Source organism: Rhinopithecus bieti, unplaced genomic scaffold (assembly GCF_001698545.2).
Source record: "Rhinopithecus bieti isolate Rb0 unplaced genomic scaffold, ASM169854v2 scaffold_5942, whole genome shotgun sequence".
NCBI classification, from domain to species: Eukaryota; Metazoa; Chordata; class Mammalia; order Primates; family Cercopithecidae; genus Rhinopithecus; species Rhinopithecus bieti.
The window spans coordinates 649,265-721,353 of NW_016805026.1; the positions used below are offsets into that span (position 1 = coordinate 649,265).

At 38.6% G+C, this 72,089-nt stretch overlaps 1 long non-coding RNA gene across 1 annotated transcript; it reads right to left on the reverse strand.

Annotated features, from left to right (window-relative positions):
• Positions 1-6,099: 6,099 nt before the first annotated feature.
• Positions 6,100-13,756, reverse strand: LOC108528923 (uncharacterized). The gene is made up of 3 exons (XR_001885338.1): positions 13,614-13,756; positions 8,492-8,668; positions 6,100-7,155 (listed from the first exon to the last, which is right to left on the reverse strand). It is a non-coding gene; the product is annotated as an uncharacterized LOC108528923 (long non-coding RNA).
• Positions 13,757-72,089: the final 58,333 nt, after the last annotated feature.

Sequence of the window (72,089 nt, forward strand, 5' to 3'; positions counted from 1 at the left end):
CCAATTTCTCTCCTAATATGGCCAGTTGCTTTGCAAAAGTAAGAGTAGACTCAGCTATGGATGGATTCATACACATCCATCTTTGCTGAAAAAACTAACAGCTCAATGAGCACATACTTCTTGTGCTCTTTTAACATATGAAAGATAATATTAAATATTTTGCCATCTACGTGGCATGAAGCCATGAGGTAAACAATTCAAATCAACCAACATTTATCAAAAACTAACCTGCCACAGCAAATATCTACCATTGATTCTCAGTGAATTTGAGGGAATTGACAGATTATATCACTAACAGCTCTACAGCCCAACTAGCTGTATATGCTGGGCAGGATTAAGGAAATGGGGCTAGCCAGTGCCGCTGTTTGAGATCAGAAATAACCTTATTGAGTATTTTGAAGAATGCTCCAAGGTCCCACTAGAGCCATCTTCTCACTTACCTGGGGTGAAAGTCTCACCAATAAAGTTGACTCTCCTGAGACCGTCAGTAAAGAAGTATTTGTTGAATTTGTTTGCTTCTCTGTATTTCCCTAACTAGATTAGAAGTTGCTTAATAGCTACATGAAAGGTATTCATGAGTGTTTGCCTAATTAATTAATAGAACATATTTCTATCGGATTATTTCTAGGAGACCTTGTTAAAGTGTTATCTGGGAAGTGAGGGACGCCTGAAGACTCAGTCTTTCTTTCTCCCACAGCAGCTTTTGAGCTCTTGACTCCTCAAAGCCTGAGAGTCTCATGGCATCTGCTGTTTGAATTCATTTCTTCCCTGAGCCCCCAGAACTGACAGATCAACTATTTATAAAAGTAGGGAGGAGGGACAGTCATTGGTGGTCAGTTTGACATACATAATGTGTGCCTTTAGCTACAGTTTGCTTCTCTTCCCCTTCACCTTCTAGTCTCTCACTAAAGGTTTCCAAAATTCTTTAAAACAATGAACAGAGAACCAATCTGCATGAGCAAATCATTGGATAAGCACCAAGGCTCATTGTCATGATTCTCTTCATTTTGTCACAAACCCTAACAATGACTCAGGAAGGAAGATATTATCCCATTCTACACTGGAGAAGTGTAAAGGCTCAAAGAGAGGTTGACTTGTTACCTAAGGTCACCCAGCAGACAAGCAACAGAGCCAGACTTTGAACTTAAGACTGTCTGACTCCAAAGTCTTCTCCACTTTTCATCATTCGGGGCCAATGCCTTGACTAAGTCTCAGTTTCATCTGTAGCTTGAGGATTTCATATTAGACAACTTTGAGTGTTCTTCCCAGTGAGCCCTTCAGAATTTGTGTTCAATTATCTCATTTTCCAACAATTGAACATCCATTTGACCCACGACAAAATTGAGACCCAGAGAAGTGAATTGACTTGCCTAAATTCAGTGGGCACCTCATTGTAGCCCCTGGGCCAGCCCCTACACTCTAACATCCATCCCCAGTCTCTTTAACATCTGACATCTTTAAACTGGCCTATCAGGGCCTAATCTTTCTGGCTTTTCTGAATGCCATTTTCCCCTTTACTTTTTACAGTCTGACCATGATTGCCTGGTCTACCTATCCTTACCCTCTGTTTCCATCCCCAAACCTTTGAATTGGGATAACACCAACTCATTCTTTAGGTCTCAGTTCAGATGTCACTTCCCAGGAGTAAGCTTTTTAGCTACCCCCTCCTCTACCCGACACATAGGAGCCCAGTTGAATTTGAATTTTGGATAAACAATGAATAAACTTTTTTATAACTGTGTCCCAAATACTGCATGAATCATAATTATACTAAACAGTTCATTGTTTATCTGAGATTCTAATTAATTGGTGTCCTGTGTTTTTATCTGCTAAGTCTGGAAACTCTAAAACACTTTCAAATGAGATATTTTCTTCTTATTATACACTCTTAAGAGTACCATGGGCTCCTCTTTCATAATTATTAATAAAATTATAAGTAATAATTTTTTCTGATGCTTTGCTTACAGATGGTCTCTGTGCCACTCCAGACTTGCTCCAAGACTATGTCTATTTTGTTAACCATCTGATGCAGAAAGAATAGAGGAAGGAAGGAAGGAAGGAAGGAAGGAAAAAGAAAAAGAAGAACGAGAAAGAACAAAAGAAAGAAAGAACAAAGAGAAAAGGAAGGAAACAAGGAAGGACGGGAGGGAGGGAGGGAGGGAAGCAGGGGAGGAGAGGGGAGGGGAGGAGAGAGAGAATAATAATAGTTATCTCAGTTTTCTCCTTGGTTAGTGAGAGTTCACATTGACATGTGTGTAACTTATCATGATAGCAACAGGCATTTTAGGCTCATTGAACTAGATCCCAGGCACTGCTCATATGTACAATAGCTTCATTCCTTTTTCATTTTTTTTCTCTCCCTCCTTTACTTACCCCAGCATCTATTGATGTTCTGGAAATACCTTTATTTTAAAGAGAGAGAAGATGAGTTTTGGTGTTGGGAGACAGTGTTCCACAAATATTTTCATGTTTTCTCATGGTCAGAGCTTTATGAACAAACAACACTGAACAAAGAACATTTGATTGAATATCAAACGTGTTAGTCCATTTGGGCTGCTATAAGAAAGTACCATAGACTGGGTAGCTTACAAACAATAGAAATTTATTTCTCACAGTTCTGTGAGCTGAGAAGTCCAAGATCAAGGCGCCAGCATATTCAGTGTCTAGTTAGGGCATCTGCTTTCTGGTTCATAGATGGTGCCTTCTCACTGTGTCCTCACATGGTGGCAGGGTAAAAAAGCTCCTTCAGGCCCTTTTATAAAGACACAAATCCCATTCATGAAGCCTCCACCTTCATCCTCTAATCACCTCCCAAAGGCCCCACTTCCTAATACTGTCACTTTAGGATTAGGATTTCGGCGCATGAATTTTGAGGATACACACATATTTGGACCATAGTATTAAACCTAAAGATAGAGACCTCAGGGTTTTTCTGTCCCTGAAACCATTTGTTTATAGTCTAGGGTGGTAAAATAAAAACCCTCCCCTCTTCTCCACAAACATTTTTTTTTTTCCATTCCAGAGTAAAGTATTTCTTTCTTCCTCTTTCCAGAACAAAACATGGATGGATGTCCCATAAACTTCCAAACTTTATAACTTCAGAGCTCTTCTTCTCCTGTAGAGCCAACACCACTGCACATGCAATGACATCAAGCCCTCATTGTGTTGCTTTGTGAGAACATGGCATGCAAAACGTGGTCAGATATAAAGTTATATATATATTACACACCTCACACATGTGTGCATGCACACACACACACATAAATATATGTATATATACACCAACATATATACATATCATGGCAGGTTAACTTTTTAGCTTACAAATAGGGTGTTCTCTCAGATCTTTCAGTTTGGACTTAGCATGTTGAGTGTACTTGCTTGGAGGAAAGAAGAATAGGTAGCGTGAACTAGTGTGGTTTTGTTTTCTATTCAGATACTTTGAGGTCAGAGGTCACACACCAAACTAAACTGCCCAAAGGAAGCATTGTGAGACATTGGGCACATGCACAGCAGTGTCTTCCAGGCTCAGGTAAGGCAATACATTTATCATTGAGCAGCAAAAGATGATATTCTCCTTATTTCTGTACAAAAGCCAGACCATTCTGGTTTCTCAAAACAGAACAACTATGGCACATTTGAATACCGCATGTTTGAAAAAGACATTTTTTTCCAGCCTTTTACAGAAAGACCAGGGTTGTATAAAGACTAGGGATCTTGCCTGCTGCCTGCAAATTTCTAGCAGCCCTGACTTCCCTGGTTTCTGACCTGCCACTTGTCCATGAATTCTCTCTCACTACTGAGTCCCTCTCGATGATTACTGCCTTTGAATTTTGGTTACCTTTGACTTTATTTCTCCTGGGGCTATGGATTCTTGAGTGTTCTCTCCTTGGCTTCAAGTACGGCATTCCACCACTACCTCCATTCCAGTGCTACACCCTACTTCCACCCCATGCAGAGTGCAGTGCCCTGGGCCTTGGCTTGTCTAGTAGGAGGCACTACGCAGAAATTACTAAGTGAGATTGTGTGTCTGGCTAGCAGTGCCTTGCTAGGTGACAAAGGCCAAGCCACTTACCTATCTGAGCTTCAGTTGTCTTATTTAATCCAGCCTCAGGAACTGGATTAAACAATAAAGAGGCCATTGTTTTGCTTCAGATAAATGATGACGGGTTTGCCAAAACAAATGCAGCTACTGTTACTTCAATACACAACAAACCAAGCTGCATCATGAGCTATTAGACTCTCACTTACACTGGGAAAGAGGGAGATTCCAGGAGAGTGAAGAAGAAAAATAATAGCAGAGAGAGGAGTTGAGTGCACCAAGAAAGAACATCAGTGTTTCAAATCACATCTTGAGCTGTCCATTTTTTCTCAATAGTTTCCCTTAGGCCAATCACCAACTTGCCTTGAGAAGCGAATTGGCTCCATGGCAACAATAAAAATGATACCTGAGGAAAATTTTGCAAAGCTAAACCTAAGAGAAGCAGTGCCAAGCAAACACTAAATATTTGCAAAAGCGTTTTATTCTGACCGTGGTAATTTTCTGAGTATATATTGCAAGATCGATGCCCTCTATACCTCCTCTAAATACCGTCCTGACTGTGTTCCATTGTAGAAGGATCTTAAGTCATATAGACCCCAAAACTCTGTTCTACAGAATATCAACATCTACAAAAATAGGTTAGTATATAATTCCATGGGTGGGGAAAGGATTCTGTGATAAAAGATGCTGAAAATGCTAAAGTTTTTGGGATTCACAATGCACCTTAGCCCACTAAAGAATCTCAAAAGACTTTCAGGGAAAAACTTGTATAACTTCTCTGGGTTCCTTATATGCTACTAGATCCCTAGAACTCTTCCATTTCACAGGAACATATATTTTGGGAAATTTTATTGCGGATGCTGTATTAATTTTCTAGGGTTGCTTTAACAAATTAGCAACAATTGGGTGGCTCAAAACAATAGACATTTATTCTGTCACAGTTCCGGAGGCCAGAAGTCTCAAACCAAAGTGTTGGCAAGCGCACACTCCTTCCAAACACTAGGGAGGAATCCATTCCTTGCTTCTTCCAACTTCTGATGGCCCCAGGGGCTCCTTGGCTTGTGACTGCACCACTCAAACTTCTGCCTACATGGTTGCATTGCATCCTCCTCTTCTGTTTCTCTCCACTTATCAGAATACATGCAATTGCATCTAGAGTCCTCTCAGATAATCCAGGATAAGCTCCTTGTCTCCAGATCCATTTAAGGTCATATTTCCTCTTAACATGTAAGGTTATATTCACAGGTTTCAGGAGTTAGGGAGCAGACATATGTTTTTAGTGACCACCATTTAACACACTACACATGTTAACTGATAAACATCAAAATGATAACTTCAACTTGATTCAATTTAATTCTACTCAGCCATCATCTGATGAGCCCATAGTATGTCCCAAACACTGTCTTAGGCCACATTATAAAATGATTCAGAGCCTAATTATTGCCCATAAGCAATTTACATCCCAGTGGAGGAAATGGACATGACAGTGGATTAATACCATGCAGAGTGACAGGTGCTTATAAAGTTATAATCAAAGCAGAACTGAGGAAGGGATTACTTCTTCCTAGGGAAATAGGGAGAGTTTTCCAGAGGAGGAGATTATTCTGTTGAGATTTGAAGAATGAGTAACAGTTTCCCAGGCAGAGTACCAAGGGAATTTCAGGTGGAAGAAACACAATGGTCAAACATACAGATCATGGTGATAGAGGAAACTTGTGAAGATAAAATGAAAAAATGCATGCAAAGCTACTAGCACAGTACTTGGCACTCAGTAATGTTACCTGTTTCTCTTAAACTAAAGAGGGTAGAAGCAGGAGATGAGACTGAAGTCTTAGGCAGGCACCAGACTGTTCTAAACTTAGTTTGGTGTATTTGTGTCTTTGTGTGTATCCATCCATATGAACATAGAACAGGGCCATAGAGAGGAACTTAGAGAAGGTTCCATAAGGATGGGGTTTAGAAAATTACGTATGCAAATAGAAATAAAAACCAGTAAACTTCAGCCAATAGACAGTTATTTTGGAAGAAAAAGAACGGATTTAGTCAATAGCTAGATGGTTGGTTGACTGAATTTATTCACTAAAGCAAACAAACACACACGCACAATAGTCTGCAGATACTTCCACAGTAATTGGGGAGCAGTTGCATCACTTACATGGGACTTAACTTTTTTGGTCATGCCTCAGTACATGCTCTCAAAAGCCACATGGAACAGTGTTATGCCCAGTGTTGAGGGCCTAGCACTCGAATGGCACTTGAGAATGCTTGTTTCTAGTAATAGTCTCCACCTTCATGAATGGCCTTATTTTAATGACATTGGCATGTTGGCCGGGATGGAACTGGAGCTGGGTCTGCCAACTTCTGTTGCCAGTGAGACATTTCTCACCTGGTAACCATCATTTGCAAGGGCCTGGAGTTCATGAAGCTAAATTTTGACACAAACAACTGAGGTTTCCCATGAGTCCTTGGGTGACCTTTTAGGTCTCAGCTCAAATTTCATTTCCTCAGAGATCTCCATTCCATCTAAAATAGCTCCACTCTGAGCCCAGTTTATCTTTACTACTGCACCCTGTGCTTTACCCAAACTACACCTATCACAGTCTGTAATATCCAGTTCATTCATGTTTCCATGTGTTTATTTTTACTTTCTCATCTTCTACTAGAATGTAAATTCTGAGGCCGGTACCTCCTCTGTCTTGTTCAACTTTATAGTCCCTACACATAGAATAGGATCTGGCATACTTGTTGGTCAATAAATATTTCTCAAATAAATGAGTGAATGAAGAATGGAATCAGGGAATAATTAAACTGATAAAGGGGTCAGAATGGATGCTATAGGAAATAAAAGGTAATGTAATATTCCCTTTTAGTAATTGGATCAACCACTTCAGAATAAGTAACATAGCACACACAAAAAACTTAGGTGTAAATGGTCCCTCATAGAATGAGCTCTCACTTGAACTTTTTGAAGGAGTTCCCATAATAACTTTACCTTTGACATTTAGCAATTGTCCATATTCTGTTTGTGAGAAATGTTTTGTACAGGGAAGAGCCAGACTGGATCTCTCAAGACCTGATCTTCATAATGCAAACAAACTTCTGGGAGTATTTTTCTAAAAAATAAAACAAAGAGTTCCTCTTACTTGCAAAAAAAGATAGAGATTAAACAATATTGCTTGACTCCCATAAATAAATGCAAATCATACTTACTGAAACTGAAAAAGAGTAAATTCTAAATTGATTATTTAACTAGGATAATAGGAAGCAGTGAGTATTTCAAAACATGTCCCAAGTTTCTGACGTACAGGAATTAGCCTCTAGGAGCCTGACATGAGTGACTGTGTTAACCCAAGTGACAATTGAAGATCATGGAGCTGCACAGAGGGAGAAGAAAAATAATGGCACAGCTTGCCCTAGGGAAAGTAATTTATTCCAAGAACAATTCTAGAAGATTGTACTTAAAATATGCTGTGGCTATCCCAAACATGAGATGGTAGATAATTACAGCCAGTAAAGATTAAACAAAAATAAAGTAATTCAAGATGGACTTCATTTCTACTTTTATGAGAGTTGCTTGTATCTCTCCTGATATTGTACCTATAAGCCTCTGAACTTGACCCTATCTTCTGGGATTGTGCCTAAAGTCTGGGTCCTTGGCCAAGCAAGGCAGACTTGAGACAATTACACCAGGAGGTCAAGCTTCTTTCATAGGAACTTAGCAAGGGTTTTAACCACTTCTCATGAATAGTTTTAAGCAAAATTAAGGCACATAGGCTGTTGGATTCGTTTCTTTGAGTAAATCCACTCCACAAAATGTTAAGTAATGTATTAGGTGTAAAAACATTGGAGAGATCTGTACTACAGAACCTCAGCATTCTGAACTTTACCCTCTTCTATCTAGTATGTTTCATGAACACATAAATGAAGAGAAAGACAACATGTGTACCAATCTTGCAGACACCAGAAAACTAGAGTACCTTCTTCGGTATTAATTAGCATTCAAAAAGTTGACAGAAGAGTTGAAACTGAACAATTCAATGCTTCAGTTTAAGGGAAAAGTTTAACTGCAGGTTAAATAGAACAGATCTGAGTAAGCAACAGTTCTTGGGGAAAAAAGACAGAGTTTTAGTTACCTGCAAATTCCATATGAACTAGAAGCAACAGGGTTTGTAGAATAAAATATGTATTCACAACCATCTAGGACTGTAATTTCAAAGCTAAAAAAGACCAAGCCTGGCTTAATTAATATTTTTGAGTGAACGAACAAAGGAACAATTTAATAAATGAGATAACTAAAAAATAATTTTAAGGTTTTACTAGGCAAAACTGATCATTCAAAGAGTTGTATCAAATAATTCTTCACAATTGTGACTGTAAGTATCCGATAGATTGCTTTATAAAGTAGTAAACTCCCCAAAGTTGGCCTTATAAAAGTAAATGGTACCCTACCTTACAAAGAAGCTTTGAGTTGCATGAGGGAAATGGGCCAGATGACTTCCAATGCTCTCTCCATCTTAGGAGTCACTTGAAAAATTTTTTACCGAGAGAGGGTAAAGATGACATCCACAAAAGAAGGAATTTCCTTTTCCAGACCAGAAAGGAATCTGGTAAGCACTCTTCTTCACCCTAAGACAAAAAGAAAGAGAGAGAGAGAGAGAGAAAACATAGGAGTTAAGTTACAATGACCTAGGTAAAAATCCCAGCTCTTCCACCGTAGAATTGCAAACTTTGAACGTGTTAGTTATCTCTCTAAGTCCAGGTCTTCTCGTCTATAAGTTGGGAATAATATTATTCACTAGACAAGATGGTGTCCTGGCAGAAGAAGATAAAGAATATAGCATTTAGCATTAACTAAATGTACAACAGCTAGTGTTCAACATGAAATCTATGTGTTCAAGCATATGTCAAGGCTGAGTGAGTCCCTGGGGGCAGTTACTTGTCTCTTGTCCTGCCCTTCTGGAAAAAAATGCATCAAATTGCATTGATTTTATATGCTGTACATCCTACTATAGATATTTCTTTATTTCTCTCTAAGATTGGCTTAGCTTTTCTCTTTTGCCTCCTATAAAGGCCTTCATCTTGAAAACATAAACACACACAAAGAGACAGAGAGAAAGAAACAGGCAGAGAGAGAGAGATTTTTTGAAACCCTGAAGTTAATTTTATTTTGGAAATAAATGTGCTAACCAAGCCAAGCCAGTCACAGATAAGCATTTCCCTCAATCGTTTACAATTAAAATTTCCTCAAAACTAAGATTCAGACTATATTTGCAAGGTTGTAAAGCTATGGTTTCTCTTGGGCACGCAGATTTTGCAATTCAGCAAGCTTCAGAGGAATACCTGAAAGTTAATAACACATTGGATATACTTTTGCATTTCTTTTGCATGAGCATTACATTTTGAAAAACAAGAATCAGCATGTTTACTAGACAAAAGACAAAATGTTTTAAAATACAGTTTCTGTCAAACATCTCACAAGCCCTTCTGAGATCATTTTCAGAGTGATGAACTCCTCTTAAAACAGAAATATAGCAAGTTGTCTCTAGAAGAGAAAAACTGAATTTCATGTACATTGACACAAACAGCCACAGAGGGGAAGATAAACAACATCGCTATCATGCTAATCAACTGCATGGATCAACACTCCATTCAACTCCCCTCTCGTTACTCAGAGACTACTTTTGCTGCGGAAAGTGCACACCATTCTGAAATTCCAGGTAAATGGAATCAAAAGTCATGGCAGAAAGAAAGGACAAGGAAATTGACATGTGTTGGCACTGTGCAAAGCACTGTATTTTCTAATTTAATCCTCAGGGCAAATCTGTGAGGTAAGTTGCATTGTCCTCATTGTAAAGATAAGTTATTTGAGGGCTGCTGAGGTTAAGTGAGTTTTTCAAACCAGGCAGACCTTTCAATATTTCTTTCTCACTGTGGTGGATAAGCATAAGAAAATGTTCATCCTTAGATTCATTACTAATTTTTTTCCTGCTGTTGAAATAATTATTTTACTTTGCATCAAACATCTTTGAGTCTATTGTCATGTATTTCTCATCCACATTTTCATTTGAAAATCAAGGCTAATGCAATTCCATTCCTAGATATTTACTCAAAGAATTGAAAACAGGTACTCAAATAGGTACATGTAACTCATGCTCACAGCGGCACAATTCACAATTGCCAAAAGGTAGAAACAGCCTTAATCTTCATCAACAGATGAATAGATAAACCGACTGTGGATATCTATTCTATTGTGTATGTATCTACAAAATCGAATAATATTCAACCATAAAAAGAAATGAAGTACTGATAACATGCTATGATGTAGCTGTATCTACAAAACATGTTGAATGAAAGAAGCGAAACACAAAACATTAAGTATTGTATGATTCCATGTATGTGAAATACTGTATCCAGAATAGATAAATTTATAGAAACGGAACGCAGATTGACAGTGGTCAGGGCTGTGGAGGAGGGGGTAACAAGAAAAAATGCTTGATGGGTAATGGACTTTACTTCGGGTTGATGGAAATGTTTTGGAACTAGATAGAAGTAGGTGATGTTACACTGAATTGTCCACCTTAAAATGGTTGATTTTATGTTTTATAAATTTCATCTAAATGAAATTTAAATCAATTATAAATTGATCTTTAAAGTCAGGACTAATGACATTTCATCCAAGATTGCTGCTGAGGGCTCTCTCCTTTTCTTCTTTTCGAGATGGAGTCTTGCTCTGTCGCCCAGACTGGAATGCAGGAGTGATCTCGGCTCACTGCAACCTCCGCCTCCTGGGTGCAGGCGATTCTCCTGCCTCAGGGTCCCTAGAAGCTGAGATTCCAGGTGTGCGACACAGCGCGCGGCTAATTTTTGTATTTTTAGTAGAGATGGAATATCGCCATATTGGCCAGCCTGGTATCGAACTCCTGACCACAAGTGATCCATCCGCCTCAGCCTCTCAGGGTGCTGAGATTACAGGAGTGAACCACCGCGCCCAGCAACTGAGGGCATTTTCTTTGTTGAGGAAAGAAATAGTGATGATCAAATTTGTAATTTTCTTATATTAAATGCCTAGAACTCTACAGTCAACAGATGGCGCTCTAGTTCCAATTGTTACGGAAGTTCTCTGCCCATTCCCAAGCAAAGGGTTGTTTTCATCAATGAAAAGAAAATAAACACTCGTGCTTTAACTTTCTTACGTAGCTAAAAAAAATAAATAACGCGTCTTAATTCCTTTCAGAAATTACTTTCAACTCAATTATGACGTTAATATTAGACAGTGACTTTTAGAACAGAAGTCACACTTGAAAATATACGTGGATCAAAACAGTAGTTAGAATTTTAAAAAGCAACAGTTTTACAAGCAGATAGACCTGGATTCTAATTTAAACCCTATCATTGCTCACTGTGCGTCCTTGAGCAATTTGCTGAATCTCTTTGAATCTCAGTTTCCTCTTCTGCAAAATTTTAACAATAATACCTACTTCTGAAGGTAGTTTTGACAATTAGAAATAATGTCACGTGCTTTGCAAAACATTTAGTATGTAATAACTACTCAGAAAGATATAGCTATTCTAAATAGTGACAGAGAACATACAAACATCCAAGTAGGATTTCTCTGCCTTAGAACATGTGTGTTTAAATGAGTTTGAAGCATCAGAGATCCAGTTGTAAATTCTGAGTCAGCTCAAAGTGTCACATGGCTATGCTTTCTCTAAACCAATCATTGAAATGATGCCATATTAATATAGTAGAAAGTTTGTAATATATTTTTAGGTAGAGAGAAAAAAACAGGTTAAAAATGGTAATACAGTGTCATCCCAATTTTGTTTAAAAACAGTATGCATCTGGTAGGATATAAACCAAAATGTTAAGGTTAGTTATCTCTGGTTTATGAGACTATAGTTTATTTCTATATTTTAATACTTTAATGCATTTTAAATATTTTCTATAATAAATATCATTTTATGACAAAAAGAAATGTCATGTAATAATATGAAGTCAAACATATATCAAATATTGATACTGCAAAAATTTTCTTTTGTGAACCAATTGAATCCATAGAAGTACCACCCTCAGAGCTCAAACACAGTGCTCCAGGGCCGTACCTGCTGCTTAGAATTCCCCATAGGAGAAATGAGAAAAAGAAAAACCAAGCCCAGCGATGCTCCTCTGTGCTGGTTTTTTTTTTTTTGAAACGGAGTCTTGCTCTGTCGCCCGGGCTGGAGTGCAGTGGCCGGATCTCAGCTCACTGCAAGCTCCGCCTCCCGGGTTTACGCCATTCTCCTGCCTCAGCCTCCTGAGTAGCTGGGACTACAGGCGCCAGCCACCTTGCCCGGCTAGCTTTTGTATTTTTTAGTAGAGACGGGGTTTCACCGTGTTAGCCAGGATGGTCTCAAACTCCTGACCTCGTGATCCGCCCGTCTCGGCCTCCCAAAGTGCTGGGATTACAGGCTTGAGCCACCGCGCCCGGCCTCTGTGCTAATTTTTTAAGCCAGCATATATAGAAGTATCTAGAAGATATACAAATGATTAGGAAGCAGGAAGTTCAGTCAGCCACATTATTTGGGATCATATCAAACACATCCCTAAAAATTAAAACAAAAACACTGATTTCAGTATTTCTTATTAATCTTAACTCATGAGAAAAAGCCTTTGTATCAATTCATAATAAATGTAGGAGTATTCGTGAAAAATTTTAAACACAATATATACTTTGACCAACAACCCCACTTCTTGGACTCTGACCTATAGAAAGACACAATTGTGCACCAAGTTTCATGGCCAAGAATTGTACAGGAAAACATTGTAAGAACAAAGATTTCCACTAAAGGGGAAATGATTTTAACATTATGAGACATTTATACTATGAAATGCTATGCATCTGCTAAATAGAATGCTACAGACTTCTACATATGGACACGGAATCATCTCCTACACATATTAACTGTAAGAAAAATACGCAAATTCAAGAACTATTTCCCAAAGAAAACCCTTTTACGTTTTAATAAATCTACATGTGTATATACATTTGTATATTTACATATGTAAATACATAGAAATATTGAAGAGGTCTAGAAAGATAAATACCTAATTATTAACAATAATTATGTCTAGGAAAAGTAGTTTTTAAAACTTTATATTTTACGAATTGTTTTAACTCCTTCATACACACACATTTCCATTTATAAACTTGAATTCAGTTGAACTCTTGGCAGGGATGAAAGACACGGTGTCCATCTAGCCACAGAGACATAACTGATAGCTCAGACTGGTAGGAGAATCAATTCATTCACTCATTCAACAAACATTTATTGAATATTTACAAGGTGCCAAGCCTATGCTAGAAACTGTAGGGGCAAAAATGAAAATAGTAAAACACAGTCTTTGTCTTCAGATTTTCCAGGAAGGTATACATAGTTCATCAAAAAAAAAATCTAGATTTTCACTTGTTCTTTACTTGTATGTTTTTTATAAAGTTAGTAGAAATAATGGTTTCTTAGTGTTGCAGAAAACGCAATAATGAATCTGTAACAATGAATCAACAGTGGCTCGAGGAAACGTCTTTATGACTTACATCCTTAAGCTTTGAAGAATTGATTCCGCTCCCACCTCCTAACATATACCCTTCTTCTACCCCTAAGCTCACACTTGATGCCAAAGTCTCTTTATTGTGAGTTACACGGAGACGTGAGCAGTGATGCAAGCTATGTGGAGTCTAAATCCACTGTTAATCTCTGGGTAAACCAGTATAAATGCAGCAACAGGAAGGACCACAAGATGGCAGACTGGAGATGAGTCATGGAGCCTACAGCAGGCGATGAGGTGCTACAGCCCTGCCAGCTGAAGAGAGACTGGGAAGGGCTTTACAGTTCTGTTAAATGGAGGGATCAGAGCGAAGAACAATTTTGGCACCACTCTAGTGCTTGCTCACATTTCTTAATGTTCTATTTAGTTGTTTCTAACCATCTAAAAAAAAAAAAAGTTCATCTCTTCTTCCCATCCCAAATATTGATACTCATCAAAATCAATCATATCTTTCTATTTTAGCATGATTGAGTAGTAGAATTTTTAAATTGGACAAGATCTCCCCAAATTTGAGGGTGAGGTGCCTCATGCATAGGGAGGAAGCAGAAAGATAGACAGGGACCTGGTGGTACAAAGCAGCACAAGTCCGCATTGTCATAAGGAAAGGCCCTTTTCATGGTGTATGGGGACTAGAGTTGAGAAATTATTTTCGGGAGGGTTGTGTGAGTAAGGCCAAAACTGTAATTCCCAGACATTATACCTGTGCATGCAGAGAAACATAGGTAAAGATGTTGAGTAATGTGAAAGTGTACATTGGTGCTGCTGTTCTTATTTAAGCAGGTAAAATATCTACATAACCTATGACCCAGCCATTTCATTCCTGGGCATATATCTCAAATAAATCCTCACACAGGTTTGTAAGCATATATGCACAAAGATGATGGGGTGGTTTGTAGTGTCCAGCAACTGGAGGTAACCTGGGTACTCATAATTGGGAGAGTAGATAAGTAAGTGGTGGCTTACAGATACTTACAGGATCATGCATAAAAGGGCAAATGGCCAAGCAGCACATGTTTTGACCTGCCAACACGGTGTTGACCAGGATGCCTCTTGGAGGCAGAAGGAACAGACATCTGGGACCTCCAATATTGTCCTATCATACGCTGAGATAGTGCACAGCAATCTGGCAGGGCCAACTGTCTGACTCCAGGAAAAGGATATTGAATCTTGAGCTAGTAGGTTTGAAAGTTGTGATTGAGGTAGCATTGGCCTCTTTTGAAAAGCAAAATCCCAATAGTGTATTTTGAGAACATTGATAATTTGTTGTTAAGATAACTTACATAAAAAGTCAGCCAAGAGCAGTGGCTCATGCCTGTAATCCTAGCACTTTGGGAGGCAGAGTGGGTAGATTGCCTGAGCTCAGGAGTTCAAGACCAGTGTAGACAACATGGTGTAACCCCATCTCTACTAAAATGAAAAAAAAAAAAATTAGCCTAGAATGGTGACGTGGGCCCATAGTCCCATCTACTCAGGAGGCTGAGGCATGAGAATCACTTGAACCCAGGGGGCGGAGGTTGCAGTGAGCCGAGATCACACCACTGCACTCTAGCCTGGGCCACAGAGCAAGACTCTATCAAAAAAAAAAAAAAAAAAAAAAAAAAAAAAGTCAAAGGTAGAATAATTAATACTGTGTGGTATAGACACAGAGTCAAATGTATTGACCAGAACAGAATAGACATCAGGAAGACAGTACACCTGTAAAAGACTAAATGTACAAAAATACAGAAGTCTGACATTGCCAAACATTGGTAAAGATTTGAATCAATGGATATTCATACACGTCTGATGGGAATATAAATCAATTTAATCACTTTGGAAAACAGTTTGACACCTTCATATCTAGTTAAATAGTTTACATGCAAAGACCAAGCAATTCCACTCTTAGGTACCCTAGAAACTAGAACAATTGTTGGACATGTATACCAAGAGAAATGAATAGAACATGTATCACAGTATCCTTTGTATCAGCAAAAATTGAAAAAAAAAGAAAAAAACCTTTCAATTTCCAACAACAGGAGAGTGACTAAATTAATTACAGTATAGAATAATTATACAGTGGAATATTACACAACCTAAAAATGAATGAACTAAAGCTACTCACAAGCATAAAAATACATTTTAGAAACATAATGTGAAATGAAATAAGTCATAGAAAATGACATATAGCATGATACAAATAGAATGTTCAAAATCAAGCAAAAGTATACAATGCTATTGTTAGAGAAACATTAATTAAAAAGAACTAAACTACTTCTAAAAATGTAAGAGAATGACAAGCATAAAATTCAGGAGAGGAGTTAGGTACCTCTTAAAGTGGAGGCACAGGCTGGGCTTGGGGACAATCACATTCCTGAAAGGGCTGACTGAGTTAAGATCAGTGATGGAGTCACAGATGTGCCTTATATAACTTATATAAATGTTATTGTGATTTTTATACATTAATTATTACATTAAAAATTTTAACATATGTATTAAAAGTAAAAAATAAAATCCAGACATTAATGACAGGATGTATTCAGGCATGTTTAGCAGTTCACTTTTCTCCTGTATTTATTTCCTTTAATACTTCCTTAAATGTACAAGAATTAAACATGATGCTCTTCAGATTCTTTCTCATAGGAAAGTATTCTGTCAAAGAAGAACAGAGGTAGATTAGGAGAAAAAAAGAAAAACCAAAGAACACTTCCAGGTATAATGGGACCCTGAAGAAACAAGTTTTAATTTGTCACTATGGTAAAGGTGAACTTCAGATGGTAAAGGAGACTTCATTTTCTCTTTACATCAATTTGTCTGATTGAAAAATTCCACATACACACGTTTTAGTCATTCAAACTAGCCCACCACTTTAAGGGTAGGTTATGAGGGCCTGCCATTTGTAAAATGTTAACTTGCAACAGGGTATCTCTGCTAGCCTACAGAGTAGAACATGGGTAGATTTGTGCATTATTGGTTTGTGTCGGCTGCCCATAATTTAACAAAACTTACTTAAAATTCTGAAGAACTACTGAATCAAATGTACTTGTTTTTGGATAACATAAAATTTAAATTCTCATTTTAAGTACTTACCCTATTATTTTTTAATGTTTGACACCTTAGACCCTTGTAATTTTGCAAAGACCCCCCCATAAATTTGGATCAAAAGCAATTCAGCTAACTTTGTATTTTGTGTAAGATCATTCTCAGCCATATTTGATCTATTTATGAGGTCATGTTTTTCCTGAATACCAGACTTCTTTAGTAGATGCTGAGGAATGAAAGCATGATATAAAGAACAAAGGTTTTAGAGTATTAGGACATGAGTTTGAGTCTGACTTACTTATGAAATAGTTCAAGTTACTTAGCCTTTCTGGGTTTCAATTTACTCATCTGGAAAATGAAGGAAATAATTGCATTAGCCAAGATTTTGTGTGTGTGTGTAATTCAATTCAATTTGTTTGTCAATTAAATTCACTTATTAAAAAACAAATTCAGGAACTTCACATTGCTGGAAGTTCAGTAGTCAATGCAATTAGATCTAGAACGTCATAAGTTTCTTTTCCCATCTCAACTTTCTGCCTCTCTCCAAATACTCACATTCTTATTCAAGCAAACTCTCATCATTTGGTAGGAAAAACTACTTCTAATTGACCTGGAGTCACATTCTTCCAGTTCAGCCAATTCAGGAGCATTTTTATTTTTTAAAAAAGGATAATTCTCTCACCCAACATCAGGTTGATCTTTTAAATGCTCATTTCTAAGCCAATTACTGCTCCAAGAATGATAGGCTGTTATAATTGGTCCACCTGAGATCACATGCTCACCCCTGGGAACAAAGCAGTAGATATACTAATTGACAGACTCACCAGGGACACTCGTTTTGGACAAGATCCCCACAGCAGGCAAAAGTGGTGTAGAGCTGAAACTGTCAACTTTCCACTACAGTAGTAATTTCTCTAGGTAGAGTGTTACAATGACTGAAAATTTGGGACACAGCACTTTATATATTATAGAATACATTACATCTTTGGTTAAGGTGATTGATCAAGTGGGCTTCATCCCTGGGATGCAAGGCTGATTCAACATAGGCAAATTGATAAACGAAATCCAGCATATAAACAGAACCAAAACAAAACCACATGATTATCTCATAGATGCAGAAAAGGGCCTTCAACAAATATTCAAAACCGTTCATGCCCCTAAAAAAACTCATCACATAATTCTGTATTGATGGAACAATCTCAAAAAAATAAGAGCTTGATTGGATGACAAACCCACAGCCAACTATCATTACTTGATATGACAAAAAACCTGGAAGCGATTCCCTTTTGAAAAATGGCACAAGACAGGGATGCCCCTCTGGTCACCATCGCCTATTCACATAGTGTTGGAAGTTCTGGCAGGGTATTGCGAGAGGCAAGAGAAAAGAGAATAAAGGGGTATTTTCAGTTTTAGCGAAAAGAAGAAGATCAAATGTGTCCCTGTTTGCAGAGGACGCATGATTGCTATATTTAGAAAACCCCATTGTCTCAGGCCCAAAATCGTCCTTAAGCTGTATAAGCAACTTCAGCACAAATCTCAGGATACAAAATTATGGTGCAAAAATCACAGCCGAGTTCTGCTATACACCGAGTAACAGACAAACAGAGAGCCAAATCATGAATGAAACTCCCATTCCAGTAGCCTTCAAAGAGAATTAAAATACCTCAGGAATCCAACTTACGAGGGATGTAAAGGATCCTCTTCAAGGAGAACGTACAGAACCAGCGGAACCACAGCTCAGTGAAGCTAAAAGAGGACACAAACAAATGGAAGAAAAGCATACCATGCGTCATGAAGGAAGAATCAATATTGCTGAAAATGCGCCATACTGCCTTCACACGTGATTTATTAGATTCAATGCCATTCCCCATTAAGCTACCAAGACTTTTTCTTCACAGAATTTGGGGAAAAAAAAAACTGCTTTAAAGTTCATTTATGGAAACCAAAAAAGACCCGCGCATTGCCAAGACAACCTAAGTCAAAGAACAAAGCTGGAGGCACTCAACCTGATCTGGACTTCTATACAAGGGCTCAGTACAAAAACAGCATGGGTACTGCGTAGCCAAAAACAGAGGATATAGACCATGGAACAGAACGAGGCCCTCAGAAATAATACCACACATCGTACAGCCATCTGATCTTTGACAACCTGGCCCATGACGCAAAAAAACAAGAAAGTGGGGAAGGATTCCGGCTGATATTCATAAATGGTGCCTGGGAAAATTGGCTAGCCATAAGTAGAAAAGCTGAAAGACTGGCATCCTTTCCTACTCCTGTATTACAAAAATTAATTCAAGATGCGATTACAGTCTTAAATGTTAGACATAGAAACTATAAAAACCCTCGAAGAAACCCTAGGTAATACCAGCAGGGGACACAGGCATGGCAAGGACTGCATGAGCTGAAGACACCAAAAGCCATGGCAACAAAAGCCAAAATTGACAAATGGGACTAATTAAACTAAAGAGCTTTCTGCACAGCAAAAGGAAACTACCATCAGAGTGAACAGCAACCTACAGAAATGGCGACGAGAAAATTTTGCTAATCTACTCATCGACAAAGAGCCTACACGTATCCAAAGCCTATAAAAGAACTCATCAAATTTAAAAAGAAAAAAAACAAACAACCCCATCAAAAAGTAGCCCAAAGGATATGAACAAGCATCTCGCAAAAGAAGGACAGGTCATACATTCATACAGCGCAATGGAACAGAAAAATGCTCATCATCACTGGTGCCATCAGAGAAAGCCAAATCAAACCGATAATGAGGATACCAGTCTCACACCAGTTAAATGGTGTATCATTAAAAAATCAGGAAACAACAGGGGTGCTGGAGAGGAATGTGGAGAAATAGAACACTTGTTACACTGTTGGCTGGGGACGTGTAAACGAGTTCAACCATTTGTGGAAAACAGTGTGGCGATTTCGCTCAAGATCTGCGAACGGTAGAAATACCATTTGAACCCAGCCGATCGCCAGTTACGGCGATATACCCAAGGATTATTAAGTCGACGCTGGCCTATAAAGGACACATGCACGACGGTATGTTTACTGCCAAGCATATTCACAGAGTAGCAAAGACTTGGAATCAAGGCCCAAATGGTCCATCAGTGACAGGGCTGGATTAAGAGAATGTGGTCAGATACTATACCATGGAACCATACTATGCAGCCCATAAAAAAAGGATGGGAGTTTGCTGTCCTTTGTAGGTAACAGTGGATGCAGCTGAAACGATCGATTTCTCGCACACTGTCGCAAGAACAGAAAACCAAATACTGCATGTTTTCACTCATAGGTGGGAACTGAACAATGAGATCATTTAGACACAGGAAGGGGAGCATCACACACCGGGTCCTATTGTGGGGAGGGGTACGGAGGAGGGATAGCATTAGGAGATATACCTAATGTAAATGACAAGTTAATGGGTGCAGCACACCAACATGGCACAGGTATACATATGTAACAAACCTGCATGTTGTGCACATGTACCCTAGAACTTAAAGTACTAAAAAAAAAAAAAAAAAAAAAAAAAAAAAAAATGAAAATACTCAGAGAACATAAGATCCTATTAAAGTGAGGCATCTGTTCAAAACAAGTCATTTATTGTGTAAAATTGGAAAAACGATTATATATTTACAAAGCAAACTATATAAAAATGAAGGAAATAAATATTAGTTTTATGTTTAATATAGATTTTTTTTTGAGAAATGAAAGTCATCACAAAATCTCCAGTGACTTTAAGTGCCCGCAGTAAACTAAATGTCTCATTTTCTATCAAGAACTAAATGTGCTCAGGGGTGTGAACATGCCATGATTGCTTAGCTTAATGGGTGGGAAGTAAATGCACTCTTTACTAGAGGGAAAATTTTTTCTAAAGATCATTGCAACATTTATAGAACTACGCACAATTTTATAAAATTGAATGGTTGGAAGTGACCTGCAAAGTTCATCAAATCTTTGCTATGGCTTTAGAATGACAATCAAGAAAATATTAATAACTATCTTGAAATAGATTTTTTAAATGTCTTCCAGGGAGACCCTCTCTGGGGAATCCATGTTTCATACAATAAATCAAGCTCCATCTTCACCTCTTCCCTTCTGGTTGCCAGGAAATAGTTGGATTACACTACAGCTCCCAGGGCAGTGGTTCTCAAACTGGATTATTCATCAGAATCACTTGGGAAACTTCATAAAATACAGACTTCCAGTCCCACTCTAGACATACCGAACCAGGGTCCAAGAGTCGGTCCTTTTAAAAGCCTCCCTGAAGTGTCAGTCTATAGCTACTTTGATCTGTGCACTGGCTTTGGGGAATCACAGAGTTTAGGACTCTAAATAATAATTATATATATTATTTATATATATAAATANATCAAGAACTAAATGTGCTCAGGGGTGTGAACATGCCATGATTGCTTAGCTTAATGGGTGGGAAGTAAATGCACTCTTTACTAGAGGGAAAATTTTTTCTAAAGATCATTGCAACATTTATAGAACTACGCACAATTTTATAAAATTGAATGGTTGGAAGTGACCTGCAAAGTTCATCAAATCTTTGCTATGGCTTTAGAATGACAATCAAGAAAATATTAATAACTATCTTGAAATAGATTTTTTAAATGTCTTCCAGGGAGACCCTCTCTGGGGAATCCATGTTTCATACAATAAATCAAGCTCCATCTTCACCTCTTCCCTTCTGGTTGCCAGGAAATAGTTGGATTACACTACAGCTCCCAGGGCAGTGGTTCTCAAACTGGATTATTCATCAGAATCACTTGGGAAACTTCATAAAATACAGACTTCCAGTCCCACTCTAGACATACCGAACCAGGGTCCAAGAGTCGGTCCTTTTTAAAAGCCTCCCTGAAGTGTCAGTCTATAGCTACTTTGATCTGTGCACTGGCTTTGGGGAATCACAGAGTTTAGGACTCTAAATAATAATTATATATATTATTTATATATATAAATATATTTATATTTAAATTTTATATTTGTATTATATATATATACATGAAATTCAAGGGATACATATGCAGGTTTGTTACATGGGTATACTGCATGATGATGAGGTTTGTGATATGAATTGTCCCGTCATCTTGGTAATGAGCATAGTATCCAATAAGTAGTTTTTCAGTCTATGCCATGCTCTACCCCTCCCCCTTCTAGTAGTCCCCAGTGTGTATTGTTCTTATCTTTATATCCATGTGCATTCAGTGTTTAGCTCCCAGTTATTATGGAGAACATGTGGTATTTGGTTTTCTGTTCCTGCATTAGTTCGCTTAGGATAATGGCCTCCAGCTGCATCCATGTTGCTGCCAATGACCTGACTTCTTTCTTTTTTTATGGCTGCATAGTATTCCATGGTGTGTACATCCACATTTACTTTATCCAATCCACCATTGATATGCACCTATGTTGATTCCATGTCTTTGCTATTGTGAATAGCACTGTGATGAACATACAAATACAGGGGTGTTTTTGATAGAATAATTTATCTTCCTTTGGATTTATACCCAGTAATTGCTTTGAGCACTATGGCCATTTTGAGGATATTGATTCTTCCAATTCATGAGCATGGAATATTTTTCCATTTATTTGTGTTATAGGACTAAGGAGGTATTTGATCATGACTCTAAGATGTCATTGTCAAGAGAAATGTATCTCCTATTTTATCAGGTACTGGGAGAGAAACAAGCAAGCTGTTTTTACTTTTCTTATTTTTTCTTTTGAAACAGGATCTCACTGTGTGTGTCATCCAGGTTGGAGTGCAGTGGTGTGATCACAGCTCACTGCAGGCTCGATCTTCCAAGCTCAAGTGATCCTCCTGCCTCAGCCTCGTGAGTAGCTGGGACTAAATGCATGGGCCACCACACCCAGCTGTGTTTTTTTTTTTTTTTTTTTTTTTTTTTTTTTTTAATTTCTTCAGAAAAGCGAAGTCTCATTATATTGCTAGGCTGGTCTCAAACTCCTGACTTCAAGAAATCCTCCTGCCTCAGACTCCCAAAGTGCTAAGATTACAGGCATGAACCACTACTCCCAGCTATGTTTTAATATTTGAAGTTCTAACTACATGAAGGAAGCCTGTGACTCTCCACATTTTCTAATTTTACCTTCAGAATATTGATGTTAATATTCTGAATATTGACTATTAAAATATTGATATTGGTATCCAATTCTAAAACCTCTACAGGTAATACATTTTCTGTTACGTGATCTGGATGATTGAAAGTGCTACAAAAAGAGATGGAATTATCAAGAGGAGGAGAAACAATAAGTAGAAAAGCTCCCCTCATTTCATAATAGAGAGAATTCCCTGAATTTATTAAGAGTGGTTCCATTCTTTCTGAAAAGGTTATCAGTTCACATCCAAATGGGAAACTATCATGAAGTTATTAAGTACATGATGCTGAACAATTTTAAAGAGATCAAGCCATGTAAAAGGTTTTTTATCCTGCTTTTTTCTGTTTGCATTACATTTTAAACATTTTCCATACAGTTATAATTCTTCACTTATATGTTGGAATGTATGTGGCATATATGCATATGCATATACGTGATCTGTATATAAATGCATCAAAATACTAGCATGTTAGCAATAGTGGGATTAACGATCATTTTAACTTTATTCATTTTGTGTTTTCAACCTTTCTATAAAGATACATGTAAAGAATTAAAGAAAATACATGCTTTACAGCTTTTAAAATAATGAATAACAGATTTTGCACTTTTCTCAAGGCGGGTACCTTATACATAGAAAAATAAAGTATGAATCTTTACCTGATAGGGAAAGTTTCCAGGAGAAATTAGGAGGGACCACTTACTATCTATTTCTAATTGGAATTTATATGCAGTATCAGCCCCATCATTAAGGGAGAGAAACAAGCAAGCTGTTTTCACTTTCATATCCAGAATCCATTTATATCCAGAATCAGCCCCTACATTAATTCTCTTTTAGTAATTTCCTAATATTTCTAATAGGATGTATTACTTTATAAACAAGAAAAACATGATTTTTAAAAACTTGAAACCACAACCTTTGCATTAGAAGGAACTGTTTCACACCGGATTATTCTACTACTGGAGATGCGACACCATTCCCTCTTGCTCTTACTCTGTTATTGTATCTCTTGGTATGGTTCTTACATTTTGCTTCTTCTTTATCATGGAGTTCCTCTTTTTAGAATTTTGGCACTGTGGTCTGCTCCAGAATGCAAAACTGTGCCCCACATGCAATAGTATACATTCTCAGCAAAAGCCTAATCAGACAATCTCATAAGAGGGTGAATTCCTACCAATCACTTGCGTAGGAGATTAAGAGATAGCACTTACTTCTTTTTCTTTTTCTTTCTTTCTTTCTTTTTTTTTTTTTTTTTTTTTTTATGGAGTCTCAAATCTCGCTCTGTCACCCAGGCTGGAGTACAGTGGCGTGATCTCCACTCACTGCAACCTCTGTCTCCCGGGGTTCAAGCAATTTTCTTGCCTCAACCACTCAAGTAGCTGGGATTATAGGCACGTGCCACCATGCCCAGCTAATTTTTGTATTTTTAGTAGACACGGGGTTTCACCATTTTGGCCAGGCTGGTCTTGGACTCCTGACCTCAGGTGATCTGCCCGCCTCAGCCTCCCAAAGTGCTGGGATTACAGGTGTGAGCCACCACGCCCAGCCCTAGAGATAGCACTTATTTCTGATAGCCAAGTAACAGCCTTAATGTATCTAATCATGGCGCTCAATGAGCTAATTGCTTTGAGTTCTACTACGGGAAACGTTTCAATATGCCGAGATTCAATGAGTGCCCAGGTAAGACACGGCTGATGAGAAGTACTTATTACCACATCCAAATGGACAAGATATGGTTTCATCATCATCACCACCACCACCATCTGTTTTGCACATTGCTACATTTCAAGTGCAAAGAAGAGACACTCAATGATTTCCTGCAAAGACTCACCTGGCAAGCAATATACGTTAATATGAACCATCTCCCACCCATCTTCACGAAAGCAATTGATATAATGTTTGGCTAACTATCTTTCTCATATAATTCATTTACTTGTTCCAACACTTTTAAAATATCTACTCTGGCACTTACAAGCTAATTAGGGAGGGAAAGGGAGAACAAGACAAAGATAACCAGGAGAGGCAGATTGGGATGCAAGAATAGACCAGTTAGTACATATTTCAGCTGTTTAGCAAAGGAATTGACTGTCCCAAGTATTAGCAAAGGAATTGATTGGCCCAAGTAAGACCCACCACTGTTGACCCCTTGAGCAGCTGGGACCATTTACTCCTCTGTTCCTCAGCTCAGCCTCCTGTGCCATGGCAGGGGAAAAGCTCTTCAAGCAGCTTCATAACAAAGAGTCAGTATTTGGTTTATCTAAGGGCAACATCCTACCACAATTCCAGTGATAATAGACCGCACAAGAGTGAGAAGCAGCTTCCTGTGCTAGACAAAACCAAGTTCCTGATACCTGATCACATCTGCATGAGTGAACTGACAAAGGTTCCTTGCTTGGCCAAACTTGAAGCAGGCCTTTGAACCTTCTCCTAGGCCCATCTGTGCACTTCCTTATAAAATACAGTGATAGCAAAGAGCCTGCTTAAGTCAGCTTAACAAGACTCTCCCCACCCTCAGTATCTGATCACCCTTGATATCTGATCAAGTTCTGCATCCTCCACCATCCCTCGGGTGATGTTTGCTCACCCTGGCCTGTCTTCAGGAAGAATCCTGTTAGGTCGGTTTAGTCAGAATCCCCCTTACCCTGATGTTTCCCCTAGTAACTGTCCATCCACTACCCCACACCCTGCTCTATGGCTATAAATTCCCATTTGCCCATACTGTATTCATAATTAAACCCAATCTCTTCCAGTGCAAGACATCTTTGCAGTGGTCGCTGTACCTATCTCAATGCTCCTAATAAAGGTTTTCTTCCCATGCTTTAACAAGTATCATTGATTTTTTTTTCTTTAACAGAACTCATTAAGACAATTAGAAGGCACTTACAACTCAATGCTAATCCAATCTTCTTCCTGTTGGTGAACAAAGTATGGTGGGCATTTTCTCACGGATTTTTGAAGCATAAGAATCTAAGAAGGATGGAAATGGATTCCTGTATGTGGTATATGCCTCTCAGGAGACATTTGGAATAAAATAGTCTGTGTGAGGTTAGAAAAATGCATCTATTCCAGAATTTCTGAAACCTTTACTAAGGAAAAAAGGAATGTTACCAACAGTTCATCTAATCACAGATCATCCAAACAGAGGTATTCTCACCTAGGGGTTTTAGGAAGTTGTTTTGTATTTTCAAGCAGAGAAAAGCTCTAAATGAGCACATTCAGCTTTGGATACTAAATTATTTAACTTAGACTATCTTGTTTTCAAATTTTATAAGCTTAAAATAAAATACTTGGCATTCTAAGTCACAAAACATAAAAAAGAAGAAGAGAAAGTAATTAATGAGGATTAAGGACATCTGGCACGGTTTTCTGTTGGAGATGAAATTTAAATTAAGTCTCACAAAAAGGGTGAGACTCGGACAAGCAGAAATGAGAACGATAAAATTGCATGACAGGGAATGCAGTAAGTAAAACTTTGATATAAATTTTCACACTCTATTCAATAAACTATAAGAGAAGCATAAGGAGATAAGTTTGGATTCATAGATAGTACTTTGGGAGAATTTTGCTTTAATTTTTATTTTATTCATGTTTTATGAATATGAAACATTTTAAGCTTATAAAGAAATCCAGAAAGTATAGTATTGATAGTATAACAGGATGACTATAGTCAAAAATAACTTAATAGTACATTTTAAATTACAAGGGTATAATTGGATTGTTGGTAACTCAAGGGATAAATGCCTGAGGGGATGAACACCTCATTTCCATGATGCAATTTTTAAGCATTGCATGCCTGTATCAAAACATCTCATGCACCCCATAAATACATACACCTACTATGTACCCATAATGTTTTTTTTTTTTTATTTATTTAAAATAAAGATACACAACAGAAAGCTATGTGTCTATCACAGACTTTAAATAGATATTAAAATTTGGCGTCTGTGCCTGAGCTGGACATTTTAGGCTGGAGGCAGGCAGTAGATTGAGGGAATAACAACACCACGGGGCCAGCATGAAGTGTTTTATTAGACTCTGAACTACACTCAGAGATTGGGAGTGAGGGAAAAGAGATGTATAATAATTTTCCCAGTTAATTGTTTTTAATGCTGTATCATTCTTAAATACTGGTACATAATGGAGATAAGTAAACGACTGATACAAACTTTTAAGTTAAAATATAAACTATCAAAGAAAACTTTTACATGCTGCATCTACACAAGGATTACACTCCCAGAACCCACACCAGACCCTCCTCACAGGAATACACCTATTTCTCTCTTTTGCTGTTAGATAGACTTCTGTGGAGAAAATATGAGATGTTCTCTTTCGAGTCATAAGGACTCACTGAAGTAGTACCTGTTATATGGAGCTTGGCATTCTAAATACTAAAATTATACTGTTTACCACTTAAATTGAGTGTTGTCCCATTAATCCATTAAATAAGAATGGGCAGAAACCATGGGAACCTTCTGGAGTCTTTCTCTGGAGGCAAAAGAAGATTGCCCCCACTGAATAAAATATAAAAGAATGGCAGAAATAAAAATGTTGCATTTTGATTTTGTCATGAGTCATATATGTTCAATTTATCAGTTACTTACATGAAGTTTCAAGTGAGCAGTGCTAATCCTAACCCTTGTTCTTCTCCCTCCCGGAGGAGGGCTCAAGTCTCCAGGATGACATGAAGGGCAAGGAGGGAAATCCAGGCAGTGGGCTGCTCAGATTGCTCCATTCCTGGGCTGGCTTACGCATGGCACCAAGCAGTCCCGCCTGAATCTCTGTCTGCTCTTCTACAGTGTCCTCCAGGCCCTACTGTCAACCATGCAAAACAGATTATAACATGAGAAAACACAGTCACTGTTATGGACGGAGTGTTTATGTCTCCACCTCCACTTCCCCAGTTCATATGTTGAAGTCTTCACCTTCAGTGTGATGGTAGCAAAAAATGGGGTCTTTGGGAAGTAATTAGGTTTAGTGGAGGTCATGAGGAATTAATGTCCCTATAAGAAGAAGAGACATCAGAGCTTACTCTCTCACCATGTGAGGACACAGCCAGAGGACAGCTATCTGTAAACCAGGAAGAGCTTTCCTCAGAAATTGAATCAGCCAGTATCTTGATTTGGGCCTTCCAGCCTCCGGACTGTGAGAAATCAATGTCTGTTATTTCAGCCATCCAGTCTAGGGTATTTTGTGATAGCAGCCCAAGCTAAGACAGTCACATCATTTATTAATGATGAAAGAGCCCCAGAAGTTATCTGACTCTCAGTCTTTGATTTACAGGGATCGTAGTGTAACAATTAAGATTATGAGATCTAGTGCCTGAGTTCAAAGACCCAGCTCTGCTACTTACTCTGTGCCTCAATATCTCCTTTGTAAAATGGATATACTTTGTCACTTAGAGAACTGCTGTGAGAATTGGACAATACATATTCAGAAGAGTGCTTGACATTATGTGCTCAGTGCTGGTTTTATTATATATTTGTATAAAACCCAAGAATCATTCTAGTCTGTATTTCTTGTTTTGTATCCTCACAAATTCCTGCCCAGTCTCATCCCCTTGGCAGGCTTATCAATTTACCTACATTCCTGCCCAAATTAGGCATATAATTCCACCTCCCCTCATTTCCAAGACCTTGTCATTTGTTGTTGGGGTGGTCTGATGGTCTAAATTACCTTATTTGGTGCCCTTGCTGTCCTTCTGGTGATAACTCTAATAGTAATTGATTTTCTACCAAGCGTGCATAAAACATATCTAGAAGGTTTAGAGCTAAAAATATTAACCTTGTTCTGTGTATTTTCTCTTGCACTAATACCCCCTAGTCAACACTGAAACTGCCAAAAGTTTATTAATGTGAACTGCCAACCTCAGTGTCAGCTGCAGTTTCCCTTCTAAGAGGCATTTTCCCAGGGCTTTTACCTCTAAGATGATCCAATGAGGAGAAGAGAGAGACAGCGGAGGAGCAATTTTAAAAGAACTATACAGACAGGAAGGCTTGGATGGTGAGAAACAAGAACCTGATGCTGTATTATACAAAGAATGAAGAGAATGACTGTCTTGGAGCAGGGTTCACACTCATTTCTTGTGGACATTCCTGCCATGTAACAATCCTGGATATTTAGAAGGGCCCTCACCCCTTAATAGACAAGACCAAAGCAGGGGAAGTCTAATGAGAAAATCTTGCATCCTGATAAAGGTGATGAAATTTATCAGGGGAACTGAATTCGTGGGGAACTTCCTCGTGTGAAGGAGATATATATTCAGTTTCTGTGGTCAAATTTATTGAAAAATAAAAAAAAAAAAACATCCACTCTATCTTAAAGAAGCCCATTTGTGTTGAATTAATTTCTCTGTAAATTTCACTGTTTTTGCCTATTTGGGGATACAGCACAGCTTCTCTCAGAGATTGGATCTTCTTAATTTAAATTCAAACATACTAATTTCATTATATATTATATATATCATTATTTTGCTCCCAAACAAAGTTCCTACATGGGCCTGAAAAGAACAGAGAAAAGTCAAGCCTGATGGTATACACTCTGCAATCATCCATGCAGAACAAATAATTGAAGCCATGAGAATAACTGAAATCTTGGAAAATAGAGTAAAAGTGGAGAAGATCAAGTCTTCAAGGGCAAAGTCTTAAGAACCCCCAAATGTTCTTGCATTTGAGAAAGAGGTTCTTGCAATGAGAAAGAGATGCTCTCCTAGATGAGAGAGTAATTAACCAAAGATGTGGAGAACAAGAAAGAATTGGAGCTGGGCACAGTCGTTCATGCCTATAATTCCATCCCTTTGGGAGGCTGAAGTGGGTGGATCACTTGATCTCAAGGGTTCAAGGCCAGTCTGGGCAACATGGTGAAACCTCGTCTCTGCTAGAAATACAAAAAAAAAAAAAAAAAAAAATTAGCTGGGTGTGGTAGCTAATGTGCTACCACATCTGTGATCCCAGCTACATCTGTGATCCCAGTTACTTGGGAGGCAGAGGAGGAAGGATAGCTTGAGCTTGGGGGGAGGGGTTGCAGTGAGCCAAGATTGTGCCACTGCACTCCAGCCTGGGCAGCAGAGTGAGATGCCATCTCAAAGAAAAAAAGAAAAAAGAATTGGAAGAAAAAATGTCAAGTAAGAAGGGCTTGGCCAATCAAGTTGATTGAAGCAAAAAGAAAATGGAAGTTGAGAAAAATCTTCTGGATTTACCTATTGGGAAGCTCTTGTGATCCTCAAAGAAGCAGTTTCAGTGAAGTGCTGGAAGGAGAGACTCCATTACAAGAAGCTGAAGAGGGTGAGACTATTCTGGTTCCATGGAATAAAAAGACAGCTGTGGACATAGATCTATGGGCTCTGCTCATAGATCCTGCCTTCGTCATTCATGGAGCTGCAAGTACTGCAGTCCTTCACCCAGACTCATTCAGTCCAGCTCCTCTGGTGAGCCATCCCTCACCCAGGAAACAAGCACACTGGGATTTTCTGGAAAGGGTTTTGGCATTGTTTGTGGGATCCATCCAGGTTTCCAGGATTCCATCAGCACATTTGCACTGAGCTGTGGCCTTCTCTCCACCTCCCATCCTTTTGGCTCCCACACTGTTACTAGGCTTCAGTTTTGACTTTTGGATTGGCATTGTTATTTACCCATGGGTAGAAAAACATGCCCTGAATCCTATCACCTCCTGTCTTGGAAACTGTCTCACTGACCAGCCTTTGCAGAACCCTCGCCAAGAGTCTGAATTCTGTTCATGAGCCCTAGCAGGGAGTCATGGTCCTAAAGGACTAACTGCATAGAAGGAAGATACTGTGACCCACATGACTTCAGCTTTTATCACCATTTCCTAGAATTTCTTGCCACTTGCCCAAACCACAGGATTGCTCTTACATGGAGATTAGTCATCATTTCTGTTGCATACTGTGTATTAATGTAAAAGAATCCTCTGCCTTCTCCTGACTAACATGATCTGTCACCAGTAGCTGTACCACTCTGGATGGCCTTCAGTTCCTTGGCTTGTGTTCTAGCTTATGAAATGTCCCTCCCAAGCTTTTCCCTTTATGGAGTTAGTTTGAACACTACTCTCTGGCCTTAAACCCCACACTGCTTCCAAGACACATAAAAACATGCACATGCAAAGGTAAAGACACATACACACACAAACAACCTTTGGTTTTAGATGATGCTTTCATTCCTATGGGCCCCATAGCTTGGTAGAGTCATGGATCTCCCAAAACTCCACCATCTAGGTAAAACCCCAACTATAGTCTCCCTAATCCCCCAGGCTGAGTAGGGAGAATCAGATATGGCATTAGTTTATATCAACAGGAACCTACTGTCTAGATAAAGGGAAACAAGAATCTCACTGTAATTGATACTGGGAAAAGACACAACCAAGCACTGAATTAAATTTGGATAAGTTCAATTTAACTTTGGTGTCAATTCTTACAAAGTTCCAGCAATGACAAGACAAGAAGTCTGACAAACCTAATGTCTTAATTAGAAATAAAGCCAACAAACATAAGAAAAAAGCTCAACATTACTGATCATTAGAGAAATGCAAATCAAAACCACAGTGAGATAACATCACACACCAGTCAGAATGGCAATTATTAAAAAAACAAGAAACAACAGATGCTGGCGACGATGTGAAGAAAAAGGAAGGCTTTTACATTGTTGGTGGGAATATAAATTAGTTCAACCATTGTGGGAGACAATGTAGTGATTCCTTAACAATCTAGAAAAGGAAATAACATTTGACCCAGCAATCCCATTACCTATATCCCATTATATATATATATATCATTCTATTATAAAGATACATGCATGTATATGTTCATGGCAGCACTATTCACAATAGCAAAGACATGGAATTAATCCAAATGCCCATCAATGATACACTGAATAAAGAAAATGTGATATATATATACACTGTGGACTACGATGAAGCCATAAAAAAGAATGAGATCTTGTCCTTTTCAGGCACATGGATGGAGGTGGAAGCCATTATCCTCAGCAAACTAACAGAGGAACAGAAAACCAAACACTGCATGTTCTCACCTGTAAGTGTGATCTGAACAATGAGAACACACAGATACAAGGAGGGGAACGACATACACAGGGGCCTGTACTGGGGTGGGAGGACAGAGAACATCCGGATAAATAGTGAATGCATGCAGGGCTTAATACCTAGGTGATGGGTTGATAGGTGCAGCAAACCACCCTGGCACACATTTACCTATGTAACAAACCTGCATGTCCTGCACATGTATCACAGAACTTAAAATAAAATAAAAATTTCAAAAAATAAATATGATGTACATCTGTTTTTAAACTAGACTTTTTTTTTTTTTTTTTTTTTTTTTTTGAACTGTGGAGTCTGGTTGACAAGGAGTGTGGCCAATATACTTCAAAAGCAATCAGAAATACAGTTTCTTAGGATCCACTGATCTCTAACATTACTTTTAGGTCTTACAGCCCCAGACCCTGAAAAAATAAGATTTTTCTAATATTATTCAGAAGTTTCCAGTTCAAATTTTCCTGTATTGTTTCCTCTTTCCAATAGTTGATGCCTCTGGCAGCACTTCTGAGAATCTCTTTCCTGCATCAGAGAATATCTTTTGAAAGACAGTAAATGACTAAATTAGTGAGATGATGGGTTAATAAGCTGATAGTCTCATACAATTTCTGTGGCAGGTTAAATGTGATGAGGGCTCAATGTTGGATCAAATTTCAATCAGGAATCAAATGAGGGGTAATTTAGCAAAAAAGAAAAAAATCACCCTTTTAGTAAGTCTGTAACTAGCACTTTCATTATGTTACATGTTGTGGTAGGCACAATAATGCCCCCACCCACCCCAAATGTCCACGTCTAATTCCCAGAAGTTGTGAATATGCTATCTCAGATGGCAAAGGGGACTTGCAGATGTGATTAAGTTTATAGACCTTGATATGGGGAAAGTATCCCAGATTATGCACACAGGTCCAATCTAATCATAAAAATCATTTAAGTTGAAGAGTCTTTCCCAGCTGTGTTCAGACAGGGATTGAGTAACTGAAGAAAGGTCAGAGAGATGTAACAGCGCTAGCTTTGAAGATGAAGGAAAGGGACATGAGTCAAGAAACATGGGTGCTTTCTAGAAGTTGGAAAAGACAAAGAAGCAGCTTTCCCCCTAGACATCATTGAGCAACACAATCCCACTGATGCTCACACTGCTGCCTTGATTTTAGCCCAGTGAGAACTGTGTTGGACTCCTGACCTACTGACACTGTAAGATGATAAATTTCTATTGCTTAATCCACTAATTAGTGGTAATTAGTTGTATCCACAATAGAAAACTAATACATATATTGAATATATATATATATATATATATATATATATTAATTTATAGTCTGCTCTCCAATACAAATTCTGCCCAGAGGACTAATACCTTGCAAACTCTGTGTATAAATACCTTTTAAAATTTTACTAACAATTACATGTTTCATTTACATAGTGTTTATCATGTAAGATAAGCAGGCTATGAGTGAATATTCCCATTTAATAGATGAGGAAACTGAGCTTTAGACTGTGAAGCGTCTTGCTCAAAGTTGCAGAATTGGTAAGAGAGTGGTTGGGATAGAATGTCGATTCCTGTCTTTTGACTCTTTCAATCTTTTTTCCATAGCACCAATTCTGTCTCCAGCATTATTTCATGTGTTCCTCATACCAACAGTTTAGGCAGAAGAAACAGATACAGATACCATTTTTTTTTTTTTCATGGATGCAAAATTGTAGAGGAATTAAGTGATCAGTAGTGAAACCAGGACAAGAACTCCTCACATTTAACTTGTAATCTAGGGCTCTTTCTGATTTGTACCACCACCTATAAAATATGGTGTGTATGCCTAGGTTTAACACGTGCAGGGCATTTAAAGGAGAGAACATATTGTTTAAATAAAAACAAACTTGACTTAGTAGTCACTTATAACAAGTTAGTTAATGTCTTTGAATCTTAGTTTTCTCATTTGTAAAATACAAATAGTATACCAGCTTGATATAATTGTTGAAAAGATTTGTTCAATTTTCAACAATAATGAGAAAGTTGCATTTAAACACAGCTCCTGGCATATATGAATATGTAAGCACATTGTGTCAGGGTATCATGTCAATTTCATGACAGGTTTATGTTCCTCCTCACAGAGAAACAGAATCCACATTTTTAATCTGTCAAAAGTCACTAAATATTGGCTCCAATCAAGCTAATAAATCCAACCAAAGAAAGACATACGGGGAAAACAAGATGTTCCCTACATTATCATGGATGAATCTGTAATGGTCCTTTTGCCTTCTTGAGTCCAAAAGGAAAACTTACATGAATGTGAAGGATTTAGTCTTCTGGACTTCTGATAATTAGAGACACAAGAAAAAGTGAGTTTTAACTTCAGTGAACCTTTCCAAGAGAAACTGCAATCATGTTCAAGTCTGTTCCATTTGTATGGTCTCTATCAAATCAAAGTTAATGGGAACAGAGCGCCCCCAACTTGAACAGGGAGCTCCTAAAATGCTAGGAAAATCCATTTTCCACAGTCATTTAAAAATACAGTACTGCTTGACATAACTCTAGAAGGAACGTCTGTGGCTCAGCACAGACCTACTCTCTTGAGATAAATACAACATTCTATAAGTAAAAACCTCTTTTTTAAAAAAGAAAATGACTAATTAGCAATGGGATTGTAGATTGTGTTTTACTATGATATAAGTTCTGATTATTTCGGGTATTTTTGTATTCTCATAATGAAGACTGCTAATACTATCTTATCTAAAGCAATTTTGAAGAAATACATATTTCTTTACCCAAAATAATTCTTCATAGACACTGTCATTTTGGATAATAAAAAGCAAATAAAATATCTTATAAAGAACTATTTAAACATTTATTATTTATTACTCTATGATTTTCCTTTGTGATATAAATTAAAGGGAGATTAGGAATATATGGAATATTTTAGTTCTTTGAGTATATAGATCATGAAATCCAGCTAATGCTTTTTCTTCCCACTAAACATTGAAAATGGGTTATCAAAACAGACACGCTGATCATGTCTACCAACCACTTCTCAAGCCCTTGTATCCTCATGATATATATTAAATATGTATTCTTATATCCTATTGAGTAATCAGAAAATGTCATAAGTAAACCTACATAACTGAAATGAACTCAACATAAAATCAAGGACTCTCAGAATAATATAGAAGTGTCAGCTCTCATGGGCTTCTTCACTTGGGCATCCTAAAAGTGATTTTAATTCAACATTCCTCAAACTGAACTCAACATCCCCTTCTACCCTTCTCCAACCTACTCTTCCTCTAGGTTTTCCATTCTGAATGGCAGCAGCCCCGCCTCCCACCTCTTCACCCTGGTTGTGAGCCTAGGAATTGGTTGCTTTTCCCCCTCCCTCCTCACAATCAGCAAATTGCTACCTCTTGACAGTCACTCCTTAAATATCCCTTGACCTCAGTCAGAATACCACCACCTAAGTCTGTGCATGCAACCTCTGTCACCTGGATACCGGAAATGATTTCTTAGCTAATCTCCTGCTCTGCTCTCATTTCCCTCCTCCCCATTGACACCTAGTTTCTTAAATATCACTCATGAGACTCCTGTGCTCAAAACTGTTCTTTCACATCTCACTGCTTATAAGATGAAGACCATACACCTTAGCATGGAGTAAAATATTAGGTTGGTGTAAAAGTAGTTGTGGTTTTTGCCATTACTTTCAATAAAACTTTCCTCACTTAGATCCTAAAAAAAAACTTATATTTTGCTGGCTGTGCATAAGTGCCCTGAACTTGGCCATTCTGAACTCTTGGAAGTTTGCTTCAAATATGACATGCTCCTTCACAACTCTGCACCTGCACATCTACTGTCTTTACCAACTAAATTAGCTCCCCCAACTCATCTGCCAATAAACTCCTGCTTGTTCTTTAAAAGACTCCCTTCATCTGCTCTTTCCTAAGAACCCTGCTTTGCTCCAAGAGGCACTCCTTTTTCTCCCTGTACAGCATCCATTATGCTGACTTTACTTGTCTATCTCCCTCATTAAATGATAAGCTCTTTACAGGCTTCTTGTTCATAATCGCTTTCTGATGAATGAATGGTTCTAGGTTAACATTTTCCCTTGTCAAATGAGGTAATTTAGCTCCAAAGAGGTTGAGCAACTTGTCCAAGGCCACATAGCTGAATAACAGACAAGCCATCCAGGCAGACACCACAGGTCTCCAGATGCCAGCCTAGTAATTGCTGTCTGCATCCAGATGCTTTCATATTTGGCACAGTCATGACTTACATCTTTCCCTGAGTCTTCTATGTTTATTGAAGTCCCTGAGCAACATCTTTCCGAGTCTTCTATGTTTATTAGTGAACTATTACTGTTGAATCAACTTTTTTTTTTCACCAATGCCTCGATTTTCCCTTGGGAAACTGCCTCTTACATATTCTCAGTGCCATAATTAAAACAGGGCCGGCTCCACATCCCTACTTCAGAAAAAGATAAGTGACACAGGGCTGCCCAATGGGAGTGCTATGTCCCCTGAGTGAATCAGAGACAATGAGTGTCAGCCCAATACTTGAGAAAGAAAAACTCTCTTTCCACTGGGCTATGAAGCTGAACTGAGAGAAGAGACTCAGAAAGAAGTCAAAAGACAAAAAGACAGAGTTGAGAGATTTTTGAGGAAATGGTTTGAACACCTCCAGCCAGTCATTTCATATGCTGATATGGGGCAGCTTTATCATGTGTTGACTTGGCTAAACTACACTCTGTCTCTCAGAATCCCCTTTGCTATAAACGTCTGATTAGAGTGGAACACAAAAGACATTTTGCACGGCATTCAGAAGGTGGAGGTGAAGGCAGCCATTTTGTTTTTATGCCTGAAAGGGCTGGGCAGGGGCACCAGATTCCGCTGCAGTGCATGTGCTTTGTCAGTTATCTGCTGATTTTCTTTAGTTGTTGTGAGGCAACAGACAGATTTATATCTACTCCACCTTCCCTCAGATTCTCTCACACTTTCACTGGCTCCTGGGCCAAGTGCAAGTTTAGCTTCATGACAAAGGGTGCCATCTTTCCTTCTGCAGGAAGGAGTTGACATGGTCTGGAGATGGTAAGAGACAGACCAGGTTCCAGTCCATCCTCAGAGGTCAGGTTCATGTTTTCACTTTCATATATATATATATATATATATATATATATATATATACACATATATATATATATACACACACACACACACACATACACACACACACACACACACACACATACACACACATATGTATATACATACATATATACTCATTAACCAACCAGCTTTCAAAATTGCATAGATCTAATTCTTGTAATAAATCTCTTAGTGTGTGTGTATGTGTGTGTGCATGTGCATGCACAGACACCTTTGATTGATTGAGCCTTTCTCTGATTGGACCCCAGCTGATACACAATATTATCACTAGTCTTTTTCATTACACAGTTAATGTTTAAGTTAGTATGGTTTAAGTTTAAATTTAAGCCAGATGGAATTTGGTTTCTGTCACTTGCCACTAAAAAATGATTAATGTGCAGGATTATCATATCTTGACTAAGCAACTTGATATCCTGAGGGCAAGATCTGTGCTTCGCTTCTCCTTAAATCTCCAACATGCAGCAAATGTCAGATACATAGTAGGCACTCGACAGACACATGTTGAATGAACTAACAAAAGGCCACAGAATAAAAATGTTATCCAGGGGACCCAGAGTTGAAGCCTCGCACAATGTGAATCATGTGGAAGATGAAAAGCAAGATGAGAGGAACCTCATGCCTCTGCAGAAAGTCATGAAGATCCTGGGTCTGAGGAGCAGCTGGGCCTCCCACCTGACCGCCTGGAGGAAGGGGCAGCACATGCCTGACATCTCACGTTCACCACGAGCACAACAGGTGTCCCAGGGCCAGTCAGCCCTCGCACGGAAGCGAGCTTCCTGTCACTGCCGACAGGGATTCACTAGATGTACATAACAGAAGTGGCGCAGGAGGGCACTTTTTCAATAGAAAATTTGAAAGCATATCAGGTTCCTAGAAAAGGAAGCTTCTGAGAAAGGTGACTTCACAGTAAGAAACCCCATGAATCATTAAAAGGATTTATATGAGATAAAACATAAATGTGAATCATTCTTTGTGCTTGTCTAGAACATTTTAACAGAGCCTAAGGAAGTAAGTGGTTCATGGGAACCACAAAGACAAAAATTTCTCAACAGAAACCTTCCCAATGGTTTGACTGATATTCAGCATAAGTGAATCAGGCAATGAGCCAATTTATTTCCAAGAAGAAGCCTTCACAGAGAAAAAGATGTGGCAAACACATTGAATATTGAATCAAAATGGCAGAGGACAGGCTAATCATGACCCCCAAAGATACCCAAGATCTAATCCTGGAACCTGTGAATATTACCTTATATAGAGAAAGCACATTTGGAGATGTGATTAAATTAAGGCTGTTGAGATGGGAAGCGTGTCCTGGATTATCCAAGTGGACCCTAAATGCAACCACAGGTGTACTTGTAAGAAGAAACAAGAGGTAGATTTGACCATGGAGGAGATGGTGATGTAAAGAAGTCAAGAGATATTTGAAGATTCTGGCCTTGACAATGAAGTAAGGGACCATGAGTCAAGAAATGCTATTCTAGAAGGTAGAAAAACATAAGGAAAGCAATTCTTCCTGGAGCCTCTGCTGGTGGTGGAGTGGATGGGGGCATATGGTCCTGCCAACACCTTTGTTTTACCCTCTTAAAACCTATGTTGTACTTATACCCTCCCCACCCCCAAGAACTGTAAGAGAACAAAGTGTGCCATTTTAAGTCATCATGTTTGTGATGATTGGCTACAGCAACCATAGGAACTTCATGTTAGGGACCTGGCCCCAGAGCCACAGCTTGCTGGATGTAGAAAAGAGGGAACAGTGCTGAACATGGGCCTACTGTAAGCAGGATGCTGCAAAGACCAAAGACTTACAGAGAAGACTCCAAGCTGGCTCCACACCCCAAAGGGTAACCTTCTGAGATATAGAATAATCTGCAGCCCCCCATCCCTGCCCCAGAAGAAACCTCTTTTGTCTACATCAAGCATAAGAAAAATGCTTGATGGATTTCCTGGATCCACAACCATCTACTCTCCTAAATTTTTTTCTGATAACCTTGGTGTCTGTCCCATTTACTCATCCCTTCCTTTCATCTCTATGCTTGGCTCCTTCTAATCGACATTTCACTTAGCCTGAAGGTTTCTTTTCCTGGTTTGACTTTGGTATACTGTCTTTAGGGTTCTACTGGTTCAATATCTCATATCCCATTGACCTGAGCAGCTCCTCTTCCATATTCAACCCTGGGTCATAAAATCCCATCTGGAATTCACCTCACCTTAGTTTTTTATGAAGAAGGTGTAGTGGAACAGAAAAAAAACACTGGCTCTGGAGCCAGAGAGAGACAAGATCTTGGAAGCTGGCTCCACCTCTTGCTGATATGGATCCTTAACTTCTTCAAAGGTTATTTTTCTAACCTATAAACTGGAGATAATACTTTCTTCATTAGGTTGCTGTGAAGATTAGAGATAATGTATAGAAATTGAGTATCCTTCTCAACACATAGTAAATGCTCAATAAAAATTTGTTATTATAATCATAAATCAAGTAAGTGGTTACTATTATACTTTCAGTTGAGAGTGTCTTTCCTGTGACTGTGGTCTCTGCAACACAGCCCCTCCCCTGAATCTACCTCCCCTAAGGGGCAGTCTCCTCTTAGGCAACTTGAGTACAACTCTTTTTTTTCCCCCTGCTAGGAGAAGCCCAAGCTCTGTATTTGTGAATCATAATAGAAGTAAAAATCCAATTTGGGTTTCTTGTCTGACCATCTGGGTTTCTAAGAGAACAGAATGTGAAGGCAGACATTCTGGATTCAAATCCTAGTTCTGTTCCTACTTTCTAGTTATGGTACCTCGGACACATTATTTATCTTCTCTGTGCTTCAGATATCCCATTGTGACATGGAGATAATAATAGTGACCAGCAACATAATAGAAAATTGTGGGAAGCAGTTGAACAGACACCTCAAAAGATAATATATGCAAATGGCACAGAAAATAAAGAAAAATACTCACATCATCGATCATCAGTTCAACACAATGAAATACCACTACGTACTCAGCAGAATAGCTAAATGAATATGACTAAGTCTTGGTGGAAAATGGGAACAATTGAGATTCCTCTACACGCAAATGAATACACGGCCATCCTGAGACCTGGCAAGAGCATTCATTCTAGACCTGGTCCTACCTTACCTCATAAAGTAAGGAGCCCATGGAGCCAAACGAATATGGCAGCTAAGAACCCATGCTCCTCCTTCCCTGGACTATAGAACAAAACCAGGACTCCAGAATATCCTGTCTAATTAGGCCTCTTCCCTAGACCTGTTTTTTAAAGGCAGATCATATTGCTGGTATGTGTAAATCTTAGTCCAGGGGGTGGCCAAAGAAGGGTGGCATGGACAGAGACTTCATATACATATTTGGCTGGTTGCAATGTAAGACATAAAAAAGAGTGGAAAAGAAGAAAAGCCAGTCCTGCACTGGGGTAGAAAGGATGGCTGTCCCCATGCTGTGCTGCCACTGACAATAACTAGCACAATCACCAAGAACAATGGTTTGATAGGATCTACTAAAGCTGAACACAAATATACCACACGACTCAGCAATCTCACTAGATATATAACCAATAAAAGTAAACATCACACTTTGGGAGGCCAAGGCAGGCAGATCACTTGAGGTCAGGAATTCGAGACCATCCTGGCCAACATGGTAAAACCTTGTCTCTGCTAAAAATACAAAAATTAGCTGGGCGTGGTGGTGGGTGCCTGTAATCCGAGCTACTTGGGAGACTGAGACAGGAAAATCACTGGATCCCAGAAGGTAGAAGTTGCAGTGAGCCAAAATCATGCCACGATCTGGGCAACAGAGCAAGGCTCCATCTCAAAAAACTAACTAACTAACTAACTAACTAACTAACTAACTAACTAACAACTAATTTGTTTTATTCATGTGTAATACACACACACACATACTGTTAGAGTAGTACTATTTATTATAGCCTAAAACGAGAAACAACCCAAATTTTTTTCAACATTGAAGTGCACAAATAAATTGCAGTATAATTATACAATGGAATACTAACAGCAATGAAAATGACTGAACTGCGACACACAACAATGTAGATGAAGCTCACAAATATAATATTGAGCCTAAGAAGTCAGATATAAATGAAAACATCCCATGTGATTATATGCATATAAAGTTTAAAAACAGGCAAAACTAATCTGTTTTGACAGGAGTTAGGATAGTGATTAACTTTAGGGTGGTAGGGGGTGCCTCTAGGGTGCTGACAGTACTCTAGTTCTTTATGTGGAGTACAGTTACATAAGCATGTTCAATTCATAAAAACTCGTTGAAATGTACATTGATAATTTATGCTTGGTGTCATGAGACAGAGTAGTCATATACTCTAGAAAGAATATATTCAGTGGGAAGGGAGCTCAGGGACTCTCACTTCACCTCAGCATGTGAACCAATTGCCCGTGAATGTCTACCCAGAATCTACAGGAGAAGGATCTGCACCCTTTCTATGTGCTTCTGTTGTTATGTGTATTCTTTTATAGTGATTGTCAGCTTCCATAGGTGCCTCCCTCAGTGTACCATAGGCCACTTGAGGGTAGAGACTGCTTCTTTTATTTCTAACTTCCCCACGATTAGCATTGTATCTGACAAGTGAATGGTTTTCAGTAACTCTGAATCAAAGAATGAATTCCTGACCTATAAGAAGCATGTAATACATGCTAATCCCATCCCTACCCATCTTTTTCTCTTCTCATATTTTTTTCTCTTTCTCTCTTTCTCTAGTTCTTCCTTCCAGCCAGGGGAACCTCTATTAGACAGCAGCTTTCGAGTCCCTTTTGATAAGAAACATTATTAAGAGTCTAAACTGAAACAGTGACCAAGTCCACCTCAAAGTGTACCCAAAGTACATACCATGATTTACTCTCTAATTAGACAAAAGTTTCCATTGAAGAAATTTACTGATTTGTTGCTTAAGCAGCAAGCACCTGCAGTTAATGGGGTCTTTTAGGATGGTGGGTATAGTTTCCAGAGAATCATCCATGTTATCTGAAGTGGAAGATCAACAAATTCAACAGCTGATAACAACACAACGCACTTCATCTAAGGACAAACAAATACAACTAAGGCACTTTACAGGCTGTCATGAATGACCCACAAAATGCCCCCAACAAGGGAAGGAGGGTCCTGAAAGAGGAGCTCAGTATCGGATGAGCACTTGCTTATGGTGCACAAGTACTAGTCTACAATTCTTTGCACATGGCATATTAAACATTAAGGTGTAATTGGCTGAAAACAGCATTAAGCTCTAGGATTTTTTTTCTATACGAATACCCATATGTGCAAAATGATATATGAAAAAAAGTTCACAGAATCATTATTTGGAATAGGGAAAATTAGAATCAATTGAAATGCTTATTGTTAATAGAATATTCAAATTATGGTACTGCCATTTTATCAAGTAATATGTAGCTGTTAAAAGAGCATAGGATGCCTCTATATGTATTGGCATGGAATTATATGAAATATCCAAAGAGAAAACACTGCAGAACTATAAGTAATTTCCAATGATATGAAATTTTTAAATACAGAAATATGTTTATAAAATGCATAGTAAAACATCTGGAAAGATTTATACCAAAAAGTTGATGGCAGTTATATCAGAGAGGAAGAGTTAGAGAAACGAGAAAGAGAGCCAGGAATGGAAGGAATGACATTTTGCTTTTTCTTATTTCCATTTCTGATTTGCTTAAATCTTTTATAATGAGCTTATACTGCATGATAATGCTTAAAATCTTTAAGGTATTAGATTCCTTTAGAAATGAGTTTAAAATAGTCTCCATTGCTTACCTTGGATATTTATTCCATATTCCTATGTATCAACCATTTCTCTAACTGTAAAATAGTGATAATAATTACTACTTCATGGTGTGGTAGCAGGAGATGATCTGTGTAAAGCTTTCAGCCCAATTCCTTATACTAATAAAATTTATTTGTACAAGTTGATTATTGCTGTTTGTAATAAAGTATGCCAAAAATCAGTAGTTTAAAATAATGACCATTTATTATCACTCATGTAACTATAACTTTGCTGGAGGTTGGCTGGTGTAAACTGGGTTTATCTGGACTGCTGTCTTAAGTTTGGCTGTGCTCTACACACCCACATCCTCCTTGGATCAATGTGATTATCAGAGCATGTCCTTATGATGACAGCAGAAGCACAGATAGGGCAAACATGCAAAATCTGTTAAAGAATAGGTTTAGAACTGACACACTGTAATTTCTACCTCATACTATTGGCCAAATATGTCACAAGATCTATCTCACATCAAAGGGATATAGAAATACACTTCACTAAGAGTGACCAACCATCTCAGGTTGCCTGGGACTGGGGGGCTCCCAGAATGCAGAAATTTCCATAGTAAAACCAGGAAAGTCCTTGGGTAAATCTGGACTGGTTGGCCACTCAACATCTCTCTCTATTTAGTGAGATGAATTTCAAAGTTATCCAGCAACAAGTATGGAAAGAAATGGGATCAAGACTCAAGACCAATCCACCACACCTTTAATACTGTCATAATCTCAGCAACTAGAAAAACAGGCAAATAGCAGGTGGTCAAAATTAATTTTGGTAGACTGATTTTAAGTTGGCTGAACAATATCAGATCCCCCCAAACTCTCCATCAACAGAATATTTCCCAGAATAAACTCCTCAAATAAAAGGGTCTTAAAAATGTTTCTATAGTAAAGGGGTGTAGCATTAGACAGGTGATTAGGATAGGTTATTAAAGAAGCTTAAGACTCTTTCAAACCTAATTCTAACTTTATTTGACAGACAATAAGATCAGTCTCTCCAAGACCTATGAAAATTGCTAATATCAATCTCCTTTCCTTCTAGGGAGAACATTTTGCTTGTAACAGACTCTTACCAGGGGTAGGTTGCTTGACTTCTAATCACTTGCTTGTATGTGATCATGAATATTTATTTAACCCCCTTAGCTTTACTAATCCTTTTCAAATGCAGGGACTCGTTGTGGGTGTTTGTTCCCAGAGGTTAAATCCACAGAGCCAGGGGAAGCTCCACTCCGCCTGTTGTTTCCCTATACCCACCACTTTCCTCTTCCTGTCTGGACTATACATTTCTCCTCTGAAGACAGATGTTTATGGATAAGATCAATGCACAGGCATGAATCACAAAGATTTCTCTCAACTTACAACCGTTTTCTTTATCTGAAATGCATCAGAGAAGAAAGCCTATTAAAGCCTGCAAGTGTTAGGGTTTTTTAATTAATAAAAAAATAATAATAAGGAAAAGCAGGAACCTAGACATCCTATAATGGGAATGGGCAGCTAAAATATAATACTTTGGGTTCATTTTCATATGAACTTGGATAATAAAACAAATAAATGTTAACATGCTAATGAAAACACGCTCAAATGAGAGAGCCAACAGGGAGATGACTATCAAAAAAAGTCTGAAGGTCAAAATGGCAGATAGTTTCAAAACTTTGAGGAAAATCAATTAGAGCCTGAGTGACCTCTGGGACAAGTATCTGGACACTAACCACTTTACAAATTCCAATCCAGGTGCGAGTAACAAGTGAATTAAACTGTGTAGAGCTCTATCAATAATCAGGAATGTATAATTAGTTTAGATAGATTACCTTAAATTTTAATCAGTAATTTTAAAGGGACCCAGTAATCAGTTTCATTACACTCTGCCCAGATCAATTGGGATCAACTAACTAAAATATAAAGGACTTTTCAGCTGCCCACCTTCCCTCACAAATGGGTACTCTCCCAACTGACTCTGTGACATTTATACGGCCTGTACTTCTGAACACATCACGTGCTTTAGGAGACCTAGCAGCAATTCCATATGAAGACTTAAGATCTTGTTAATCACTTGGGCCTGATAGAAACTGACAATGTCTTTGCCTTGCCTGAGATTCCAGCACAGCTGAGCACCCAGGAGATTCCCAGTTGACAAATAGTGAGGGCAAAGAGCAAGCCGGTCCCCAAGTTGAGCTTCCCCCGGGTCCTTCTTTTGATCTACTGGCTTCCCAGCCCATCTGTTTTCATTCTTAGTTTAATTTGATGAGGCAGGTGTTCAAGAAGCACATCATTGCAGATGTCAAAGGCATGAGGTAAATAAGAATCTGCAGTGTTACTACACTCAGCCTTTCTCTAAGTGATCTCAGAGGGCATTATGATTATAACGTTAAAGCAGGAAACTGAGTTTGGGGGCAGCTTATCAGTGAACCATGACATTCCATGAAAAGGGTGGGCCAATCAACATTTTATTAGAACAGGCTGACTAATAAACAGGGAAGAGATAAGACAGAGTGACACTGTTTCCCTGGCTTTTCAAATTGTCTAGGGAATAAAAGAAATTGCAGGGCAAATATCCACCCTGAATTAAAAGCTACTCAGGGGATGAGAAACAAAGAAAACCTATTATGCCATAGAAAGGGTCTCCAGAGACCTAGAGCAATTTTTTTTTAAATATGAGCCACTGATTAATGACTTGGGCTACAAGGGAGTGCCGAGGGAGTTCAAGACTTGTAATTTAATTTCCTTCTGGGAGTAGCAAGTCCAGAAGGAGAGGAAGCCGCCTTACTAATTAGTATTAGAAGATTGAGGTTAAAGGAAAAAAAGAGGAAATAAAGTTGAGTTCAGGAATCTTATGGAGATAATGGCAGGTCAAATACAGTCTTCGTAGAGCTGAGAGTGATAACTAACAGTTACTGAGTGCTGACCATATGCCAAGAACTTCCAAGTGAATTCTGTTCTGTAGTGCAGGTACTACCACATATTCCATCAATTCTGAAACAAAAACACACATACACACAGATTTTAGACATACATATCATTTTCTATACATCATGACTTTATCCATACATATTTTTATATAAGATTGATGTCACCTTATAATCACTACGGGCCAAAGGGCAGACGTGATGTAATTCTGTCATTGTCTATGAATGCACAAACTCATATTCCTGTCACTTCAGTTGACTTATGCACATCATTGGCACTGTATATGCCGAGTTTAATTGCTGTTTAAAAATATTTCACACTGTCCTCAGTATTTAAACTAAAGGTGTTTTGACAAGCATAAGAACCGAGCAAAGATGTGACTTTAAATTTGGTATTAGTAAAGCAAGTACTCATTATAAGAAACAAATTTCATCTTTTTTTCCAAAGCAACAACCAAATGCTTTATGGGACACTAAAAAATGAAAGCATCAATAAATAAATGAAGTTGTGCTTCATTTTGTTCTTTAAATATATGTAAAATAATTGTTTATTACATGACAAGCTATTCAATTAAAGGCAGGGATATATGCAAAATAAGTGTCTATTTCATGCCAAGCAATGCAAGTGAGGGCAAGGAAAATTGCCAAGTCCCCAGGAATGATTATTATCATTAATGATATTTCCAAAATGAGAGAGACTGATTTGACTAATTTGTACATGAGCCTGATTTGACTGATTTGTACATCATTAGCAGTGTTATGTTTTGTTTTCTTCTTACTGATACATAAAATAATGGTGCATCTCCTCTCTGGTGGCACTTAGATTCTTTAAACTAGGGTACTGCCACATCTTTTTCTTTTCAGATGAGAAAATCAAGGCAAAGGTAAGTTACTTGTCCCAAAACCCACAGAAAGTGAACTTTTTAGAGACATTTAAAATTAGTTCAGTCTGATTGCAGAACTTATGATTTTAATCAGTATGATAAACTACTTTCCAAACACGGAAAGAAGGTTGGCATAATCTTCTGAAAAATTAAGTAAGGGCATGGCATTTCTCTTTCCAATACATTTTCATCTCACGCCAAGTAAAAGTTAAAGTTCTTACAAGGGCTTACTGGGCCTTGCAAGACCTGCAGCCCCCTTCTCGCCTGTTTGCCACTACCTCTCAACCTCATCTTCTTCTATTCACTCTACTCCAGTCCTATTGACTCCTTGCCTTCCCCATGCCATGTTAGCAAGTTTGGTCCTACTTCAAACATACTCCCACCTCAGGGCCTTTGCACTTGTTATTCTCACTACTGGGAACACTTCCCCACCACATCTTCACTTGGTCACTTTCTCATTCCTTCATTGTCTGTTCAAATGTCAGAGAGGCCCTTCCTGACCTATAAAAAAATAGCAGAACTCTGCTCCATCTCATGCCCTGTCTATTCCCTTTAACATGTTTTATTTTCTCCATAGCATATTACTATATGAAACATTATATATATGACTTTGTTCATTTTCTTGTTGATTGCAACATGTAAGTAAGCTTCAGAAGATAGGACCTTGTTTTATATATTGCTGTATCTGTATAGACAGTAGGCACTGATAAGTGAATGAAGAAAATGAATGCATCTTCCTCTGACAAGGTCATTCCATTGTCTTTCCCTTCCGTTTTATTGTCAGTTCAGAAATTTATGCAAATTGGAATTATGGATTATTACTGCTTGTAAATCAGTAATGCTCTTTTTCATCCCATTTGAGAGATTAAAAAGGGTTGACATTCTTATGATAGAGTGTTTCAAAATGCAGATTCCAGAGCTAGACTACCTGGATTTTAATGCTGGATCTACCATTTGCCTATGCAATGTCACAAAAGTTACTCAACTCCTCTGAGTCCTAATTTCCTCATCTGTAAGACTGGGATAATAATAGTGTAGGACTTACATCTGAGAATTCTTATAAGGATTAAATTAAATAATACAGGGATTAACAAGTGCTAAGTATAGATAGATAGATAGATAGATAGATAGATAGATAGATAGATACAGATATATAGATATATATAGAGAGAGAGACAGAGTCTCACTCTGTCACCCAGGCTGGAGTGCAGTGGCACGATGTCAGCTCACTGTAACCTCCACCTCCCGAGTTCAAGCGATTTTCCTGCCTCAACCTCCTGAGTAGCTGGGATTACAGGCGCCCGCCACCACGCCCTGCTAAATTTTTATATTTTTAGTAGAGACGGGGTTTCACGGTGTTAGCAAGGATGGTCTCGAGTTCCTGACCTCGTGATCTGCCTGCCTCGGCCTCCCAACATGCTGGGATCACAGGCGTGAGCCACCGCGCCCGACCAATAAAATAATTATTTTTATTGGCAAATTATTTCCAACCTACCTAATAGGAACCATTAAAAGCAAGATGGTTCTCAATGGGGGCAATTCTTCCTCCAAAGAAGATATTTTCAATGCTAGAGACATTTTGATTATCATAGTTAGGGAAGGGGTGCAGGATGTTCCTGTTATCTAATGGGTAAGAAGACAGGGATGCAGCTGAATATTCTATAATGCACAAGGGGGTCCTCCACAACAAAGCATTATCAAGCCCAATGTCAATAATGTCATTAATGAGAAATCCAGGTAGAGATTATTTGTTTCAACATACTTCACCCTTCAGTATTCCAGAATAAGTAAGATATGCAAAGGGGAAACGTTTCTGTAAACCACCTCCACTCCATCTGTCATGTTTTGAAATCAGCTTACATATGAAAATCCATGCTCATATTACCCTTCTCCAGAGGCCTGGACTTAAATCTCTCCATACTATTTTCTTTTATGATTCAACCCAAAAGAGATTCAGATTCAGGTGTTGCTGTCCAGACCTCAGGATTCCCAGTCAATTGTCCTCGAAGATTCTCATGTTGGCCTTTTCAGTTCTGCATCAGTCCACTAGAGGGTAGAGAAACACTATCAATCATTCAGCACTTGGGTACCTGACAGTTTTCAGTAATATAAATCTTAATAAAATACTAAATTATTTCTGGCTTATAAAATAAAAACTGCCCAGAACAGCTTTATTAAACACCTCTATATGTACACAGTTTTAGAGGCTGATTCAAGTATTTTACTCTGTCATCACCCTCAAACTCTGAAGTATAGTAGTAAGTCAATATTATATGTTAAATGGAGGCCGAGTAAATGGCCGTTGATGATCTTATGACTATTATGATGCTGTTATGATAATATTATAATATATTATGACTATATTGGTAAAGCTCTTTTTTGATGAAGATTTAATCATGCTGTGAATTAAATCATATCAAATTGATTTAAATGATTCTCCCCACCAGGAATTAAGCAAAACTTGAGAGTGAATTGAAATCTAAAAATGAACTCCAATATGGAATAAATAGCATTACTTTGTTGAACCCTGAACCAAACACAGTGCAAAGTATAAATGCTTATTGTCTTGTCAATACTGCATTAGGATGAACCTGAATGACTAAACAAATTACAGCTTCATCACCAACTATCTAGATGCATCTCAATCCCACACACTCAGGTTTGAAATAGAGGCACTGTATTAGTCTGTTTTCATGTTGCTGATAAAAACATACCTGAGACTGGGCAATTTACAAAAGAAAGAGGTTTAATTGACTTACAGTTCTACAGGGCTAGGGAAGCCTCACAATCATGCCAGAAGGCAAAGAGGAGTAAGTCATGTCTTACATGGATGGCAGCAGGCAAAGAGAGAGAGAGAGCTTGTGCAGCACAACTCCCATTTTTAAAACCATCAGATCTCATGAGCCTTATTCACTATCAAGAGAAAAGCATGTGAAAGACCTGCTTTTCTCATGATAGTGATGATTCAGTGATTCAATTACCTCCCACTGGGTCCCTCCCACAACAGGTGGGAATTTGAGATGAGATCTGGGTGAGGACATAACCAAACCATATCATTCTGCCCCTGGACCCTCCAAAATCTCATGTACTCACATTTCTAAACTAATCATGTCTTCCCAGCAGTCTCCCTAAGTCTTAATTCATTTTAGCATTAACTAAAAAGTCCACAGTCCAAAGTCTCATCCAAGTCAAGGCAAGTTCATTCTGCCTATGAGCTTGTAAAATCAAAAGCAAGTTAGTTACTTTCTAGATACAATGGGGGTACAGGCATTGGGTAAATACAGCCACTCCAAATGGGAAAAATCAGGCAAAACAAAGGGGCTAAAGGCTCCATGCAAGTCTGAAATCCAACAGGGCAGTCAAATCTTCTCTAAAATGATCTCCTTTGACTCCATGTCTCACATCCAGGTCATACTGATGCAAGAGGTGGGTTCCATGGTCTTGGGCAGCTCTGCACCTATGGCTTTAAAGGGTAAAGCCTCCCACCTGGCTGCTTTCATGGGCTGACATTGAGTGTCTACAACTTTTCCAGGCACATGATGCAAACTATCAGCAGATCTACCATTCTGGGGTCTGGAGGAAAGTGGCCTTCTTCTCACAGCTCCACTAGGCAGTGCCCCAGTAGGGACTCTGTGTGGGGGTGCCCACCCCACATTTCCCTTCTGCATTGTGCTAGCAGAGGTTCTCCATGAGTGCCCTGCCCCTGCAGCAAACTTCTGCCTGGACATCCAGGTGTTTCTGTACATCCTCTGAAACCTAGACGGAGGTTCCCAAACTTCAATATTTGACTTCTGTGCACACACAGGCTCAACACCACGTGGGAGCTGCCAAGACTTGGGTTTGCACCCTCTGAAGCCATAGCCTGAGCTGTACCTTGGCCCTATTTAGTCACAGCTAGAGTGGCTGGGACACAGGGCACTGAGTCCCTAGGCTGCACACAGCACAGAAACCCTGGACCTAGCCCACATAACTACTTTTTCTTCCTACGTCATTTGGTCTGTGATGGGAGGGACTGCCTTGAAGACATCTGACATGTCCTGGAGACATTTTCCTCATTGTTTTGGGGATTAACATTCAGCTCCTTGTTACTTATGCAAATTTCTGAAGTTGGCTTGAATTTCTCCTTAGAAATTGGGATTTTATTTTCTGTCACATTGTCAGGTTGCAAATTTTCCAAACTTTCATGCTCTGTTTTCCTTTTAAAACTGAATGCCTTTAGCAGCACCTAAGTCATCTCTTGAATGCTTTGCTGCTTAGAAATTTCTTCCACCAAATACCCTAAATCATCTTTCAAGTTCAAAGTTCCACAAATTGCTAGGGCAGGGGCAAAATGCTGCCAGTCTCTTTGCTGAAACGTAACAAGAGTCACCTTTGCTCCAGTTTCCAACGAGATCATCTCCCTCTGAGACCACCTCAGCCTGGATTTCTTTGTCCATATCATTATCAGCATTTTGGCCAAAGCCACTCAATAAGTCTCTAGGGAGTTCCCAACTTTTCCACATTTTCCTATCTACTTCTGAGCCCTCCAAACTGTTCCAACCTCTGCCTGTTACCCAGTTTCAAAGTCACTTTCACATTTTGGGGTATCTTTTCATTAATGTCCCACTCTACTGGTACCAATTTATTGTATTAGTCTGCATTCACACTGCTGATAAAGACATACCTGAGACTGGACAAATTTACAAAAGAAAGAGGTTTAATTGACTTACAGTTCCACATGGCTGGGGAGGCCTCACAATCATGATGACAGGCAAGGAGGTGCAAGTCATGTCTTACATGGATGGCAGCAGGCAAAAAGAGAGAGAGAGAGAGCTTGAGCAGGAAAACTCTCATTTTTAAAACCATCAGATCTCGTGAACTTATTCAGTATCACAAGAACGGCATGGGAAAGACCTGCCCCCATGATTCGATTACCTCCCACCAGGTCCCTCCTACAACTCATGGGAATTTGAGATGAGATTTGAGTGGGGACACAGCCAAACCATATCAGGCATTAATAAAAAGTTAAAGGAAACTTCGGAGGAAGAAGAGTAAAGAAGTAAAGAACAAAATGGCCAGCTATTTTCACTTTCAACTACATATTAATGAAAGTGCAGACACAAATACTACAGAAGTGATTCCTAAACTTATTCTTGACATATTCCAAGTGATCTATAATTATCTCTAAAGATATTGCAAAATTCTGTTCAAAAATTATTTTAATTTTCTTTGATTTACACACACATGCACACATAACCACAAATAAACAAAAAGACTGTGTGAATATTTTGACACAGAGCTGTCAAACTGAATGATGTTGTCAATTAGTAAATGAGAGTAGGAATCAATGACTGAGAAATGTTTAAGCATTACACCAGAAAGCATCAGATATTAGGAGACGGCAAAGAATCGTGGTTAACTGTTAAAATCTGGTATTAGACTATCTGTGTTTGGAAATTGCCTCTACAAGTTAATAATTTTGAAACTCTGGGAAAATAATTTTACATCTCTTTGTTGTAACTTAAAATAGCATAAATGTGTTAGTATACACGAGTGCATATAGTTATAGCACTTAGCACAGTGCTTGGCACATGTTAACTCTCTATATAAGTGTTTTCTATGAGAATTATAATTTCCTTTAATAGATAAACCAAGAGATAATATATAAATCTTGTCTCTTTTATTAGGCATGCCCTTTCTCTCTAAAGTATCATTAAATCATTTTATTTTTCAAGATAAGCAATAGACTGAACATGTTGGACTTCATGGAACTTGAGAAATATGAAAAACTTGGCTCAGTTTCTGAGCCATCCCATCACAATGATCACAATAGAGGCAGTTTTCATGCTTTTCTTTGCCTTTTCTTTCCATTCCCCCCTATCCCCACTCCACGTTTCTTTAAATGTAAGCAACAGGTGCAATGCAGGAGGGAGTAGAAGTAATCATTCTTTATTCTTTTTCCATTTAGCCACGAACGCTCAGACCAGGCATGAGGATAATCATAATATTTAACAGGGGAAAAAAGGCTCTTAAAACCATTCTGAGGCACCCTTTGGAAAGGTCAAGTGAATTAATGGTCACAAAATTTTTTACATTTATCAGGTTCTAGAAAGTTTCACCAGATGATTATGATTTTGATTTTCTTCTTGTAATAACTGGTTATCATTAACTTGTGATGAGACCAGATGCAAAAGGAAGTGGGGAATCTAAAGACGGGAATAATGAGGGCAAATTCAGAATCAAAATCTTGTCATCATATCAGCCCTGAAACAAACAGTTAATGCCTTGATCTGCTACCATGGAAACAGACCTTTATGTCAGGGTGACATGGGTTCCAGGGGCGTAGAGCACACCTCACTTTGCACTTCATTCAACTCCAATCGACTGCATTTTATTCAGAAAAAAATCCTTATTTTGACAAGTCAGTTTCAAATCCTAAAAGGTCCAAAATGTCAGATGTTCCATGTATTAAGGCAAAATCCTATTTAGAAAATCACTAACCCATGTCACGATTAGCGTTATGTCACATCTGTGCATTAGTTCATGATAGCAGGACTGAGTTGCTTAGAAATGAAAAATTAAAATATGCATGAAATTAAAACTAGGCACTACAAAGTTTGTATTAATATCATTCTCTTTTATCTCCTTGTCTTAAAATCGAGCACAACAGGGTCTCACTAGTTTAAAAAATGGCTGTAAATATTTCTTTACTTCACAGAGCATAATTGTGAAATGAATCCTTGCTTTGCCATTTATTGTATAAACTTAGCCTAAATCTCAAATTCTTTATTCCTCTGTTTTCTCATTTATAAAGTAAGGACAATAATAGTTCCTACCTCATAGGATACTTACGTTCCTACCTCATAGGGTCCTCACAGAATTAAATGAAATAATATACACAAAATCCTTAGTGCCTGGCACATTGCAAGCACTATCTATAAAGATGTTTGCTATAATAAAACCAATTATTTCATTATAATTATTTGATGACAGAAAGTTTGATCTTGCCTTGAGATGCTTAGTTTTATTTTAATTAATTTGAAAACACCTGTTTGTAGTGTTCTAAGCACTAAAAAAAGGACACTTATTATATGTATTGGCTAAACAAGGGAACAGAATGTCAAAAGAAGGCAAAAGTTAACCTAAGAGAATTTTCTATTTTCCATCATTTTTGTCTTTTAGGCTGTGTGCAAAACCTTTTGCTACAACCATTCACAGTTCATGACAAGCCCTAATGAATGGATGAATTAATGAATGATGAACAGAACAGTTTTCTGACCAACCAGCAGCCAGACCCATTCATTCTAATTGTGGGACTGGATTGGAAATTACTTAGCAACCAGTTGAGTAAATGATGGAGAAGACTCTGCAGAGCAGTTTTATAATCATCATCAAGCAAGCGTCATGACAGCCCTTCTCCTGACCATATTTCTTGAGCTCTGCTTATCTGCAAGTCATCAGAATAAAAAGGTCCAATTAAGGAAAACAGTGGCACATATTCCCTAGATCATGGATGCCCAGAAACGTGTGGCCTCAAAGCCCTTGAAAGAATGTCTGACAGTCTCTGGCTCATATGAAAATAAATACATCATTACATAATGAAATAAATATCATATTATAAATTTTCACCAGGACATAGAGTTGGTCTCTTGGGCAAGCATATCTAATTTCTTGGTAGGAATGCCAATTGAATAATATTTCTTTGTTATGCCACCCTGTGACATTCTTCTGGGTTGGTTCTAACATCTCTGTATAATCTTCTAAAAGTTTATAGTCAGAAGGATCTGAAAAACTGAGTTCATTCTCCCAGCGGTTTTCCTTATATGTAGTCACAGGCTACAGCATAAACATTTCCAGTGGTAAATTTCAACTCCATAAAAGGCAGTTTATTTACTCCATATTCATTTATTAAGCACCTACTAAGTAATATATATTGGGTTTTGTGTTAGGAATACCAAATTAAATAAAACTAAGTCCTTTCAAGAGGCATATTATCTACTGGGAAGAGAGAAATGTGCATAAAAACAGAATCACATGAGATATGTCTATAGGAATAAGCACAGAGCACTATGTCAGTATCTAATAACAGAATTGTTCACATTTCTTTCATGTCAGGTACTGTTCTAAAATTCCACATGTATTGACTCTTTCAACCTCATGGTAGTCTTGAAAGTAAATTGAGGTGCTGAGAGGATAAATCACTTAGAGTCACACAGTAAGTGTTGCAGCCAGTTTAAGAGAAACATATAATCCATCCCGGGACAATTAAGAAGACTTCCTGGAGGAAGGAAGTAGAATATGAGATGCCATTTGATAGATGAATATGAGTCAACTAGATCATATGGGAGGAAGGACATCTTGGGCAGAGGGAAAAATGTGTGCCAATATCACCCTTAGACCCAGAAGGAGGGCTCTGCTCTAGGTCTCCGTCAGCCACAGTCTTTCTCATGGTTATGGAATCTATAGCACCAAGAGGTCATGCCCACACAGCACCCCAGTCCCTTCCATTCTAGATTATGCTGTGAAAATCAGGACCCTAGAAGTTCCCCCTGCACTGACCCCAGGCCTCCTTGCAGGATCTTTGAAGGCTTCTTTTCTACATTCATCCTCCAAAGGGTGGGCCTGGATACTGTGTGCTTGCTACTAGGGAATGGCTATTTTTATGGGGTGTGGATGGCACCTGGATGTGCAGGTTGGGATGTTCACACACCTATATGCAAAGACTTTGTGGTGGAGGATAGAACAAGAGGCAGGAACATAGGAAGAGAAAGCTGTGGGTTGGGTGCTAGGAGCATGCTCCTGTGCTGTAACATTTTGATGTGGAATTCTGAAAAGTCTGAGAATTCAAAAACTAAACCTGACTTTCTAGGTGGTTATAAAGGTATTTTAGTAAAAGGTGGAAGACAGAACATGTTTTGTATAACAAAGTATCACCTTAATATGTCCATTTTAAGAATTTAGAAATATGACCTGTGGCCTTCATTTAAACTCAAGTCTTTGACCTTTCAAATGTTAGAGGTGGACCTGCTGTGTGTGAGGCATGAAAATCAAAAGCGCACCTTGTTTGGAAAACTAAAAGTAGATCAGCAAAGCTTTGGCCTAGAATGTTAAGCAAAGGAAAGGCAGGCAGGGTTCAGAAAAGTGCTTGCCTACCGAGTGGTTTGAATTTACCTCTGAGGGCAGAATTAAGCATCATCAAAGATTTTTTAGCTGAAAAGTAAGCCAGCATTGGGTTTAGTGCACTCACATTCCAGGTATCAATCTTCTCTGTTCCCAGAAGAAACATCTGATATTTTTATTCTCTCTTATTCCCTTTGGCTCTATCTAGATGCAGAAAAAAGAAAGAATGGTGATGTCTGTTATGGCTGTAGGAGTCCAAAGAGCAAAGCCTGGTACAGTTAGAAAAGCAAACATCTGGGAGGGGAAAAAAAAAAAAAAAAAAAAGCAATTCTGGTGTTCTTATCTGGCATACTCAGCTGGAAAGAGCCTGAAATCACAGACAGGGAGAAGTCAGGTAGCCAGTCTGGAGCCCAAGAGCCCACAGACATGAAGGACAGAACAAGGGAATGGATCAGAGCCAGATAAGTCATCAAAGGGCTAATGAGGTAGACTTCACGCACAAGAGGTAGGGAGTTTTTGGAAGGAGGCTTGCTTTGTATCCAAGCCTTGTGACCTTCTCAGGTGCAGCAGAAAACTCTGTTATTGGTTGACTTCCTAGATCAAGGCCAGTCATGCCGGGCATTCGGGTCTGTAAGGTAGGTCTCTCATAGTATAGGCCATGCAAGGCTGCATCTGACCATAATTGACAGACACTGGACAAACAGAATCCTCCTTCAGTAGGTCTCTGTAGTAGATGGCTATCAAATTTTCTTGCCAAAAATAACCTGACTTCTTCATGGGGTATTATCCTTTCACTACTGTACGTCATTTTCGGAAAAACAACATGAGCAAACTCCAACCTCACATCCCACCAACAGGACAGATCTTTGGATTACTGTTTCCCTCCCATCTGCAGTCAGCGGGTAGTGATGTGACCTAATCCCAACCTATCAAACACCCACACTAACACTTTAAACTGTGAGTTGATGAGGCAAGAATATGAGAAGAGTCGGGGTGCAGATTACTTCAGCAGCAGACTCTGGTGTGTCAAGGAACACTGCTGTGATGGTGGCAGAAATGCTGGGGTAAATCTTGACCAGACTGCCCCAGGAGCACGACCTTGGAGGCAGAAGATGCTGCCCACTCTTTTCCCAAGCACAGACCTCCAGCCTCCTGTGAGCGCCCTTCACTTTGTGAAGGGATCCCCAAGTGCTCCCATAGAATCAACCACCTTTCCTTCCATGTCATAAGCAGTTCGTGCCTCCATGCCAGCAAGTTACTTTGAAACCCTGGAGATGACTGCTCATAATTATTTATGAAAACACAGATTCTCACATAATCACAGTTTAAACATGAAAAACAGCTTCTTCATTTTTAGCTAAGTGCATTTAATGTAATGCTGTGTTATGCTTCTACGCCCTCTTCTCACATTCCAGGGTGTGCTCAATGTTACAGACCCAGATTAGCTGTTGGCTTCCTCTGGGACAAGGGTCCCCACAAGAAGGGGAGTTATAGTTTTTACTTCGCTGGAGCCCTGTGATTTCTGATACTATGCTGAAGAGCGAGGAGACGGTGACCAGGAAGTCAGATCGCTGAGGCAGAGAGGGAATGCCCTGCCGGCCCTTCTTTCTGTACACGGGATCCCGATCAGCTTGGGCAGGAAGTACCAGTGAAAATTGAGAAGTCAATGTATGGGGAGCCTGGTTCTCACTACTAGCTACTGATCACATTTGGGCAGATAGATTTTTTAAAATTTAAAATGTCATTTGGAAAATTAGAAAAGCATACGCACACATATGCAACTAAACAGATGTTCATATTCCTCCTCCTCTTCCTTCTACGGTACTCCCAGGAAACACATGTCTGTGTTGTCCTAAGTCCAGTTACTAATTAGCACGTTTCAGTAGCACATTTTACGGAGGATAGGGAGGATTTCAAAGGGATTCCTTCCTTTTAAGTTGAGACAGCTGGTGCTAATTACCAAGCAGGAAAAGAATGTGCAAACAGATCATTGAAAAGCCAGCAATGAAGCAGAAAGCTGAAGGGGTCTTTCGGTCCTACTGTAGAAACCCCTGCCAGTGGTTGGAAGGGATTCCCTATTATCTACATCTTCACCTTACCCCCAGGAAGCAGCTGTCCAGTTTCATCACCCTGAAAGTAGGGGGAAAACACAGTCCAAGAACATGAACTCAAAGGTCATTTCACAGCATGTGTGTAAATTTCACATACATATGGTCAGAGCTCTTGTAGTAAACTATTTCATTAATGGTCAAAGATGTACAGTAAAATAGAAGCTGAGAATGATCTTCTCCTTTTTAAACCAACCCAGGGTATTATAGATTCAAAGTTTATCTTTGTAATTAAGTGTTGCCATGAAATGAGGCCAATCCAGATACCCTAGATGATGCCTGCTAAGGAAAAAATAATAATCTTGACTCTCATTCAGTGACAATGCTAATGGAAAGAACACTAGACCAGAAATGAAGAGATTCCTGATACATAATAATTTTGACACTTTCTGGAAAAAATTATGAGTTTTTCTGAGCTTCGGAATTTCATCTATAAAATTGGAATAATAGGGCCTACCACATAGAATTGTAGGTGAAAGTTTTAGAATATTATGGAATTACAATATATATTTAAGTTGAATATCTAGGTAAAGGTAAAATTTGTGGCGTTTTGGAATGTGATTTCCAGCAAAAGCCAACCAAAATAATTCCAACTGAGTGGAAGTATGTGAGCACCCTATAGAAGGAGTTGATTGCCCTGGGTTCTAAGGCTACCTAGAGAAGATAGAAAGTTTGCAAGATGACTGATTGGATTTTAGGAACTGGGTCCACAATTAAGAAAATTTATGCAGAAAGTGCAGTAGAGTGACTAACGGTAAAGTTTTTGAAATCACACTGCATAGTTTCAAATTCTGCTCTACCACTGCCCACCTTTTTGTGACCCTAGGCATGGCACTTGACCCCAACTGTAAAATAAGTCTAACAATAATGATAACAACTCATGGATGGCTGCATTGTGAGGATAAAATAAGATGTAATACATGCACAATGCTTAGCAAATTATAACTTTCATCTCTAAAAGTATCAGCATTATTGTTACAAAGACAATGTTAGTATTATAATTACAGAGCTGAGTAAAGAGTTCTTTTACTTATTTTTATTTTAATAATTACTATTAGCTAACATGTATATAGTGCTTACATTGTGCAGCTTTTGTGCATATTGATTCAATTAATTCTCATAAACATTCTATGGGGTATGCTAGTGAATGGCAGAAACCTTGCTCTTAATAACTATGCAAATTAATCTAGGCCAGTGATTGAGGTTTTGGGAAAGTTAAAAGTAAACTGTTATACTTGCTGCTTTGGTAGTTTGTGTAGCTGGGTTTGAACAGGAAAATGTAATGCATGCTTCCTGAGCTGAATGTTCCCCCTACACACCACGAGGACAAATATATTTAGCTGCCTTGGCATTATAAAGTAGTCATGCCTTGACTTATCCAAAGCATTGTCATTTGTCCTTTTTCTCCTTCATTATTTCTATCTTCAGGAAACTGAAAAATAAAAGAAGTGCTTCCTCATTCCAAATATTCTACTTTTAAAGACAAAAATAATAACTCAGAATAATGGCAAGATAAATTTGATGAATCAAATACCAATTGAAAACCCACTTAACACCCACATTCACTGTCTGTGTGAAAAGTTCCAAGTTCTATTATCTTTAACAAAGCCCAAAGATTTCACTCAGCTCTTTTTGTATCAAAGAAGAAGAAATTTCTGAATCACTGTCAGTGCTTTTTATAAAATACCTAATTTTTAGGAACAGTGCCTAGACCCATGCACACATCAAGGAACTCAATAAAGGCTTAAGTACTGATGAACAGTGTGTCTGGTTGATATCAGATACCTCCATAAATGGGAGATGTAGCAGTTTTTACGAGTAGGCTCTTTTGAACTGGGGAAGGCATACAGAGAAGATAATTAGTTACTGGCTGACAATGATGGCTGCAGATTAAAGATAAGCCAGTTGTATGAGATCTGTGAAGGAAACAGCTTCATGTTTTGGAAGGTATATAGAAAGCCCCAGGAGTGCCACAAAGAGAAATTGTGACAAACAAGATTAAACAATGTCTTGGGTCATTTAAAGAAGAGAAACCCTTTGCACACTCTAAGCTCTTGTCCCAAAACCTTCTCTTTTCCCCTCGCTGACTCTTTGTCACAGATTCCGGTTCTAGTCATGCCAAACACTTGCCAACAAAGTCACTACATCCTGCATCTGTGCTCTTATTTATTTATGCTTGGCTTCCTCTCTGACTTTTCTTCCATCTCTAATAATCTGTGTGTGACAATTTTCAGACACCTGAGCAAAAACCATGTGCCAGCTCTTGGCATTAGTTCCTCTGCACTCAATAGACCCTTACACACTGAAATACTATATTCCTTTGAAATTGAAATCTTGCCATCTGATTATTCACCAGTTCTTCCACACTTCAAATTTTTTTCTCATGAAACTGCTTGAGAATAGGATCTATGATTCCCACATCTTTTCTATTTCCCAGTGAGCTGCTCTTTGTGCAATATATCACACTAAGTAGTTACTCTAATACTGTGGTTAATTGTCTATAACCCTGCCTTCAGCATGCCCATGCCATTGAGGTGGCTCTGTGAAAGAGGTGTAATTAGTTTTTGGTATCCCTACAAGAAGTTGCAGAACCATTAGTATTCAGTCCACCAAAATCCACAGATAACATTTGTTCATATTCTACAGGCAGATAGAAAGCTGCATTATCATGGTTAATGCATGAAAGGCCAATTAACACAGTGGTTATGAGCATGCTTTAAAATGTCCAACAGCCCATCCTCTGCCACTTTATGGTTGGTGAGCTATTAACCTTGTTAACCTGTTTTCTCTTCTAAAGATGAAAATCATAATTGTATCTATCTCACAGAGTTTTTTATGAAGATAAAAAGATAATATAGATAGTGCAGCACCTGGGACAGAGAAAGTCCTCAATAAATACATACTATTAATATCGTGATTAAAATAATTAACCAATAACTCAAACACATTTTGAAGATACAGTGGACTAGTTAATGATATACAAGTTATCCAGACTTGAGGTTTCACTTTTACAAACACATACATTTATTATTTAAATTACTTATAATTAATGGTCCTTAATCTTGAAAGCAGTCTGGCATCCAGGTATCACGATGGCTTTATAGTGATTCAGACATGAATTAGAATTGTGGCTTTCCACTTGCTAGTTAAATGGCACAGGACAAGTTGGCTAATTTCTGGAAGCGTCAATGTCCTCATTTGACATAAGAGAAGAAGGCAATTCCTGCTTTGCAAAATGGTGATAATTACATGTATATTCCCTAGCAGTCAATGAATGACAGCTGTCATGATTTCTAGTCCTCTAATCTTCCTAAATATTCCAAGGGACAGACATTATGTAACTGAAAGATAAATCTGTAGCAGAAAGCTACACATAGGACACTATATAGAGCTCTGCCTTCACCTCCCTAGTGGCATTCCTTCAGAATTAAGAAAGGAGTGTATATCTGAGGACAGACTCATGTAGGAGAATTTGAGGTAGGCAATTTGTGGACTCATTTTCTATAGGGTTGGAAGAATGTGGGTTATCATCACAGGATGGGTATTGTCCTGCTTCCTGAAATCTTAGAATTGCCGCACTGTGGCATGATATTGTTATCATCTCTATGATGGGCTGAATACAAGGTAAAGCTGCATTGTCTGACCACTCTATCAGGTGTCTGCTCTAATAACTCCAAGTGTGATTACTTTTTAAAAAAAACAAATAGAGACGTGGAGGAAAAACTAGGAGCCACCAACGAGTAAGCACTTCAAACCACACCATAAAAGACCAGCTGTTGCTAGACTGTGTTTTACTTGGACAAGTTCTAATTAATCTTCCCTGAAATCAAGTGAAGGATTCAACCAACACCCCAACACCTAGTCACCCAGGGTAATAAAGTTGATGATTATTTAGCAACATGTGGAACTGCGGAGAGTTCTTTTTCATTTCTCCAGGGAAGAAGGAGTGAGAAGGCAGAAAGAAGGAATATCAAGCTATACAAAGATGAAACTAAAAATCTAAGTAGTTAAATTTTCTTTTCTCCCTATATAACACAGAAATTGGAGCCATCCCAGTTCCAATAGCACAAATTGTGTCAAGAACCACGAAAATTTCAGTAGCTATAATTATAACAAGGAAAAATATATAAACATATTTTGAATAGGAGGCTCATATTCTGGTGGTTTAATGAGCAAAAGGCAAACAATAATAATAACAATAACACATTACAAATTGAAATAAGAGCTTTGAGCTTTTTTAAATGAGAGAGAGAAAATCACAAAGGAAATGTACCCATTGCAGAAAGAGACACCAAGAAGAGCTGCCATTTAGACTGAGTTATAAAGGCTGGAGAGAAGAGAGATGTTTCAGGCTGAGGGAAGAGGATATGCATAGACCTGGGGGAGCTTAGTGTAAGAAAGGGCCTGAGGGAAGAAATCAATATAGAAGAGTGAGTAATAAGGAGAGTGGCAAGATGGGGTGGAAAAATAGTCAAGGCCAACTCCTGCCTTTGGGTCATGACTCACACTGTTAGTAGAATAAGGACATCAGTGCAAAAATCCTCAATAAAATACTGGCAAACCGGATTCAGCAGCACATCAAAAAGCTTATCCACCATGCATGATCAACGTGGGCTTTCAGTCCCTGGGGGATGCAAAGGCTAGCTTCAACCCATTCGCAAACTCAATAAACAGTAATCCGAGCACTATGAAACCAGACGTACCAACAGTCAAGAACCACCATGATTATCGGCAATAGCATGCAGAACAGGGCTTTTGACAGAAATTCAACAGCCCTTCATGGCCTAAAACGCTCAATAAAACTCTCGGTCATTGGGAGTGGAACAATACCTCAAAAGTCATACAGAGCTATTATAAACAAACCCACAGCTAATATCTACTGATGGGCACAAAACTGGGAAATATTCCTTGAAAACTGGTTAACAGAGACAGCGGATGCCGCATCTCTCACGCACTCCTATCAACATCAGTGCGTGTGGAAGTTCTGGCTAGGCGCAATCAGCAATGGACGAACAGAAACTCAGAAGGGACTTCACGTTAGTCGAAACACCGACAATCAAATGTGCCTGTTTGCAGATCTGACGATACTATCTTTATTAATGAAAAGCGCGACCCCATCGTGCTCAGCCTCAAAAACGCCTTACAGCGCGATAAGCCAACCTTCCAGCGCAAGTCCTCAGGATACCTTAATGATTTAACGTGGTGCAAGAATCCACAACATTCTATACATCCTATGTGATCTAACAAGCCAGAGATGCCAATATACTGAATTGTGGAAACTTCCTATCACTTAAGTTTTGTTGCTTTCGGAGAAGAATAATTCATTGAGCACTGTACGGAGCTCTTTTTTCTATGCTAAATCAACATATGTGATGCTAAGACTGTTTGTCTCATTCTTTAATGAAAGGAGAGACACTGAATCAATATCACGTGCTAGGCTATGATGATGCAGAGAGAGCGAGCTAACAAGATCAGTTAGAGATTCTACCAATAAAGCATACAGGATGAGAAGAACAACCTTATTCGGGCACGGTAGCAAATGGCCATACTGCCCAAGAGTTATTCTAGTAGACTCAAATGCCATCCCATTAAGCCACCATGAGTTTCTTCCACAAATGGGAAAAAATGCTTTAAGTTAATGCGCACCAAGAAAAGCGCCCCCATTCGCCGAGACAATCATAAGCTCAAAAGGACAAAGTGAGGCGCACACTACCGACTTCAAACTACTACTACAAGGCTACACGACACACAACAACACGCATGGTCACTGGTTAACGAAAACAGGAGCTATCAACCAATGAACGAATAGAGTCCTCAGAAATAATACCACACATCTGAGCAGCCATCTGAGTTGGACAAACCTGAGAGAAACAACGAATGGGAAAGGATCCTATTAATAAATGGGCTGGGAAAATTCGCTTGAGCCATAAGTAGCAAAGGCTGAAACTGGATCTTTCCCTACTCCTTATACAAGATTCTAAGTTCAGAGATGGATTAGAGACTTAAATGTTGAAGACCCATATACCATGCAAATACCCTAAGAAGAAAATCTAGTAGTACCATTCGCGACATAGGCACTGGGCCAAGACTCATGTCTAAAACCACAAAAGCAACAGCAAGCAAAAGCCAACCAATTGACAAATCGGGGATCTAATTAAACTAAAGAGGCTCTGTCACAGGCAAAAGAAACTACATCAGAGTGACAGGCCAACCTACAGAATGGGAGAACAATTTTGCAGTCCTACCATCTGCGACAAAGGGCTAACATCCAGAATCCTACAAAGAACTCAAATCAAATCATACAAGAAGAAAACAAACAACCCCATCAAATAAGTAGGGAAAGGACTATGCAACAGACATTTCTCAAAAATGAGACATATCATACAAGCCATACAGACACATGAAAAAACTGCTCCCATCACTCACATCGCCACTCAGCAGAATGCGAACATCCAAAACACCAATGAGATACATGCCACACACCCATGTTAAACGGCAATCCATTACAAAAAGCAGGAAACCTAGACAGTGTCTGGAGAGGATGCTGGAGAAATCAGAACACTTTCTACACTGTTGGGTGGGATGTAAACTAGTTATCACCCATTCATCGGAGAAACAGTATGGCAATGCGCTCAAGGATCCTACGAACTAGGATTACATCATGACCCAGCCATCCTACTGACTGGGTATAGTACCCAACAGATTGATAAATTATTCTACTACAAAGACACATGTACACGGTATGTTTTACGCGGCACTATTCACATCAGCACAAGACTGGTAATCAACCCCAAGTGTCCATACTGTGACAGACTGGGATTAAGTAAATGTGGCAGCATGTAATACACCATGGAATGACTATGAGCCATAAAAATAGGATGAGTTTGCGTCCTTTGGTAGGTGACCAGGGGATGCAGCCGGCAACATCATTCTAGCAAACTATCACAAGAAGAGCAAAACCAAGACACGATCTGTTCTCCACTCAGAAGGTGGGACTGTAACAAGAGATCACTGGCACTCGGGAAGGGAACATCACACACTGGGGCCTATCTTGGGGAGGTGGGGAGGGATTGCATTGGGGAGTTACACATGATATAAATGATGAATTGATGGGTGCTGATGAGTTGATGGGTGCAGCACACCAACATGGCACAAATATACATATGTAACAAACCTGCACGTTATGCACATGTACCCTAGAACTTAAAGTATAAAAAAAAAAAAAAAAAAAAAGAATAAGGAGCCATTGACTAGCTTTTAGAAGGAGAGAGGCAAGATGTGATTTAGACAATCTTGCATATCAATCAGAGGACAGCTTCTTAAGACAGATTCCTGAGGCTCACATCTTCGCTTAACAGCTACATATTAGCTGGGCGACCTTTTGTTTCCTCATCTGCAAAGAACAATAATAACAGGACCTACTCCATTGTTTTGAGACTTAAGTGAATTATTTCATGGGAAACCCATAGAACAGAGGCTAAGACATAGTACTTACTCAATAAAGGTTATATATATATATATATATATGTAAATATATATAAGCCATATATTTATGTTTATTTAAATATATATCTAATAATTTTAAATAATATGTCTAATAATTTTATTTTTTTAAGTTACTGCACTTGCTGCTGTGTGGACAAAGAATTGGCACAAAAGAAAAAAAGTGGAATCAGGAAAATACATTATTTAGTAAGATAAGATAGAAATGCTAAAGGCCTAAAATAGAAGGGTGATAGTGGAGATGGCAGGAAGGAGATGGATCAATATATATATTCTGGCCGTGAATAAACTGGACCTTTTGATGCATTGGATATGAGATGAGGAGAAGGGAGATCAGGAATAGATCTTAGACCGTTCACAGTATCCCAAAGGTGAAAACAGCCCAAATATCCATCAACGGATGAATGAATAAAGAAATTTTGACACTATATGTAAAATGAAATATTATTTGGCCATAAAAAGGAATGAAATGCTAATGCATGCTACAATATGGACGAACCTGCAAACATGCTAAGTGAACGAAGCCAGGGACAAAAGATCACATTTTGCATGATTTCATTTATGTAAAATAACCAGAAAAAGTAAATGCATAGAGAAAGAGAATATACTGATGGTTGCCAGGGTCTGGAAGGAGGGGAGCATGAGAACTAACTGCTTAATAAGTATAGAGTTTCCTTTTGGAGTTATGAAAATGTTTTGGAACTAGATAGAGAAACAATACTGTGATTGGATTAATGCCATTGAATTGTTCACTTTAAAATGATTAATTTTGGGCTGGATGCAGGGTCTCATGCATATAATTCCAATGCTATGGGAGGTAAAGGTGGACAAATCACTTGAGGCCAGGAGTTCAAGACTGGCCTGGGCAATATAGTGAAATCCTATCTCTACTAAAATATTGAAAAATTAGCTGGGCATGGTGGCACATGGTTGTAGTCCTAGCTATTTGGGAGGCTAAGTCAAGAGGATTCTTTGAACTGAGGGGCTGGAGGTTGCAATGAGCTATGAACAAGCCACTGCATTCCAGCCTAGGAGGAGAGATACAGAAATACATACAAAATATATACAAAATAAAATGGTTAATTTTATGTAACATGAATTTCATCTCAATAAAATTCCATAAAAAAGAATGGATCTTAGGTTTTGTCTTGATCAACTGGATGAAAAGTTTCTCAAGTCAGATGAGGACAGAGAGTTCAGTGTTCTGTTTTGAGCATTTAAGTATGTGATGTTTATAATTTTTACAAGATGCAAGAAATAAGTTAGATATACAAGTTTGGAACTCAGAGGAGATATCAGAACTCGAAGCATAAATTTTAAGACAGTAAAAGTGGATGATGTAAGTATCTAAAGGAGATACATCTAAAGGAGAAAATGTAGGCAAAAGATTTTATTATTATTATTATACTTTAAGTTCTGGGGTGCATGCGCAGAACATGCAGGTTTGTTACATAGGTATATATGTGCCGTGGTGGTTTTCTGCACCCATCAACCTGTCATCTACTTTGGGTATTTATCCTAATGCTATCCCTCCCCAGTCCCCACCCCCCAATTTTAAAAAGAACTAAGACAAACTCTGAGAAATGACAGCGTTTAAGAAGAGAACCCCACAAAAGACATTGATAAGTGGAAGGAAATTAATAAAATAACCCTGGAAACCAAGAAGTAAGCATGTTTCAAGCACATAGGGTCCCAACTTTGACAAATATTGCTGAGAAGTCAGGTAAGATAAGCAGGGAAGGAGTCCATTGGGTTTGGCAACCTGAAGGTTATTGTAGATTTTAACAAAGAGAATTCCAGTTAGTGAAGATGCAGAAGCACACTGAACTGGGTTGAAAAGTGGAAAGAGGATGGGGAGTAGAGGCAGTTTGTTTGAAGAGCCAGGAATTTGGTGATAAAGGGAAACAAAAAAAAATATGGCAGGAAACTGTGTATGGTTATGTTAAATAGAAGTCTTAAAAGATGGGAAATACTAGAGCATGATTGTACAGTAACAGTGAGATATTACCCCTAAGGGAAAGCAGAAATAATTTGAGGAGCAAAGCCTTTGATAAGCTAAGCAGTAATGGGACCCAGAGCAGAAATGAAGAAGAAACATCCTTTCTGGGAGGAAGAGGAACATTTCCCACATTGCGGAAGAAGGAGAGTTTGGATGCAGATATACTAAACTGGCAGGTTTTGTGGTGGGAAGATGAGTGAGTTCATTTCCAATGACTTCTATTTTCTCAATGAAGTATGAGTCTAGGTCATCTGTAGGAGGAGGATGTGTGGGAGATCTGAAGAAAAAGGAGTTGATATGGTACAGTCATCTCATAGAAATGAAGAAACTTTACAGGATTCCTGAGGAGGACTGAGTGCCCGCCTGAGGTTTCTGAATTCTGAATCAGTCATCTTGGCTTTGTGACTTTCCTCAACAAAGTTTCTGCTTGGGTTTGAGCAAAAAATAGGGAAGAGTTGAGCAACTTAGAATAGCCTTTATGATTCACCCCAGACCTATCATATTCCTCTTCCTGCTCACTGCTACTGGGCATTGAATAAAGCTTAATGGGCCTGTCTGTTAAATATGGGAGAGAAACATCAATATCAAGATATTTTATGCCTGGATAGCTGTCAGTGGCAACAAAGTTATACACAAATCCTTGGGCCTCAGCTCACTCAATGCATCCAGTAGGAAGCACCATCTTGCAGTCACACTTGCACTGATTGGTTGCCATGGAAATTTCCATGTTAAAAATGCCAAAGTCATTTCAGGAACTGAAGTGCAGCCTCACTAATTTAGTGTGATCCATATCCACATTAAAGGATAAACAATAGAATTGGTGAAAAGAAATGCAGTTGTGTTCCTTTCCAAGTATACTGTGATCTAACCATGTGAGCCTACATTGTGTCGAAATAAGTTCTGAATAAGAGGGATTGAAATTAATTATCTGGTAAAGAAAAGGGAGAAAAGACAAATAAAGAGCTTCATAGAGCCTACAGAAATAACAAAAGGAAAATTGGGATAAGAAGAAAGGATGGAATTTCATGGTGCCAGAAAAAGCATTCATATGCATTAAGAAGGAAATTGTAGCAACCAATGCTCTGGTTATGGGACTTGATGAATCCTTGTGTTGTCCTCTAAAAGTCCTCCTGTCTTTGTCTTTCCTCACATCATTTAGCCACATGTTCTCCCTGCTCCTTGCCATCTGGAAACCACTCTGCCTTCTCATTGTTCTTAGGTGTCAGTTTAAAAACCTCTCCAGGAACATTTTCCCTGATCTCACTCCGTTTTGTTTATGCCCTGCCTTTTATGGAGAGTGATTTCTGAAGAATATTTATTACTATCATCATTAGGTTTTGAGAGGTTATTATCAAATATCTGCCTTTCTGCTCAACACCATATTCCCAGTTCTTGGTTTATACCTTGCACTTAGAGACTAGTATATAACCATGGAAGGAAAGGAAGGGAGGGAAGAAGGGAGACAGAATATAAAAAGGGGAGGAAGAACAACATGAAGGAAGTGGGGAAGGGAGGGAGGGAGGGAAGGAGGGAGGAAGGAAGGAAAGAAGGAAGGAAGGAAGGAAGGAAGGAAGGAAGGAAGGAAGGGATGTTTCTTAATCTTTTTTGAAATCACAGAATATTATTTCTGTGCCCTGCATGTAATACTTAAATACTGCTCTGATATCTCTCTTGGATTGTGTAATGTGCAAATATTATACACATAGTGTCTACTGAGTAATTAGTTAAATGAAAAAGACTCATACCATTTACAAATAAGAACCTAAGAAATCCCATAGGCTAGAGTGGCATCAAACATCCCCCTCAGACATTATAATAATTTATCATCAATTTTTCAGAGTTTTATCTGAAGTAGTCTTGAATGAATGCCTTTCCATAGAATAATGGCATCCTTAAATGTCCTCATTGGATGTAAAGTTACCAAGAGATTCCTATTCACTTCTTTATCCTTGCTATCCATCACTTGTTGATCATTTTTAAAACATTTTTTATTTCAATAGTTTTGGGGTATAGGTGGTTTTGGTTACATGGATTAGTTTTTAAGTGGTGATTTCTGAGATTTTAGTGTACCCAGCCAAGCAGTGTACACTATACCCACCACGAAGGCTTTTACCCCTCACTCCCCTCCCAACCTTCTCCTCAAATTCCCAAAGTCCATTCATCATCCTTACATTGCATCGTATTTAAACTCTATCAATTTTGAACAACTCATGGTTTTTCAAAGGTCTTGCCTTTCTTTTAACTGTAATATTTTCTTCCCAGGTCAAAATTCTACTCATTACATTCTTCACATTATCCAGGAAAGCTTCTGGTATTTCCACCACTAGCTCTGTTCTACACAATTTATGGTATGAGTCCTCAGCTCACTGCAGAACTGTGTCTCTTTCATCTTTGTATTTTCAAGGCTTAGTGCATGGGTTGAAATCTAATAGCTACTCCATGAATGTCTGAAACTCAGCTCCTGTTTATTATGAAGCTATAACCATTATGGTTTCATAGACTTCACTCAGTCTTACCAAATATTCTCTCCAATAATTCTCCTGGGGAGAATTATTCTCTCCTGGAGAGAATTGTTGTAATTTATAAGATGGCCACATTGTGATAGGTATAATATCTACCAGAAATAGATTTTTACATTAAACCATCCTTTCTTTTTGAACTCAGCTTGGTTAAACAAGCCTGTATCAGTATTTTACAAAATTATTCATTCCTGTAATAACGATATTCAAGCATATCGTGCCAATTTCATCCACAAAAAGTGTTATCAGCTTCTATCATATAATTAAAAATAGTATTAAGTGAACATTTTACAGATAAGAATGCATGCTTTTAGTAAAAGGCAAGGTTGACATATTTTATTTCTCATCGTTCTTCTCTTTCTTTCTCACCCATTCCTCTCACCCTACCATTTTTCTTTCCCTTATTCTTCTCCATTTCTCCTGTGTTTCCAACTGCCGGTGACATATACATCTACTTAAAGCAATCATGGGTATTAGTTTTGCTCACGTCTTTTCTAACATTAGGATTTAGGCAGTAGAAAGTATAGATATCAAATATGGGCTTGTGTTCCCTGGTTCTAAACTACACCAAATCAGAAAAGAATTGCATTTATAAAACTGAGGGAAGACTTTATTTTTTTTTTTTAACTGGCAAATTAAAATTGTGTATATTTATGGCATACAACATGATGTTTTGATATATGTATACACTGTGGAATGGCTAAATCAAGCAAACTTTAGCTTTTAATAATCCCTGTGTCATCTTTAGTGCCAAATGAAAAAGAAAGAGTCATGGAAAGGAGAAGGGAAAAGACAACACCAAAAAGATTTTCTGCTTGGACATTAAAAGTAGCATGAAAAAGTAAATTACGTTTCACTTGACAGTGCCAAACCCACTAAGAAGATGAGGTAAAGGCAAGAAAGAGCCATGGCAATGCCGAATGAAGATCTAGTAAAAGGGCAGGGTGCCCTTCATCTTTTTGCATGGTGCAGTCTGAGCCATTCCTGCAGAGAACCATCCTCAAGGAAGCTGTCTGTGACTCAGTGACCCTGCCAGCAATGATGTGTGGGCAAAGCAAACAATTACAGTAAAGAAGATGACTACCCAGAATGTAGTGACAGCAGCACTTACTGGCACCTGTAGTTAGACAAACTCATTCATTCGCCTTTGCAAGTGTTGTTTATGAGGCACCTACTCTACACAAATATAGGCCCTAAATACGCATTCTCTTCCAGATTCTCATAACCTCATGTTTTGAGTGCTCCTAAATGGCCTCCTTGTCTCCAGGCTCGCTCTCTGTTCTAGTCTATCCTACACACAAGGGCCAGGAAATTCTCCCTCCTACACAAGAGTGGTTATAAGCACAGACTCTGGAATTAGACTTCCTGAATTCAAATCCTGGCTCCACAGTATATTAGCCCTATGATCTTAGGCAAGTTACCTAAGCTACCTAAGTTAACAAGTTACCATCTGAGCCCCGGTGTATCAGTCAGCTCAGTTTACGTGGCAGAAACAAAAGTCCCCCACATCTTCAAAGTTTAAAAGTAAAGCTTTGTTTCTGGCTCATGTTTATGTCCTTCATGGGTCTGAGCCAATGCTTTGCAACCTCCTCATTCTGTAACCAAAGTTAAAGGTGCAGCCCCTCTCTGGATCATGAGGCAGTGGCAGAGGGAAACACTGCAGTTCCATTAAAGCTTTTGCTTGGAAATGTCACATCACACTTTCATTCGCATTTCATGTGTGAAAACAAAGAGGCAGAACTGGGAAGGAGGGGCAGAAAGAATGTTGACAATATAATCAGCTACATCCAGGTTTCTCATCAACAAAATAGTTTCCTTACACTTTCCTCCCTGATGCCATACTTGCTCCCCTATCAAATACAAGTGTTCAGTCCAACAAACCAAAATATAATTTGCCTTATTCTGCTCAATAACTAAGTTCAACATTTAATCTATAAATTGGCTCAATAAATACAGAGTTATAGACCTATGAAGGCAAGATAGAACTTTCTACATATAAGTTCTACTTATAAAATTGAACTAAGACATCCAGTCTTCATTGTTACCCTGACATTAAACAAGTTGCCTACAACACAGGAAGGATGTGGAGAAAACATGAGTCAAGAGCATTCATATTCTCAGGGGATATATCCACACATCTTCACAAATCCTCACATTTCCAAATACCTTTATAGCCTATTATCTATTCCACAAAATAAAGCAAAGTAGGCTGTCATCAAAGCAACTCCATTTGTAAAGATGATGAATAAAAAAAAGCAGTGCCACATAGAAGAATGACAGTCAGCCAGGACATTAATCTAGTAGACTAAC